Below are 72,089 nucleotides of genomic sequence, written 5' to 3'. Positions count from 1 at the left end.
ATTATATTGTTATTGTATGTGGATGACATGCTTGTTGCAGGATCTAACATGCAGGAAATAAATGTACTCAAAAGAAAATTGGCAAATTCATTTGCAATGAAGGATTTGGGAGCTGCAAAACAAATCCTTGGTATGAGAATCACTGGAGACAGGAAAAATCACAAATTAACATTGTCTCAGAATGAGTACATACAAAAGGTGTTGAAAAGATTTAATATGCACAATGAAAAACCAGTTAGTACACCTTTTGCTAGCCATTTCAAACTTAGTAAGGAAATGTGCCCAAAGACCCAAGAAGACATGGATTATATGTCTAAAGTTCCATATGCATCAGCAGTTGGAAGCTTAATGTATGCAATGGTTTGCACAAGGCCTGATATTGCACATGCAGTGGGAGTTGTAAGCAGGTACATGAACAATCCAGGAAAGGAACATTGGATGGAAGTGAAATGGATTCTCAGATATTTGAAAGGTACCACAAATCAAGCATTATGCTTTGGTCGTGCAAACATTTCTCTACAGGGATATGTTGATGTAGATATGGCAGGTGACAGGGATAACAGGAGGAGCACTACAGGATATGTATTTACTGTTGGTGGAACAGCTGTTAGTTGGATTTCAAAAATCCAAAGTGTTGTTGCACTTTCAACAACAGAAGCAGAGTACGTTGCTGCTACAGAGGCTAGTAAAGAAATGATTTGGTTACAAAGGTTTATGGGTGAATTAGGTAAGGAGCATGATATGGGCACGTTATACAGTGATAGCCAAAGTGCCATTCATCTTGCAAAGAACTCAGCATTTCATTCTAGGACTAAACACATACAGCTCAAGTACCATTTCATATGATCAGTGTTGGAAGATGGAGAGTTGAAGCTGGAAAAGATACACACTAGCCAGAATCCTGCAGATATGCTAACAAAAGTTGTAACCTGGGAGAAACTGAGAATATGCTCAGTTTCAGTTAGTCTTCAAGGATGACGAGGAAGATGAGAAACAGCCAGGTCCAAAGAGGAGTCATTGTCAAGGAAATGAAGCAGTGGTGGAGTTTCCACAATCATTCTCCAAGTGGGAGACTGTTGTGTGTGGAGCATGATTGTTCAGAGGTCTTTGTTTCAGCTGGATGTATACCCCAAGAAGTTTGTACACCCCTCCACGCGGGGGGGTGCGGGGGGGACTTGTCCCCCCCGCGGGGGTCCGGGGGGGCCGATCCCCCCCGGCTGGGGGGTCCGGGGGCCAGCAGTCCCTTGGCGGGGGCTCGGGGGGCAGTGCCCCCGAAGCTAAAAACAATTGTAAAATTGCCTTGTAAAAGTATAGTAATTTCTAGTCAATCTAGGCCGTTCATTAGGCGGATGATCTGACGGTAGAACTTATGTTTAGTTTAGGTTTTTTTTGCCCTAGAAGGCAACCCCTCTCTTTGTATGAGGGTATTGTATTTGAGGCTATGAAATAGATGTGTATTCTGTGAGCGAGAAACAAAGAGGTGAGACTGTGAGAGAAAATAGAGGATATTACAGCGGATTTGCTGTAGGTTGTGTCTCTTCATTTTTGCTGGATAATAGAAAGGAAGGACTGGCTGTTCGGGGTGGACGTAGCCCAAACTGGGTGAACCACGTATATCTGTGTCTCTCTTGTTTTGTGCGTTTTCTGTGTTTATATTTCTGCAATATTTTATGTGTTCCATTGCTCCGTAATATATAATTTTCTAACATCATGTCACCTTTAATGTTCCACTTAGAGTCACCTTCGATGTCCCATCTCTCTATTCCATCCTTGAATTCCCTTGTTTGAATATGATTTCCCTTCCCTGAATATCATTCCACCAAATTCAAATTTGTCTCCATAATCTTTCACCCCCTTGTTTGCACAAAGTGGTCTAAAGGGGAGATGCCAAATACACCATTACAAGGATTGATAATAGGCTTGATGAAATGGAATGTCAATGCTTTCAATGATTGAATTGAGGGATTCACCATTCCATGATTCGTTAAGGTTAAATTGATCCATTTGTTATGAAACCCATATGGTTTTCCATTCCACTAGACAAAACTATGATTTAATTATGGATTTCAGTTTGCTCAACCATGTTTTCGACTTACATCCTGCCGCTTAGTAAAAGAATAGTGAAACTCTTTTCAATATATTAAAAGAATTAACTACTATGCTTTGTAAATGTACTTGTAAAATGTATCTTCCCATTGAAAGTTTCTTCCACTTTATATTAACATATATCTAATATGAATTATGTCATAATATCTTAATGTCATGATTCAACACACAACTCAGTAGTGCAACATCTTCATCCATTGATTTTTTCTAAGGTTTGTCTTTATTTTGGGTGTAACATCATCCATTCATTTTTTTTGGAGTTTGTCTTTATTTTGGGTGTAACATCTTCATCCATTCATTTTTTTTGGACTTTGTCTTTATTTTGGGACATATGTGGCTGCAACAATTTTGAACACCCACTTGCACAATCTTGTAGATAAATTTGAATGCTTGGAAAAACTTATTTATAAAAAAAATAGTTTAAAATATACCTAAAAACTTTTGATATCAATATTGAATTCATTGATTGGTTGTCTACTGATGCTTTTGAACCAAAAGCATTTTTGGAAAGTTTGTATGTCACAATTTTCTAACCATGCTTCTATATTCCTAGTAGTTCGAGCTTTTTAATCAATTTTTAAAATTGATATTTTAGACACCTATTTTCACAAATAAATGAAAAATGTCATCCACTCAAAAATGTATCCGTGTTTGAAGCATTTTGCAAAATCATTGGATTTGATTTTTATTAGAAACCTAATCTCAATTTACTTTTTCAAGCCATAATGCCCAGTAAATGTGAAAGCATGCTCCACACCAAGCCATATGTAAAGAAATCTCATGGTACGAGTCCTCAGGTGGAATATAATTGCCTCCAAATATATGTAATCTCTGACACGTGTGCAATGGAGATTGCATTCTTTATCTGAATGTAATAACCTTTACAGGCACTTGGTAAATTTCGATACCAACTGTTTGTAATAAAATAAAGGCAAGAAACTTCATGTAAGAAAATTGCTATACATGACAGGGTGCTTCATTTTCATTGCAAACTCAAGTTATCACTCAATGTTTTTATTTATTGTTTCAACATTTCTTATTTGTTTCTTTTTTGTTGTGATATTTATAAATTTCACAAATGTTACACTTTCATTGACCTCCAAAAATGTCCAAGTTGTCTGTAATGTAATGTTTAAGTATTCATTTTGTTTAACAAATATTAATGATTACAATCCCAGTGAACTCCAAAACAATTCCAATTAGTAGAATGCAATGGTTTGTGTATTAAAAGTATCAAATATGCAATGGCATTTTTTATTGGGCACCATATTGTCCTAAATTAGAAGTAGGGTTAGATTTAGAAGTGAGTGACAATATTAAAGGGGTGAACCTATTTTGGGTTGGCTTAGATGATGATTCTTAAACTTATTCACCCAATTATGGAACAAATTTTATGTTATAAATACATATTCTTGTGCAATACACAATATAGAGTTTATCAAGCATGGTATGGAATATTTTTAAAAGCATTTGGAAACAAACAATGGGCTGCTGGACATGTTCAATATATGCTTCAAGGAAATCTTAAAGAACTTAACTTTAGAAGTTAAAGAGTTTCACTTCAATTCACTCTCTGTTAACTCTTCGAAGAAGATTGGTAGTCCCCAAAAAGGTAAGAATATTACCTTCTATTTGTTAGAGTAGAAGTATTGTTTGTTGATAAAATCTAGTCAAACCCACTAAGAAGCACCCAAAATCACTAAACAAACCCCCAATAAAAACTGCCTGAAACAAGTAAATGGAACCACATCTATTTTAGAAGATGGCATCGACTCTATTGTTATATGATATACCCAACCTTAAAGACACATAACATATGAGAATCAACTCACTTTCTTGAGTATCTTGTATTCTGGCTTTGAAAGAGTGTCCATCAGTGTGCATTGTTACTTTCTACATCTAGGTAGCTCCAACTGGTTTCCTTTTAGCAAAGCTACTGTAGGTTAAAAAAAAGTACATAAACAAAGAATAGTGACACAATTTCCTTCAAAACTTAAATACAATGAAATGATATAAATGACTCTTTCAAAAATATTTTTCAAGGATATGAGATGATGCCTTCATCAAATGCAATCTAAGTCAAAAACTCAAAAACAATTGCCCTTGTGTAACATAATGCAACTCAAGATAGTATCATAGATCGGATGAACCACACATCTAAGGGTCACCTCCCAATGAAATAAACAGGTCCAAACAATATTTAGTTGGTATATTACAACCTCAAATTGAAACATATTATGAGCTAAAGATTGTGGTAGTGGTAACTTTACCTATTTTTGGAATATAATATGGTTTTCTTACCTCCTTGTAAGCTATCTACAATCAATTTTCCAATTCCCTAATAGGTAACTCTATCCCAAGCCACCTAAGTAAACTATTAAAAAAAAGTGTGTCTTATTGTATTTTATAATAATTTGATTATCCAAACTAAAAATATATCCAACAAGCTTTGGTTCACTAATGAGGTCAACATAAGTTATCAACCAATGTTCCATTTTTATTGTGGCCTACAACTCTGCCTAAACCCAGTGGCATGTTAAAAAATGAATGACGCAAAGTGCAAGAATCTAAGAAATTTGGAAAAACGCGTACCCTGAGACTTACTTGACACCCAACCAGAAGGAATCTCGTGTTATGTGGTACATCCCTTGATCTTAACCATGTTTCTAAAAGCAACTTCCAAACCAAAAATAAACTAAAAATATCAGATATTCAAAAAAATATTTGAAAATATAATCTAATATATATACCTTGACATGCAAACTACAGAGTCCATGAAGTGATACATGATGAGAATGCATTAACAAAGGATCCAAGTATAATACATGCATCCCTTGAGCATCAATTGTAAACTCAAAAAAATCGTTGAAAGGCCACCCATCTTCAGTCAATGTACAAAGAGTGCATTTTGAGTATAGCTCCATCAATGTCCTACAAGTTTCTATTGGGAGAAGCTTGGTTTGCAATCCCATTGACCCATATGCTAAGTTCTAAACTTTTCCAATTGAAACATTGCATCTTGGAGCTCTTGAAATTCTAGTAATTTAATGTGCATTTGTCTTAAATCCATCCTAGCGTATATGCATGGACTATGTCTTGGGGAAGCGAAAGAGAGATAGAAATTGGGTGTAATGAATGCATTTGTACATAGCTGCCAAGGAGGAAGATTGTAAGTAATGGGGCTAGAGGTATTAACAATGACTACTATATCTCATATCAGATACATTTTTACTGTTTATGAAGTATTAGCAATGGATGTTGTTGGTAAGGGATGGTGGAATAATGAATCCATTGTAGTTGATGATGCTGGATATATTGATGAATGTCAACAATTTCTAGTTCATCACTACCCTGAAGAATTAGAAGCCTTCTAGGATTGCTACAAACATTTCAATTTCCAATAAAGAATGTGAATGATAGTGATTTTTTCAAAACTACTTAAGATTTTCTAGAGAAAAGGGGTTAATAAATCCTTCAAATTCCCGATGAATATTGGCGAATTTTGTATGCCTGAATATTATTATTTTTACATTTCATGAAGGTCTTGTTACAAGAATGTGTGTAGTTATGGCAGTAGCAGTACTTGCAATAATCCTATATAGAAGAAAAAGGTTGCAGATGCAAACTTAAGATAATTGATAAGGTAGAGGGAGGACATTTTATGGAAAAATACATAAGAACTGGCTTATCTCCATTTTGTTGCCTTCCCTCCAATATATCGCAGAGATTTCAAGTCAAAAAATATTTTAATTAACACTAAATTGAATGCCAAGGTTAAATTCAAATTTTGGCTATCACGGCTAGCACATATAGGTCTGTCTCACATCTTCACATGCGCTCAAGGGATGTTGGGATTTATTACAGAAATTACCAGCGTATTAATAAAAGTGATGTTTATAGATTTGGTGTGGTTTTTCTAGAACTGGTGACATCGCAAAAGGCCATTGATTTCTCTAGGGAACCTGATGATGTGAATTTGGCAGTGTATGTACTTAATAAGTTAGGAAAACGAAGGGTCATGGATGTTGTTGATCCTTACTTGAGGGAAAATACTTCGCAATTTGTTTTGGAAACCATGAAAGCAATGATGTTTTTAGTAATGAGTTGTTTGCAAGAGAGGAGGAAAGAGGGGACAACCATGAAAGAAGTGATAGAGGAACTGCATTATATCATGAGCAACATTGTTGGAATTAATGGAAAAAGCTAAACTTAGATTACTGTTATGATGATGATAGGATTGAGACTCTAATCTTAGATCTCAGATCCTACTATCTGGGGAGTGGTTGAAACCACCCTAATTGTGTGAAAGCCTACATGTACTAGGCTATTGAAGATATAGTGTATTGTGTGTAGTGCTTGGACACTCTCTAGGTATCTCACCTGGAGAGCCAATTAATTAATAGAATATCATTTTTATCATGGTATCAAAGCTTCAAGGTTTTCGATCCTATAAGCTAAGTGGAGAGCGCGACTAAGGCGAAATCTTCGCAAGCGTGTGAAGTGAAAATTGCGTCGATCACACTGTATCACTTTTCGTGCTTCTCAAGCTGTTGCAGATTTCAAGTGTACAGATGTGAAGACCTTCGCGAGTACGTGGTGCTAAGATGCGCCGATCTTGAGCTAAAGAAATAGACTACGTGTTGTTTGAAAAACCTGCATGCTTGGACAAACGACTGAGAACCTCTTGGTATGGCTGCGGATTTTTGTGTGAAGGCCGCGAGCAGAAGTGCGAAGTACTAAAGAAGGTAGGGCCAGATTTTCTTGTCATTGGAATCCATGGCTATGGCACTTTCAAAAGAACATTTCAGGGGTGTCAACGACCATTGTGTACACCATGCAAAGTGTCTTGTAACGATCGTAAAGAAGCCTCATGTCAGATCTCAAGCATAGCTAGTAGAGCATTGTGTATCCACTCTACTTTATGTAAAATAAATTGATGATTGCCTCATTTTAGTTTCCTTTGTTGGCATTTGGTGTTGGAAAAAACTCCTAATTCAATTTTCTGGTCCAATACCACATTCACTTCAAATTCGTGCAAGTGGAATGGGTGTATGGGTGGCAGGTGTGAGGCCGAGAAGGTTTTGTCTTGATTGAGGCCGAACAGTCTGAGGCTAGCACTGCGTTTATAATGGATTGGTGGTTCCGTGTGGATTCAATTGTTGGTGCCTTCGATCGTTGTAGATTTTTGGTGTCATGGATCGGTAGATATGCCTCTGGGTGTAGCGTAAAAGAGTGAAAATCGCTGCAGGATTAGAAGAGGGTAGTCGATTGCAGAACGTTGGTTTATGTTTTCAGTGGTAGCTTGCTCATCCATGTGGCAATGTTTCTCTTATAGCATATTTGTCCTCAAAATTTAATTGTTTGAGAAACTTAAGTTGCAGGTTGTGGAGATCCCAAAAAAACCAATTGGGTAGATTTTCTTGTAAATTATTATATGCCACAGAAAATGCGATTTTTTTTTGCTGATTTTAACCCATATTCAGAAATATGTGCATTAGAATTAGATATTGAGAATGTTTCCAGCTTGTGAGAGCTCATTTAGCTGCTCGTTGCCAGAGCCGAGGGCATTGAGACCTATGTGGCACAGAAGCCACAGTTTACAAGGTTCTACAGTTGAAGAGTTGCCAAAGGGAAAAGTTTCCCGCCTGCGTGGTAATTAGGTTGTTGGAGGAGCTCGTTAAAGGACTGTGTGGAACCGAAAAAGAATCTCGAAGCGAGATAAGCTGGAATTTGACAACATGTCTATATTTTTAGATATTTTTGATTTTGATGATGATGATTTTCTCATGTGGGCATTTGGAAGCATTAGCATGGGCAGTATGTTCGAGTCAGAAGAAATTTCAGAAAAATGTGGTTCTGTTGATGACCAGGAGAATCAAGAGGCACAGTCTGTTGTGCAAGATTCATGAGATGATCTTCAAGAAGGGTGTGAAGAGGAACAAAGTGTTGAAGATCAATTGGACGAGCCACATGAAGTTGATTGCAAATACATGGCAGAAGAAGACAAAGCTGGAGAGAATTTGAATTTAAATTGTGATGATCTCATTAATATTTCTGTGTGAAGACGTTACGTCAATGAATGATGAAGACATCATAGTTGACTTTCAGATGGTTGACACTAGAATTAGTGAGAGGGAAAATTCTCTTATCGAGCCTGTCATAATCTTGAGAAGGGTGAGAATAAGAATTCAAACTTTCCTTCACAGGGGAAGAAATGAGGTGAAGGGATATCACTACCTCATGGAGAGGAAAGCAAAGATGAAGCCTCGACTCAAGATGAACAAGTATGGGCTCTGCTGCAAGAAGACAAAAATGAAAACCTATGTTACCAAGTTGTTTCATGTTTTAATTGTAAGCCTAGACGAGACTAGACCAGCAGGCATATGTTATTGTTGAATACCCTTTCTCCATTAAGTGGAAGTGTTGGAATTAATGGAGAAAGCTAAACATAGATTACTGTTATGATGATGATGGGATTGAGACTCTAATCTTAGATCTCAGATCCTACTATCTAGGGAGTGGTTAAAACCACCCTGATTGTGTGAAAGCCTATATGTACTAGGCTGTTGAAGATATAGTGTATTGTGTGTAGTGCTTGGGCACTCTCCAGGTATCTCACCTGGAAAGCCAATTAATTAATAGAATATCATTTTTATCAAACATCATGTCAAATATAATTACAAAAGCTATAGAAACATGGCACAATTCAATATCATATTTAACAAGTACTGAGTGGAAAAACTGATTAATGGAAATGATTTAAAGATGGAGATAAATCATTATTTGGATTTAGCAAAAAAATAGAGCATATAAAATCCTTTTTAAAGTCATCTACCTCTCATAAATATCAAGAAGGAGATAAGCCCATGAATTTGCTTCTAAGTGAGCAACACAAAATTTATGTTCAACAATATTATGCTAATGTATCACAGTAAGATCTAATTTCAATATAACAATAGTTGGATACAATTCCATAGCCGTAGAGTGTGAGTTTTTTTAATACAAAATTTCAAAATTTCCTTGCTTTCATATGTGCATTTAAATGCTTTATTCTTGTAGGAAATCGATGCAGATGTGCTGGAGCTGGAAGGCGAAGATAAAAATAAATACAACTTGACACACAAAAAATAGAATCTGGTAGAACTTCCTAAAGATAGAAAAACTCTAGGATGTAAATGGGTTTACAAATTGAAAACGAGTGTTGATGATACAGAGGATAGTTACAAAGCAAGGCTGGTCGCAAAAGGTTTCTCTCAAAAAGCAGGCATTGATTTTCATGAGATATTTTCACTAGTTGTAAAAATTGTTTCAATTCGAATTGTATTAGCATTATTTGCTTTACTTGATTTAGAATTACAACAACTAGATGTTAAAACTGCATTTTTACATGGATATTTAGATGAGGAGATTTACATGGAACAACCGGAAGGGTTTGTTCAAAATCACAACAAGAAATTTGTCTGCAGGCTCAAGAAATCATTGTATGGTCTGAAGCAGTTGCCTCGACAATGGTACAAGAAATTTGATTCTTTTATGATGAGTCAAAATTATATAAGAAGTGAATATGATCATTGTGTTTACTTTAAGAAATTAAGTAATGGCATGTTCATTATCTTAGTGTTGTATGTTGACGATATGCTTTTAGCAAGCAAAAGCATAATAGAGATCAACAGGTTAAAGGCTCAGATGGCTAGGACATTTGATATGAAAGATCTAGGAGCAGCAAGACATATTTTGGGCATGGAGATTTTCAGAGACAAGAGCAATGGTAAGCTGTGGCTATCACAACAGAAGTATATTGAGAAAATACTCTTGAGGTTTGGTATGAACAATGTGAAGCCTGTTTCAGTCCCTTTAGCTTCCCATTTTAAGCTTTCTTCTAGATTATGTCCTAATACAAATGAAGAAAAAGAATATATGTCTCGAATTCCATATGCCAATGTAGTAGGTTGTTTGATGTATGTGATGGTTTGTACTCGACCAGATATTTCACATGTAGTTGGGGTTGTCAGCAAGTATATGGAAAATCCAGGAAAAGAACACTAGTCAGTAGTGAAATGGGTGCTTCGGTATTTGAGAGGCACAAGTGATTATTGTATCACTTATAACAGGAGTAGTGAATTTGTTTGCAGATATGTTGATTATGATTTTGCAGGTGATTTGGATAAGAGAAGGTCAACTTCAGGGTATGTCTTTACTCTTGCAGGTGGAGCTATTAGCTGGATGTCAAAGCTACAGAACATTGTTGCTTTATCCACTACTGAAGCAAAATACATAGCTGCTTCACATGCTTGCAAAGAAGCGATTTGGTTGAAAGGTTTGTTTGGTGAGTTTAGTAGGTTACAGGACAACATCAAGTTATTTTGTGATAGTCAAAGTGCAATTCATTTGGCTAAGAATCTGGCCTATCATAGTAAATCAAAGCATATACCTATCAAGTACCATTTTGTAAGACAGGTTATCATTGAAAGGGGAGTCTCTCTTGAAAAGTGCATACAAAGGAAAACTGTGCAGACATGTTCACGAAACCAGTTTTGTTAGAGAGTCTACGTTGGTGTCTAGCTTCTCTTGGCTTGCAGAAAAGATAAAATAATAAAGGAACAAGGTATCATGCTAATTGTTGTCAAGGTGGAGATTGTTGAGATTTTCTGTTAATTTATTTTGGAAAAAATCTCATGAATGTGACAACAATAGGATTTGTTGCTAAGTTAGCTCCAGTTATTCCTGAAGAGGAGTTATTGCATCCTATATTTGTTGTGAGAGAATTTATGATTCAGTTTTCTACTTGCAGCTATAAAATGTAATCCCGTAGAGGATATTTGAGCTGAGAGGTTGTGAGGAATTATGTTGTTGTAATCTCCTGTTGAATAATAAGATTGCTGATGCCTCTGTTTGGTGGACGTAGCCCAGATTGGTTGGGTGAACCCCGTTAAATTAGTTGTCTCATGATTTCTGTTGTGTGTATGATTTGTATTGTTTCTACTGTGCATGCTCTGACAAAATCGACCGACTTTTAATTTATTTAGCCATGGTTTCAATATGACTTCACAGTTTTACTGGGGCAAATCAACCGGCAATGTGCATTGAAGCCATGGAAAGAATGTATCTTAGATAAAGGCTTCAAATCAAGTTGCAAGAAATCATGACCTTTCTCTATAAACTATTTCTTTTTCTAAAGGAAATAAGGTTATATTTTGGGGTTTATTTTATAAACCTGTAAAACTGAATATATATAATTAAAATGCTAAAAATTAATTTTGAGAACATATTTCAAAGCAAGTAACCATATTTTTCATATTTATGATTATGATAAAGTAATGATAACTAAATTATTGAAATTTGGAGTAAATTTGCGTAATCAAATTACACAAATTATGTGGATTTGGTTAATTAATAAAATGAACCTGGTTTATATTATTATAATTTTGAATTTATAAATGTAATTTAGTATATATTTATTTTAATATTAAATTTATTAAATATTAAGAAATAAAATTATTTAATTTCTTTGTTTTATATTATAAGAGATTTTCCAATTTTTTAGTTGATTGATTTTTATTTTTTATTCGTTAAAGCATTTTATGGGGAATAATTAATTATATTAAGAGTTGGTTTGGTTTAGGTCTGGTGTGATCTTTAATGATTTTGACAACATAAAAGTTCTTACGTCTGAACCACATTTAATTGTAACAATAATCTCAAAATTCACATAAAAGAGTTAGTTAAATCCTTAATAATGTAAATTATTTGGCAAAACATATAAATATGCTATTCAAAATAATGAGTTTTTTTTGTTTGATAAAGTATGGTTTCAATTGCAAATTCCATTCATTAAAGAGGAAAAAAAAAATTAATCTTTAATATTTACCAAGAAAATTAATTACTCATTCAACTTCACCAAAATTAAAAAAAGAAATATCTAATGCTAAATTTTGGACCTTTTAAAAATGTATTTTACTAATAGATTTGTAAAGAATACATATTCAATTTTATTTATTTAATTGTTGTATTTTATTAGGATTATTGTGTCTATTTCTCTAGATCGAGAAGATATTACATTTAAAAATAATAAAATAATATTTACATTAACAAAATAAAAAATAATAATAAAAATAAAAATGTTGATCTTACATAAAATCTTCAATTTCGATTTTAATTTTACATTAATTTTATATAGACAAATAAAATAATTGAAAGTAAAAGGAACAAAAAAAAACAAGACATTTTAAAGTTGACATAGGACAGGTTAAAATAATATTATTGATTAACGAAATAAAAAATATTAATATAAAAAAGAAAACAATGTGCAATAAATATTTTCAATTTCCATCTTAATTTTACTTAACTCTATATAGAAAGGTAAAGTAATTAAAAGTAAAAAAAAAATAGTTTACTTTTTAGTGTGCCGGAGAGATATAACTCCTCCATTGCTCACAAATGGCATGTAAAAATAATATTATTGGTGTTAGATCATGCTTAATTTATTTGATGTTAGTTGAATTCACTCTATTAGTTTATTTCTCAAAACTAGCATAGATCCATCTTAACTTCACATTTACCAAGCATTAATAGAAATTAATATGATTTGTTTGCCGCACAATTCAATATAAGACTAGATGTGTAGATGTAAATGTTTAACATTTAATATTTATATGTCAACTCAATTAAAAATAATAAAAGGTTAAAAGTAATACAGAGCCAAGTATGGTGGAGATGTTTTAGTGTAAACGTTTACATCTTTTTTTACGAAAGAAAAATGACCAAAGAGAGATGGATGGTCTTTTCATATATTTATACAACTTTTTTGACATCATGGACATGAACCTATTAAATATGGTGGAGGAGTCATGACAAAATTTGAAATTTTTTGGGGTTGTAAATGTGGTTTTGCATTGATTCTAAAGAAAAAAATCCCCTGAACACTTTCAAGGACTTCAAGCCCATATCACTCTATAATTGATATCAAAGATAATTTAAAATTAAATAAGAGAATGTATTTATACACATATTTCTTCTAAGCATTCTAAGTTCCTTTAGAAGAAAAGGATCCAAGACGACGCGGTAGCAATCACAAAAGAGGCTTTACACAATAAAAATATACAAAAAGGAGGCAATTGTCCTTACACTGGATCTTCACCGAGCTTACTACAATGTGGATTGTACATTCCTGAGATTAATTTAACATAAAATTGGTCTCTCAGTGAACTTGGTGGAACAACTAATGGTCTACGCCACTAAAGTAAATTATGGAGTTATTATAAATGGTACCCCTCAATTTTTTGGTGTGACTTCGAGGACTTCGTCAAGGATCGTGGCTTGGGCCTCTATATTAGTTCAATGTGGAAAAAATTTGTTTACAAAGCTCTATGACTCTGGATTCCTGCACCAATGTGTTCAGAGTGTCCAAATTAGCTAAGAACACTTCTTTCTGCTCTCAATTTGGTCGAAAATTGCTCAAATTATGCTGCATTCAATTTTTTCCTAGGAATCCCCGCTAAATCTGGAGAGACTCTAGTGAAGTCTGCCAAAACTAATAGTTTCTGCCTAATTTGGCACGCCGCCAAATCCATCGCCTACTTAATCAACAGTTTAATTAAACGCTAAAAAATTTAACTAAATTAAGCGTGATTAGTGCGCTAAGTGCCTATCCACTATCCCTTGGTTTTCTGGTGTGCGGTCACATGGGGGTGGGAGTTGGCCGCAGGGCTGGCTCCCACTTAATGAAACTTTAAATGCAACTTTAACTATTTTTTGCCTCCCACTTAATGAAACTTTAAATGCAATTTTAACCGTTCAAAAAAACTGTCATCCCAATAATAGAACATGCCAACCCTATTCACAATCTCTTCCAATGCCACTGGATTCCATAATTCTAATGGTAAGCCAGACAGTTTGACCCAAATAAAATTTAGACGAGGTATATCGTAAACGAATCAAAACCTACCTTCCAACATTGAAGCAACGTAAATCCCCTCCCGGGAAGCAACATAGATCCCCTCCCCTTGACCCATAGCTCTTTTAAAATTCTTTCAGCATCCTCATCACTGAGAAAATAAAAACAGAACCATCCATTGAATAATAGGCTTACGTTCGGCCTATACTTCAATATCAGATACCACCTCTCCTTTGTCCAATTCTTCGCTTGTTCCCCCGACATCTTCAAGTGATACCACCTCCCAACCAATTTTTTTTGCCTTAGTCTCTCAACACTCGTCTAAAATGCACCTCCACCCAAAACCAATGGTGGCGACCAACAAAGGCCTTCACCAGTTTGTGTTTCGAATGTACAATCTTATGACACTCCAGGGTTTGCAAAGGTAGAGAAATTATAGGATTAGGCTTCGCGCCAGAGTCAATAACTTGAACCATGGAAGATTGAGCTATTAACCATGATACCACAAACGTTCCAACCTTTTGTTCTACCAGAATATTAAGATGTATCAAATCTTTAACAAACAAAGAAGTACTATTCTGCACGTAAGCCAGGTGGCCAATGTTGCAGTTCATAATCCGACTTTCTATAGGGGAGGGACGCCATTACCTATGCACCCTCCCTACCACGTTGCCTACTGCCACGTGAACCCTCATGAAGACCATACAACACCTGTCCACTGTGGAGGTCCACATGTTGGGCATCGTGTCATGTACTTAACTATCCTTTCCACGTCGTTTCTAGGGTTTGTTTGGGGTCATTGCTATGATGTTCCATTTTCCCTTTGTCTTTCTACTCGGGGCCGGTTGTTGGGCGAAGCCCTCCGCCGAAGATGCCACGGGACGGCCCCAAAACCTACTCGCTTCGTCTGGTATGCAGGTGCTAATGTCCGCCATTGTTCGAGGTTTAGGGTTCATGGTTGGAACAGGGTTTCTGGCTTTCTTTTGGTTTTACGCCTGGATTTGTTAGTCGTTCTGGACCACCGGTTGTTTAGGGTTTCTTTAGTGGTGGTCTTATTCGTAGTTTTTGTTGTTTGGGGAGAAGCTGGCTGTAGTTTTACCGAGTTCGAGGTTGAAGGTTTTTTTAAGAGATAATTACAGGTTTTGTTGTTCTGTGCTGGTTTTTTTGGTTTTTCTCTGTTGTCTAATGGCTTATGTCTTCTCGTTACAGGTGTGGAGAAGGTCTAGCGAAGGTGTGGCGAGCTCCGGAGAAGATCGGCGACCATCCATGGCCTCTATCCGGTAGTATTTTAATCCTACCAGCAATTTCTCTGTGTTTTTCAACACAAACAACCCTATTTGGAATTTTTGTAAACCTTCTATGGCAGCTTTTGAGGGTTTAGGGTTACAGGGATCTTTCATCCCTTTTTTGTGGATATTTTGATGTTCTTTGTGGCTTTTCATGCTGGTATTTGTGAAATTTTTTTTGTTATCGTGCTTATTCGTTGTTATCGTGCTTATTGAGCTTCCAGGGATTTGAACCAGCAAACCCTAATCCATCGCCACTGATTATCCAAAAATCTTGTTGTTTTGTCATTGCCACTGACCCAGAAGGCATTTTCTGCAAACAAGTTTTGTTCTTTTATTGTCAAATTCCATAAACAAAAGCCTCTAGGGTGAAGAGCCTTAGAAAGAAGAATTGATATTAGAGCATTGTCTGTGTACATAGCTCTAAAATTCTGCTCCATAGTCAAGTATTTTTCTTGAATCATCCTCCAAAATGGCTTAGTCATTAGGTTTCACTTGGAACATCCAGTTTCTTCGGCGGAGGGCTTCACCCAACAACCAGCCCCGAGCAGAAAGACAAAGGGAAAATGGAACATCGCAACAATGACCCCAAAAAAACCCTCGAAACCCTCTTAAACTTGTCACTGTAAATGTAAAATACATTTGTGGTAAAATTAGATTTAGTTAAGAGTGAATATTAAATCAGAAAGGAATTTGAAAAATATGAATAAGCAGAGGGTAAAAACTAAAATCTACGATTTTGTTATGCTTCAGCGTTTGTCTTTGACTTGGAAAAAAATGGAAGATGAAACTACTTTTTTACATTGTTGGGTGATTGTCTTTGTGAGTTAATCCAAGTGTTCTAAGGATATGTGGTAGGAACCTTGGATTTGACTGCCCTCCAGTTCTTCTATTATAATAAGCCCAAGGTTTGTGACGTGCAATTTTTGATAATATGTCAACATATTTGTTGAAATCCCTATAAATGTATTGGAATTTGATCTCTCGTAAGTATCCTCTTATTTCTCCAATTTTGTGTTTCCAGGCTACCAAATTTAGAACTTCTAATTGTGTTGCTCTTTTTAACGAGTCAATTACACATTTTGAGTCACCTAGGATCATAACATTTTTAATGTTTTTATTCTTTGCAACTACCAAAAGAGTCCAAGTTGTTATTAGTTCTCCTTTGGTATTTGTCTCGGGTCTAATACTAATTCTAATGTGGATAGATCTGTTCTCTCGCATTTTGATCAGTCCCCCTCCCTAGGTTCACATTTGTTCCTTGATATTCGTTTGTGTTTGATATTTTCTCTCTAAGATGAGGGCAATTCGAAATTTTGCTTGAATTTATATGAGTTATTTTTGTCAGAGAGTCATACTTTAAAATATTGGTTTATTCTTCTTAAACTTGTCACTGTAAAATGTAAAATACATTTTTTGTAAAATCATATTTAGTTAAGAGTGAATATTACATCAGAAAGGAATTTGAAAAAGATGAATAAGCAGGGGGTAAAAGCTAAAATCTATGATTTTGTTATGCTTCAACGTTTGTCTTTGACTTGAAAAAAATGGAAGATGAAACTGCTTTTTTACATTGTTGGGTGATTGTCTTTGTGAGTTAATCCAAGTGTTCTAAGGATATGTGGTAGGAACCTTGGATTTTACTGCCCTCCAGTTCTTCAATTATAATAAGCCCAAGGTCCGTGACGTGCAATTTTTTATAATATGTCAACATATTTGTTGAAATCCCTATAAATGTATTGGAATTTGATCTCTCATAAGTATCCTCTTATTTCTCCAATTTTGTGTTTTCAGGCTACCAGTTTTAGAACTTCTAATTGTGTTGCTCCTTTTAAACAATCAATTACACATTTTGAGTCACCTAGGATCATAATATTTTTAATGTTTTTATGCTCTACAACTACCAAAAGAGTCCAAGTTGTTATTATTTCTGCTTTGGTATTTGTCTCGGGTCTAATACTAATTCTAATGTGGATAGATATGTTCTCTCACATTTTGGTCAGTCCCCCTCCCCCACTTAGGTTCCCTTGCTGACAGGAACATCAAGAGGAATCACAGGAAGATTGAGTCTTCTAGGGGATAGATAGTGCTAGCCAATTGATAAGATGGATTCCCTCCTTACTATTTTTTCCTTACACCCATTGTACATTACTGTCTCTTATACCCCTTCAATGGCAACCTTTTCTAGATTTCCTTTTGCAGCTGCATCAAAGTTCAGGCTGTAGATTTCTTCCAAGGAGGTTTCCATTGTTCTCCTGGGGACCTGTCAGCTATCCTTGATTGCATAGCTCCAATAGATGTTTTCCCTGTGGCTCCTTAACCTGTCCATCTTCTTGGGAAATCACTTTGTCCTCTTAAAGTCTCAGCCTAATCAGCCTAATCCAATAAATGTGCTATCTCTGATCAAATCCCCTTTTTCCAAAATCTGGTCCAGAAGGAATCTTTTTCTTCGCTGGTAGCCCCTGAGCAATGCTTGGATGTAACAGTCCTTAACCAAGAAAGAGCATTTGTCTTTGTCAATCCAGCACAGTTTATTCAAGCTTTGGCATATGAAGAACTTTCCTTTGGTTAAGAGCTTCCTGAAGGATCTTTACTTCTGTTAGGTTGAGTTACTAGATAATAGTCCTGGCTTTCCCTCGAAACCTCACCAATTTCTTAAAACTGGCTGTTGATTTGAATTATATTTCAGTAAGTTTCTTCTCCAATTCATCCTTTTTCTATGCGCTAACTAGATATCCTATCCAGAATTGGAATTTTGGATAGAGCCTGATGACCCTACCACTGACTATCTTAAGGTGTTGTTTTCATTCAATTGTCTATTGAGCTACATGTTATCCCTAATGTTTCTATAAGGCCAAAATACTCTATCTTTGCTGATGGAACAACCAAATTGCATTATTAATATTGGTTATGAATATATTTGACATATCTTCCAAGTATTTGGTGTCAGAGCTTAGCATACATGGATTCTATGGAATAGACTTGAAAGCTATGGACAATTATAGCCACGTTTTAGAATATTGTGAACATCAACCAGAGAGATGACTACAGAATGTTCTTACATAAAACCATCAGAGAATATTTTAGTCTAGGTCAACATGAGTTAAGGAATCCATCTTGGGATATAAATTCAGTTAAGCAAATAGTTCAACTTGAGCAACTGTCTCTAATGGTTTGGAATCTTGGATTTACATTGATGTACACGTATAATTTTCATTCAAACTTTCATATTTTTTGTATTTTTCTGTATTATATAAACTACAATAAATTGATTTAAGTCACAGACATAAGATTAGAGATAGATTTGCTAATAAAAAGAACACTGGTCACAAAGGCTAGTCAAATTGAAAAGTTGTTTTATATAATGTATATAAGATATACCTTAGTTCTCATGACTGATTCATTTAATAGACTATAGATTTTCCTTCTAAAATGGATTTTGGCTACAATTTCGCACACATTATGAAATAAAACAACCTAGGTTGTAAGCCAAAATATTTTCGTGACAAGAAAAAGAAACAATCCATCCAAAATCCACATCATAATGTGGTTAGAACCAAAAACATATGACACCCCTATTCTTTATGGCCCTGAGAATCTTGAGTGCCAAAACTCCCTGAGTTATCTTCTTGAGCTAGGTAGGTTGGCCTACCAATCAAGGGTTGATTAGGAAAAGGTTGATCACTTCCATATGATTGATTCCAATTTGCAGCTTCCAACCATGGAGGTACTGAGTATCCATACCTCACATTTGCACTACTGACCGCTACATTAAGTGGAGGTGTCTAATGAGAAAGAAAAGAATTGACACCAACTCTGGTAGGAACAAGGCAAGTGGGTAAACCCTCAGTTTGATAGTGAGGCACTTGAATGTTTATGAGATCTTGGAATAATGGTGTATTATCTAGAGTCCAATGAGTTTGAAATAATCCTGGTTTCATCAGCTATTCTTGTATCGTTGATCATCCCTTGTTCCTTTTCAAGCATTTTTTGTGCCTTTCTTTTTTCCTTTTCCTGTCTTGCCATTTGCTTTTGTTGGTCCTTAACTTGCCTTGCTTTATCTCTTTCAATCCTTTCATCTACTCGACGTTGTGCTGAAACAATCCTTGCTGCCTTCTTCTCCTTGACTAGATCCTTCTTTTTCTGTTTTAATTCTTGCATTTCAAATTTCTTTTTTTCAGACTCAACTAACAGGTTTATATAGTCCTCTGAGGTGAGTAACTGTGAGCTTCGGCCCAGACGAAGACTACCCAGTGCACCTTGTTTTTTTTCATTGATACTCTCTCTACTGGTAGCTTCAGGAACCGTCCAAGTGTCTTCTCCACCCCTCCCACCTACATGTCATAGCTTGGTACTTCCCTTTTAGTATCTGTTGGAACTAATTGAACTATATCATTATCTTCATTTGATGCCCCATTATCTCCTTCATCTTTTTCCATTGCTCTATTGTCCACAAAAAAATGAACAATTTCACTGTTCAATTCTGCGGGTTGTGAGGGCATGCTCATGCTTTCTTCATTGGTTGTTGAGACACTATGTGCATTCATATTGATCATTGCTTCTGCTAGCCATGAAAGTGGGGTTACTTGGCTTGTTAATGTCAATTAGTCATTGTCAACTGCATGTTCAACAATGTCATTAACAATATCAGCAACAGGGGTTTCATGTTCTTGAGTTGGTGGAATGATCTCCATGTTACTGCAAATTTGTTCATGGTTATATTGTGTTTCACATACACTTTCATCATCTTCAGCATATAAGTGTCCTTGAGATAGGGAAATCATATTACCAGCTACAACAACATTGTCTTGGTCATCTACTTCTTGCACTTCAACATCTGTTTGGGCATTCCCTTCTTCCTGGCCATCCACATGAAACGCTTGGCAACAACCAGTATCATGCATAAGAGCATCATAGTTCAGTGGCCAGATTCCTATCCTCCTAAAGCCAGCCTTGATATTTGATGGTGTCAAAGCCCTTTTAAAAGTTTTACTTGCAAGCTTTGTTAGCTCGAACCTTTTCACCTCAACCCCTGGATTCTTTGCCATCCATGCAGCGCGCTCTGACCTGAAATAGTTCTTGAAAGGGCCAAACACACTAACATCAAGGGGTTAGAGTCTATGAGTGGTATGAACGGGCAATGTCAACAGGTTGATGCCTAAATTGTTTGCTTCCTCAATTGTTTGTACAGCCATGTGGCTCCCATGGTCATCTAATGTCTCTAGGTGTCTGTTATTAGGCAAGACGCCACTTGGTACCGATGCAGCAAAGTGAAAAAGCCAACATCGAATTAGTTATTTAGTCATCCATGCATGGGGATGTGCAGCCATGCATGCACCTGGTTCACAGTTCTGTATATAGTTTTTCAGTTGATTTTTACCTTTGAATAGATAAAATCTTGGGATTGAAGTACCAATTGCATTGACACAACATAAAATAGTTATCCACTCCCTACTCTTAGGCAAAATCTTTGGCACATTTCGGCTTCCTCTCTTGGCAATTACCCGCATGCCACAATTCCTCCCTACCTGTAAACCTGTTTCATCATAGTTCCATATATGGTCTGCTCCATAAGAATGTTTATCGTAAGCACTAGAAATTGTATCATAGAAATTTTGCACAACTGCAGGGCACAAATTTAATTCTCTGTCTCTGTCAAGGCACTCAACAGTATGCAATACAAGTTCTGGATGCCTTTTTTTAAACCCAAACCACCACAATTTACCAGGTAGCCCATCTTTGAATGGGTTTGGCCTCCCTTGACAGATTTGAGCAACTGTTGATTTGAGTTGTATCAACTCTAGCCCATGTCCCAATTGGGCCATCTCTTTACACCACTCAACCACCTCGGCCTCCTCCTCCTCAGTCATAACTGTAAGAGGCCCTCTACGTTTTGTATGAGTCAATCCATTTATCCAATAATGTATTGATGAGGGAGGAATACCATGTTTTTTTGCAGATGCCCAAACTGAGTATCCATTAAACTGTATGTCATCAATTGCAACTAACATTTGTTCTTTTGTCCATCCTCTTATAGCATTGATCTTTTTAGTTGAGCTTGCTCCTTGGACTATTGTTGATGGTGGTTTTGTCACTGATGGTGTGTTAACATCAGCTGTTGTCACATGGTCATCCTCAACAATGTTCCCTGGTGCATTGTTGGCATTGACATCAGTTGTCCTGTCCTCATCAGACGATGTGCATCGCAGCTGCGCACCCCTTGTCACTCTCCTGCCACTTCTCCTTGTATGAGCAGTATAACTTCCTTTTGCCATAGATGCAACAACCTGTAAAATTATTGCATGCACTTAGACATTAGAATATTTGTAAATTATTCTTTCATACAAGGTAAAAATACTTATGCTTTCTTATAGGAAATTATCAACATGTATGTTACAGGAAATCGAATTGCATTACTTCGTAGTCTCTCATTGCAAATTACTTTGTAGTCTCTCAATTGCCTGCCTGTTCATCAGTTTAGCAACTTTTATATGGATATTTGCTAATGGGCTTCAAGTAGGATTCTATGATAGAAGTTGTAGTGCAGTTGAAGGCATTATTCAACAATCAGTTTCCAAGGCTTTTGCTCAAAATTCCCTTATAGCACACTGGGCTTATAAGGATGCATTTCCATGACTGCTTTGTTAATGTAAGGATAGGAACTAACTAAGGCATAAGCAAGTGAAATGTGCACATATATTTTGTTTCAAATATCATTTTCTATTTTTTTGTTATTTGGCATTGCCAAAAATGTCTCAGTACTGCAACTTCTCCATTGTAGTCCATGGCCACCATTCCAGGTATAGTAATTAGTTTGGAAACTCAAACAAAATATGGTCATATGCTCCAAAAGAGTGCTATGCCTGTTGTTGGGACTCATAAATGTCATATTTTCATCCACCTTTTTCTTCACTATTCCTTACATTTCATCATCCCATTAACCTTTTATCATATCATTTTCATACATACATTTGGGTTTCACCTTCTTATTTTCCATTTTATTCATTTTTGTATTACACGTGAATTTATGATTAATTATTAGAAAATATACATATTTTTATATATATCTCAAGAATATGTTAGTTTTGTGATGTGTAGGAAATATGTGAAGAATTAATTCCAAGAGACTTATCCATATCTCCTCCACCATATTAAGGAGATAATAATGCAAGCCTATTCCTAAGGAGAAAATCATGGAGGATTTGGTTGGCATATCTTATCCAATTCCTAAGGAGAAAAGCATGGAGGATTTGGTTGGCATATCATATCCAATTCCTAAGGAGAAGATCATGGAGGATTTGGTTGGCATATCTTATCCAAGATATGTGAGAGACTTATGGAGGATTCAAAGGGATCATATTTTGTAATAATGAGAAAGTAGTTAAAAATGCTTGAGAGATTTGTGGGATCATATTTTGTAATAATGGGAAAGTAGATTAGTGGATGATCATTATGAGTTGTTACTCATCCCATTGTATAAATAGGAGTACAATCTCCTCCATTTGTAATCTGGAAGTTTTTGTAATCTTAGAATTTTGAAATAAAGGATCATACTTCAATTTTGCTTCTACATCTGAGTCTCCATTGAAGTGGTGTGCTTGTGGAGTTATGGAGGGCCCCCATGGCCTCACTTGCATGCTTATTTGTTTATAATTTATTTTATGTTTTTGTTTGATTTTAGCTTTCAAGTTTTCTTAAATGTTCTAATATTGGAAGGATTTTATTTGAAGGTGTTCTTGTAAGAGAACCGTAAGAACTCAGACAATTATTAGATCTAGGTTTATTTCATTTCAGCTTTTAATTTCTTATTAGATGTTATAATGTTGGAAGAGATCTTGTAGAAAGTATTCTTGTAAGAGAATCATAGATCTCAAACAATTGTTAGATCTAGGCTTGATTAGTTATTAGGAATCTTTCTAGATCTATATATTTTAGATAAGCACTTCTAAGTTTACCTTCCCGGGTTGACATTAAATTAAACTCTAATTTGCAGGACATGCAACCAATTCAGTTAAAGGGGGGAGAACTATATTCACTACATATTCACTTCCATGATTCCATTTTTTCACCACACTACATATTCACTTCCATGATTCCATTTCTTCACCACTATCACTCCATTTTTTTTCATTTACCATTCACCAACATTTATTTTCCAATGATACTTTGTTGCACTTTGCTTCATACACAATATTGGCATGCTTCATTAATATTACAAAAGGGCTTTCTTATGCACATTATGATTTCCAGTGAATGTTTACATTATTATTGAAGAAAAGAGAATAGAAAACGAAATGAATGTTGTTAACACAAGAACCAACATTCTTTATATTCATGGTTGTCACACAAGAACCAACCATAAGAAAATGTAAGTTGTTACTCATGTCTTTCACATATCCTGGAAACATTCATTATTAAAATACATCATCATGTAAAGCCAAAGTTTAAGATGCCAAGTGTTCTTAAAGAGACCCATGCATGGTTGCATGAGGACATGCAACAAGTTCAGTTGGGGAGGATGTTGGGACTCATAAATGTCATATTTTCATCCACCTTTTTCTTCACTATTCCTTACATTTCATCATCCCATTAACCTTTTATCATATCATTTTCATACATACATTTGGGTTTCACCTTCTTATTTTCCATTTTATTCATTTTTGTATTACAAGTGAATTTATGATTAATTATTAGAAAATATACATATTTTTATATATATCTCAAGAATATGTGAGTTTTGTGATGTGTAGGAAATATGTGAAGAATTAATTCCAAGAGACTTATCCATATATCCTCCACCATATTAAGGAGATAAGTATGCAAGCCTATTCCTAAGGAGAAAAGCATGGAGGATTTGGTTGGCATATCTTATCCAATTCCTAAGGAGAAAAGCATGGAGGATTTGGTTGGCATATCATATCCAATTCCTAAGGAGAAGATCATGGAGGATTTGGTTGGCATATCTTATCCAAGATATGTGAGAGATTTATGGAGGATTCAAAGGGATCATATTTTGTAATAATGAGAAAGTAGTTAAAAATGCTTGAGAGATTTGTGGGATCATATCTTGTAATAATGGAAAATTAGATTAGTGGATGATCATTATGAGTTGTTACTCATCCCATTGTATAAATAGGAGTACAATCTCCTCCATTTGTAATCTGGAAGTTTTTGTAATCTTAGAATTTTGAAATAAAGGATCATACTTCAATTTTTCTTCTACATCTGAGTCTCCATTGAAGTGGTGTGCTTGTGGAGTTATGGAGGGCCCCCATGGCCTCACTTGCATGCTTATTTGTTTATAATTTATTTTATGTTTTTGTTTAATTTCAGCTTTCAAGTTTTCTTAAATGTTCTAATATCGGAAGGATCTTATTTCAAGGTGTTCTTGTAAGAGAACCGTAAGATCTCAGACAATTATTAGATCTAGGTTTATTTCATTTCAACTTTTAATTTCTTATTAGATGTTCTAATGTTGGAAGAGATCTTGTAGAAAGTATTCTTGTAATAGAATCATAGATCTCAAACAATTGTTAGATCTAGGCTTGATTAGTTATTAGGAATCTTTCTAGATCTATATATTTTAGATAAGCACTTCTAAGTTTACCTTCCCGGGTTGACATTAAATTAAACTCTGATTTGCATCCGCATTTTAGACCACACACCTGTCATAATCACAGTAAGGCTGGGCATAAATTCTATGTTGGGAACAACTTGCAGTTGTGATCAACGTTGGAATGGACTTATCAGTCATAAAAAGTTTTAGAAAATTGAACTGAAAAAATTAAGTATTTTGAAGGCATTCATTTTTTTAATTTTAAGGAATGGTTTTAACTTTTCTAAATCGCTGAATTTAGAACCTACCTTTTATTCAATCGTTGTTTGTGAAACCATCTAGCTATCATTTTAGCAGTTATGGCTAGACAAATCATGTAAGAACTCTGATAAATGAAAACAATGAAAACAGAACTGTAAGAAGAATGAGTTTCAATGGCTGTTTGTGAAACCATCCAGCTATCCTTTTAGCAGTTATGGCCAGACAGATCATGTAAGAAATCTGATAAATGAAAACAATGAAAACAGAACTGTAAGAAGAATGAGTTGTAATTGATATAACTAACCTGGATATATTGGCAACTGTTTTGTGATGTTGTCTTCAAGTTTGCTGAATAGTTTGAAAGCATAAGATGCAACTTCAACAGTGGGTGGACTTCTTTTATAGTTTTTGGCACTTGAATTTAATTGGTGGACATGGATGCACATGGATTGCAATGGCTTCATTTTGAATGTGTGGTCTGGATTTAATTTGATGTGATCTAATGGTTGGGAATTGGTTATTTGTTGATCCATGTGCTTTGATCTGTTTTAATGAGAAATAGAGTGAGTTGGGTGTCATTTATTGCAGTTATTGGGTCTGGGTGTCATTTATTGAACAAAGTGAGTTTAAATGTTATTAGGTTGGGTGTTATTTACTAAACATTGGGTTTTTAGTTGTTGAAAAACACAGCGGTTATCGCTGACATACATTCCCTTTTATTATGTGCAGGTAGGGATATTTATTTGGGATACAAAGCTTCAGTTCTGATGAGTGGGGTTTGAAGTGACTACTACTTTGTACTTCTGGAATAGACTATTTTGGAAGCCTTTATGGTTTTAGTTGTTTTCTAGTTGGGTCAATATGGTTTACAGTCTTAAGTAGTAAGATACTATTTATGGACAGCTGTGGGCCCAGTCAATGTATGGGGAAATTTTGGACATAAATTAATATTTATTTATATTTAATGTTATTTATTTTTGTTTAAATATTGGTTTCAAAAGTCTCAATTTATGGTGGTTTGGTGAGACCAGTACTATATTGGTCCCTGCACAACATTAGAAATCTCTCCCCTATTCCCCGAATTGGCTCACAAACCAAGAAAACCCCTAACAAAAATGGCTCCCAATTAAGAGTCTTGTCAACCACATACACCATGATATCGCTGCGTAAAGCACCTCAATCCGACACTACCCGTAACGAAATATCAAGGGGGTATAGTACCAATTCTTAAATGTAGGATCAAATGAAATCCTAATACAATAACTCGTCCCACATCTATCACCCTATAAATCCTCCCACCTATGTAGAGTCTAACCCCGAGTGTACTAGGAATTTGGCTGTGATAGGCCCCACATGCCTAGTCAGAGAGGAATCCAGTCAGTTGTAATCCTACACAAATATCAATACTAATCCACGCCTCTGTAGGCCCTCCCCTCCAACTCAGCCAACTACCCCTATAGTCTCATCCAACCTGGGAGAAAAAATAAGTCAAACCACCATTGACCCTGTTAACAACTTCACGCAGATGATCACTCTGTCCTCAAAAAATATTCAAAATGATAATCTTCTGTAAGGGCTCGCCCCACCTGAAATTCACCTAGACCCTTCGTAAAAACTCCATAGCCCCTATTTCTCTAGTTAATCACCCCGAACAACTGTAAATCTAGTCTCTCGGCTCCACCCTTGATATCAGACCATCAAATCTTTCCCTTTTATCACTTCTGATATGCTCTGATATGGTCGAAACAATATCCATAGTATCAAGGAGATTCCGGAGTACTAAATGGTATATCCAAATACTACCCAGCGGACCATCAAACAATGTAGAGAGAGGAAATCCCTCAAACCTTAGGAACAACCTCCATGGGAGCAATTCTAGAAGCTGAAATTGTTTCAACCATTATCCTAGCTATCTACCCAATCCTGCTCAACAACCAACCATGGCCATCCCGCTCTCTAAGGTCTGATACCAATGACCAAGGGCGTGAGGCATATTATCCTGTATACGGGAACAAAGTATTATCATGCCCTCGGCGTCCCGCCACCCGTATTGCACTCGACAACACTGCACCAGTCAACTGGTTCATCTCTCACTCGACGTAGTTCTTCGCTTACCAGGATCTAACCATACTCTAACTAATTTACATCTGGCAATATTCGGCTCCAGTCATAGACTCTGCATGCAAGGCAACCCGAGAGCACAATCACAGCTTTCAATGACAATTTTCACTCCTCGCGTCGGTTTTTTCCTTTCTTTGTTTGTTGCCGTTGTAATTGCATGATTTTGAGGGATGATTAGTTGGAAGGTTATCATAATGTTTACTTGTCCTTGTCACTCGTGCTCTGATTTCATTTTCAAAACTTCAACATTCCCACCCTGTTTTGTTTCTCAATTTCAAAAGCTTTATGGAGGCCATGATGTTGTTTCCTTTTACCCTTTTACCAAAAGCTTTGCATTAGTGTTGGCTGCAGAAAATAAAGCATGAACCAAGCTCTCCACTTCGACGAATCGTGTCACGCCCCCAAGCCTACGGTAGTCTTCCAACCGTGCCGGCGAGGTGCGGCACCACCGAACACTTTCTTTTTAACAATACTCATGCACATGGACTACGCCTACTTCACATTAACATACTTAGTTTGTGTTTCGCAACCAAGTAAAAGCATTATCCTTTATACTTAATGAAGCCCATACTCATTCATTATCCATATGCAATTAACCGAGAACAACAATTGCAAACAAGTATAAAGGGAGGGGCAACTCCCGGTAAAGTCTGCCCAACAATATATTATATCAGATTCTTCAATAATACATTACAAGTGTGCTTGACAAAGCTTCAAGCCAACACTTAGAATAATTTACAATCAAGGCATAGAACAGCCTTACAATACATGTGCCAACCTCACACGGTAGGAGGGTGCTCACCCGAGACACCAAGAACTCCTCCTTTCAGTTCTGCACAAATCCAACTCCAAAACCGTACCTTTGCACCTATACTCGACCTCCGGTAAAATCTGCGCACTTCTATGGTAGAGCGCATGAGATATGCGCACTCTACTATTTTTGCACCTTCCCTTTTACCCCTATCCAAGTCGTAGAGAGAGAACTGTGAAGTTTCCTTTCACAAATGAGCTCTGCGCCATTGAATATATACGCTAGCTTGCCCAATTGTTGAGGGGTGTCGAGCCTTAAGGCCGACCCCATAACTGTGTTATAACGCCCAAAACATCACCAAGTATAGGTCGGCTTTTCCCATCGTGCAAGCCACCCATCATCATGGTATAAACCTCCCTTCGCCCTCTTTCATTTTCGCACTAAGTGTCGCACTTAGCTCCAACGTCGCATATTAACATCGCACAAGGCTCGGATGATCGTCGCATAAGAGCGCCCGCCCGTCGTCGTGTCCGCCCGCTCGTCGTGCACGGAGCGCCCGCTCGTCGTGCAAAGGGGCGCCCGCCCGTCGCGTGCCTGCCCGAATCGCGAAGTCCTTACATCCTCCTCCACCTGAAATCATTGTCGTCCTCGACAACATACCATCTCGGTAGCTCTCCACCAAGATCATCATCAACCATGATGTTGACTCCTCCACATAAGGCAAACATCCCTGCAACATATGTAGAATCTCATCTCCATCCTGCTCCATCTTAGTGACTGACTGTCACCAAGACAACCATACCAAGGTATACACCTTTACGGTATGCACTCCATCAGATGTCATCTTGGTCCATGATTACTGACCTCCTGCCTTCATCATGTGTCCTTATGTGAACTGCTGCCATGATATTCCAACACGATGTCGACACATCTCTGTACACTACTAGTCCCCATGTTTGAACTAGTCGGGTGATCAGTCCAACTGTCACGCTCAAACTATGAGAATGCACATCCTCATGTCACCATCAGTCGGTTCTCAAAACATACTGCCACATCCTGAACTCGATCAAGAATCCATCCATGTAAGTAAATCCATGCTCAGGTCCATGAAGTAGTCCTCATCCCATCTGCAACATGTCCCATATAGCCAACCTGATGTCCATGACTCTAGCTGTCCATGATGTCCAACTCATGTAGACTCCATCCCAACCTTTGATCATCTGCATCCAAGTTCTCATCTGTCATAAAGAAGCCTCCTCCAAGGCCCCTTGTAAAGTTGATGTGGTTCCTCCCTACCAAGGCCTCCACATCAACCTTCCTCCAAGGTTATCTATAGAGAAAGGAGGGCCAGGAAGTTTCCTCCCTGACTCTCATCCACCCATGTGTCAGATTGATGTTGTGTCCTCAAGTATCTATGCACAGCTTCAATCTCTTCACATGTACATCCAAGCTCACCTAGCTTGTTCTTTGTCAACTGAAAGTCATATATGCCCATAGCATATCTGCAAAAGTCCACTATCCCAGCAGGATCTCTACCCTCATAACCTTCATCAACCACTGCTTTTGAAGTAGCACTCGGGCTTGCTTCATTTGCAACTCCATTGTGAAGATCATCAGTAGAAGATGCTCCCAACAAGTGTTTCCATGTTCGTGAGGTTCTCTCCTCACTTTCTTCATTTTTCTTTCCAGCTCTTGCAACGAAGTCAACAAGCTTCCTTTCCTTCGTTGTTTGAACCACACTCCCAAGTCCTCTTTGCTCCACATCCTCATGCTTCACATTCGGGTCTTTGGGATACAAAGTCATAGAAGCCATCCTTGGTCTATACCCCAAGCAACTTCTTCTATTCATCGGTACCATCATGTTCTTTCCTTCAGCTGTGATCAAGAGAATGTCCCGGGTCATCATCGGTATGGCTTGTGCAAGCTCCATAAAGTCCAGCCCCAACACCATAGAATGATCATCCGTGTCCACAACTCTCAAGTCCAACTTCCCGAACCATGCTACTACCTTCACCGGAGTGTCCTTCAACACACCATCGATAGCTCTAATGGAAGAGTTAACTGCTTTGAAAGCACTACATTCCCTCTCCATCCTTGCTTTCTTCCCAAAAGACTTTGCTGCCTTCCTGCTCACGAAGCTATGAGTAGCCCCTGTATCAACCAAAGCTGCAAATCTCTTGCCCTTCACGGTCACTTGCACAAAACTTAACTTTAAGGAACCATCTTCCTCTATTGGTTTTGTCTTGCGCCTTATCTCAACAACCTTTCTCAAGAATTCGGCCTCAGAAGTGTCAATAGGCTTATGTTCCTTCTTGACATTCCTCTTAAGATACCTTACTTCCTTGCTTGGCTCTTCTAGGGAACTCGGTCCTGGTCTAGCTTGACTTGCTTCAAGCTTTCCTTCCACCGTGTTCTGCTCAAGTGTACCAACCAAGTGTCCATTGACCAAATTCATGGAACTAAACTTCTGAATGTCCTCTGGATGCTCTCGGTAGTGAGTTCCCAACCTGTCAATGTAGTCGAGCTCTTCCTGTTCAATCACAACAACCTTCTTACCATGAAGTTTCTTCCTTATCTCTTCCTCAACTTGCTTGATTTCGGCTTCCGCCTTGGTCCTTTCCTTCCTCAACCGGGCCCTTTCATCAAAGAGCTCTTGAAGACCAGGTCCACTATGTCGGATCTCTTCATCAAACTCATTGAGTTCAACATCTGTCGTACTTTCGCATTGGCTTCTGAGTTCTTCAAGTTCCCTCCTCAGTTCTGAACAACTCTCTTGAATCTTCATGTTCTCAGCCTTCATTGCAACCCAGTTAGAACTTAATCGACTCATATGTTCCAACACTTCGTACCGGAGAGCTTTAACCGCATTATGGTTAGACTCACCTTCCATAGGTTCATCTACCATCACTGCCTTTTCAGCCTTCTCCATATTTCACCAAGTCACCTGCAACCTGAATCAACCCTTGTTCCACTTCGTGTGAAACGGTTTCTTTCACCTGCAAGAACCTGTCACGAGCAACCCTGCTCACCAGCTCTAAACCGAGCTCTGATACCACCTGTCACGCCCCCAAGCCTACGGTAGTCTTCCAACCGTGCCGGCGAGGTGCGGCACCACCGAACACTTTCTTTTTAACAATACTCGTGCACATGGACTACGCCTACTTCACATTAACATACTTAGTTTGTGTTTCGCAACCAAGTAAAAGCATTATCCTTTATACTTAATGAAGCCCATACTCATTCATTATCCATATGCAATTAACTGAGAACAACAATTGCAAACAAGTATAAAGGGAGGGGCAACTCCCGGTAAAGTCTGCCCAACAATATATTATATCAGTTTCTTCAATAATACGTTACAAGTGTGCTTGACAAAGTTTCAAGCCAACACTTAGAATAGTTTACAATCAAGGCATAGAACAGCCTTACAATACATGTGCCAACCTCACACGGTAGGAGGGTGCTCACCCAAGACACCAAGAACTCCTCCTTTAAGTTCTGCACAAATCCAACTCCAAAACCGTACCTCTGCACCTATACTCGACCTCCGGTAAAATCTGCGCACTTCTATGGTAGAGCGCATGAGCTATGCGCACTCTACTATTTCTGCACCTTCCCTTTTACCCCTATCCAAGTCGTAGAGAGAGAACTGCGAAGTTTCCTTTCACAAATGAGCTCTGCGCCATTCAATATATACGCTAGCTTGCCCAATTGTTGAGGGGTGTCCAGCCTTAAGGCCGACCCCATAACTGTGTTATAACACCCAAAACATCACCAAGTATAGGTCGGCTTTGCCCATCGTGCAAGCCACCCATCGTCATGGTATAAACCTCCCTTCGCCCTCTTTCATTTTCGCACTAAGTGTCGCACTTAGCTCCAACGTCGCATATTAACATCGCACAAGGCTCGGATGATCGTCGCATAAGAGCGCCCGCCCGTCGTCGTGTCCGCCCGCTCGTCGTGCACAGAGCACCCGCTCGTCGTGCAAAGGGGTGCCCGCCCGTCGCGTGCCTGCCCGAATCGCGAAGTCCTTACAAATCGGCTCGGCCTAGAATCACATTTAATCTCATGGATTTGAAATTAAGTGCACGAGTTGAGTTCTCTATTTTTTGTTAGACGTTTCTGAAGCTTAGGGTTTTTTTTAGTTAAATGTAAGTACTACTCATTGATTTCTAAGTTTCAAATGTCTTTTCATATTACATATTGGAATATGATGAGCATGTATTTGAGCAGCTTGCACAAAAAAATCGTGTCTCGAAATTTTCACTGTTTAATCACTGAGTCTTAAATAGAAAATTTCACATTTTTGCAGTTTAAGATTACCCTACAAGTTCCATCATTACCCTACAAGTTCCATCATTTTTGCAGTTTAAGATTACCCTACAAGTTCCATCATTATAAATTTCACAGATCTGATGATTATAATACAATTTTTTTCCCTATATTCAGAATGGATCTTAATTCTCGGACGGACTGTAGAGAAGCGACTTCAATGGTTTTGGAATGGGAACTTTATCTTATCATTGTTCAAAGGGTCGTTTCCTTTTTCAATCTTGATGAACTCCACATAAAATCACAGACGTAATTTTCTAGAGTTTCCTTTTTCAATCTCCTTGAACTCAACTTAGAATCACATACGTAATATTTTGGGTTTCACGTTTTATATTGAATATACAAGTAGTTATTAGCCAAATTTTGGACTGAATAAATGGGCAACATTATTGATCCTTTCACTAAAATCCTTGAACAAGGTGCATGAAATGTTTCAAAATTGAATAACGTGGGTGTTGTTATGTTGCCTCGTCTTTTCATAATTACTACTTGGCTTAGAGTTAGTTTATTCACATATTTTCAATATACTTATAAACAAAGTTTTCATTAAAAAAACATTAAGAACTATAGAAAAAGCTCTATCTTCAAATAAAAGAGTAAATGTATAGTCCAATAGTATTTGAACATTCTATCTATACTTCAATTTTTTTAGATTGAATCAATATTTCTGTTTAGGTCTAGGTTGTGATTATGGTCATTTGAGTTTTGTATGACTATGCAATACAATATTTAATATTCATTTTTATTTTTTGTAGTTAGAAGTGATTAAATTAATTTTTTATTATAGGGAATATAATAACACTTTCTTATAAATGTTCTTTTAATTAATTTTTAATTATATTAATTATTTTAAATATATGATGCTAAAATTATGACTATTATTTTTTTAATTTTGATAATATTTTTTTTCTATCTTTAAAAAAAATATTAATGTAATTGATATTTTGAAGTTTTTGGTTTAAATTTAGTGAATATTTTTGGTTGTTTTGAGAATTTTGAAAAAACAGTGAAGCATTCAAATTGTGGAGAGTTTACAACTTAAATTAGCAATTCCAAGAAATCCCATGAATTAAAAAATAAGCCTAAAAACTTTTCAAAATGTAAAACAAATAAACTAATTATCTTTTATACCGCTAAGTCGACTAATGCAACATCTTTGATCGTTCAGATTGCATAAAATAAAAATTAAATTAAATAGAAGTATAAAATTAATAATTAAAATAAACTTGAAGTAAAACAAGCAATTTACATAAGCAATTTTTGGACTCCATTTTTTGACAACCCATGGTTTTGTCCATGGTATTAGTTATGATGAAGCCTATTTAAAGGCTTTAGGAAATCAAATAAGGAATACTAAGAGTACAAGTTTAGATCCATTTAACTTTGGACTTATCCCTCTGGACAGGTGGTATATTCGAATTTAATATAAATGAAGATAAATGAGATTAATCGTTAAAGTATTCTTTAAATTTATTATTTTTTCATAAATTTTGATATATTTATAATAAACTTTTAATTTACATTTTTGTTGATAATTTTGTTTTATTTATATGTTATATAACTAAATATTGTTGTTTATCCTTTCAATATTATAATTTTTAAGATTATGAAAAATAAAAAAATATATAACAATATTAATAATTCAATAATGTAGTTAATTCAAATTTTGATGTTTATTTCCGTAAATAAACGTAACAGATTGTATATATATATATATATATATATATATATATATATATATATATATATATTATGTAACTCCATATATATATATACATTATTGTGCGATTTCATATAATCATCTAGAATTCCATGCATTTGTTCACTTTGAAAATTTATTATATATATTTTCTATCAAATAGTATTTCGAATAATATTTTTTCTAATTGAAATCCAATCTCAATTAATATAAAAGAGCCTAGATCCATCTTAACACTGGATCTATCAAGGGCCAAGAGGTATCAAATCTCTCGAGGTGCAAACCTATTTTTTTAGTGCAAAACTTGAGGAAAGGTTTGCACCTCGAGAGGTTTGATCCCACTCTGGGCTTAATAGATCTAGTGTTAAGATGGATCTAGGCTGGTTTCAGTCGTGTGTGGTTATACAAAATTTGTTGAACATCTAATTATTTTGGTCATTTTAAATATGCTAAATATGTCTAAGATTAATTTGGCCAATTTAATTTAAAATTTTTCTTAGTTACCTCAATTTGTTGAGATGATAGAGATTATTAGTAACCTAAATTATGAAAAATGATGAAATACAAATTTTGAGTGCAAAGTGTCAATGTAACAATTTTGGTAGATAGAAAATGTGAATACTAAGAATATACTTGATTACAAACAATCTTCATTGCAATCAATCTGAAACTATTTTCTTCTACTGTTACTATTGTCACACCAATTAGTTTTTCCATTTTCTCATATCGATCATATGAAAAAAGTAGTTGGAATCATAGACCATTCAAATATTTAACTCGGGCTATTGTAGTAAACAACATACCTTGTCTCTGTTGCTCTCTAATATTAATAGTAGTTTTCTCCAAAGTCAATCATTGTGACTTATGGAGTGTTAAACCCCAAATAATTTTCAATGGTATTTGTTTTCTATTATTGCGTTTGAATGTAAAGTAATTAACAACGTTGAATGATGGAAAATGGGAATAATAAAAATGTACCCAATTATAAATAGTTTATAGTCTCAAGAAGCAAACATTTGGGGTAAGAAAACATTTTATTTAGGATGAAAATTCAAGTATTGTATTTATGGTTGAATTATTTTTATGTGTTTACATTGAGACAGTGTGTCTGTGTTTTGTTTTGGGGGTGAGAAGGAGAGACAAGGGGAGATAGAGATATAGATGAGGGGAGAGGGAAGAAGAGAGAGGAAAAGACAGGGAGGGAGGAAGAGATATATATATGGAGAGAGAAATGTTAGAGAGAGAGAGAAGGGGAAGAGAGAGAGGGAGGGGAAACGGAGGGAGGCGGATATATATATATATATATATATATATATATATATATATATATATATATATACATATATATATATATATACATATACATATATATATATATATATATATATATATATATATATATATATACATATACATATATATATATATACATATATATATATATACATATACATATATATATATACATATACATACATATATATATATATATATATATATATATATATATATAGAGAGAGAGAGAGAGAGAGAGAGAGAGAGAGAGTATGTTTAGGGGCTGAGATAGAGATATAGATGGAAGAGGTAGAGATGTGCTTACACTGAAATCAATGTACATTATTGATCTAATTACTTTGAAATTAATGTACATCATACATCTTGTTGCATCAAATCAAAAATCAACATCTACACTCAAATCAATGCATCTAGTGTAAACAATCAAATAGTATTAGAAATCAACAACTATACTGAAATCAATGCATCTAGTGCAAGAAATCAAATAGGATTAGAAATCAATATCTACACTGAAACCAATCGATCTAATGCAAGCAATCAAATATGAGTAGAAATCGACATCTATGTTGAAATCAATGCATCTAGTGTAAGGTATTAAATATGATTAGAAATTGACATCTACATTGAAATCAATGTATCTAGTGCAAGTAATTAAATAGGATTAGAAATCAATATCTACACTGAAACCAATTCATCCTGTGCAAGCAATCAAATAGGAGTAGAAATCAATACCTACATTGAAACCAATGCATATAATGCAAGCAATCAAATATGAGTAGAAATCAACATCTACATTGAAATCAATGCATTTAGTGTAAGGTATTAAATATGATTAGAAATTGGCATCTACACTGAAATCAATGCATCTAGTGCAGGCAATCAAATAGGATTAGAAATCAATATCTACATTGAAACCAATGCATCTTGTGCAAGCAATCAAATAGGAGTAGAAATCAACATCGACATTGAAATCAATGCATAGTGTAAGGTATTAAATAGAATTATAGGTCGACATCTACATTAAAATCAATGCATATAGTGCATGTGATCAAATAGGATTAGAAATCAACAACTACATTGAAATCAATACATCTATTTTAGTGAAAATATAAAATATTCACGACTTTCTATATCTAACTTCTATGTTTGTATTTGTCTCTGTAAGACTCTTTCTTCTTCCCTCTCTCTACCTTCCATTCAGTGTCTATCTACCTCCCCCTCTCCTTCTCTCTCTTCCCCTCCCTCTCTCCCCCATCTCACTCTACCTGCCTCTCCCTAACTTTCCCTATCTTTCTCTTCTTCCCTCTCTCCCCCTGCCATCTATATTTATACCTCCCACCATCTCTCTTTATTTGTCTCTATATCTCAACCCCCTAAACATATGTCACACACTCTCTCTCTCCCCATATCTATCTATCAATCTATCTCTCCTTCTTCCTTTCCCTCTCTATCTCTTCCCCTTCTCTCTCTCTCTACCCCCTCCATCTATATCTTTATCTCCCATCTATCCCTCTTCCTCCCTCCCTCTCTTTGCCTCTCTCTTCTACCTCCTCCCCCGCCCCACATATTTCTCTATCTCCCATTGTCTTTCTTTCTCACCCCCAAAACATACAAACTCTCTCTCCCTCTCTCTCTCTCTCTCTCTCTCACTGACTCTCCATCTCTCCCTTGCCACTCCCTCTCCACCTTTATCTATCTATGTCTTTCTCCACCTTCCAACTCCATCTCTTTCTCCCCCCCTCTCTCTCTCTCATATCTCTCAAGTCCTCTCTCTTTTTCCTTCCTCTCTCCCCCCTTCTCTCTCACCTCCCTCCGTCTATCCCCCATCATACACACACTCTCTCTCCACCCTCCAAAACTGTCACAATCTCCCTCCCTCTCTCCCCCTGCATATCTATGTCTCCCTGTCTCTCTCTTCCCTTTCTTTCCCTATATTTATCTTTTCCTTTTCTCTCTATTCCCTCGTCTCCTCTCTCCCTCATTCCATATTCATCTCTCCCTTGTCACTCCCTCTCTTCCCCCCTTCAAATACATCTCTCCCCTTCCCTCTCTCTCCCTCCTCTCTCTCTTCCTTTCTCTCTCTCACTATGTCTCTCACCTCTATGTCTCTCTCCCACACTCTATTCCCCCTTCCATGTCACTCTCTTTCTTAAATATGATCCCGTTGTATTGTATTTAAGAAAGTATGTAAATTAATAAAAAACATAATCGGTTGTAAAATATTAAACCTATATTTTGGATCAATCATGTTAAATAAAATACTCAAGCACTATATTTCCTCTATCATTGTTAATCACTTTGATTTCCCACTTTTATTGGATCCTTGGTTAAGATGCATCTATCCTAGTTCATTATAATATTATTTATATTATATAAATTTCACATATGTACATATAAAAGTATCCTCATTTTTTAATTTATTAAAAACTCCATTTAATATATATGAAAATATTGTTAATAGATGTGAGGATGGAGGGTTTAGATATACCTCAAAAGTAATTATAACCTTTTTGCTCTTAGATTTAAGTAAAAAATGTTATAAAATTAAATTAAAATAACATATTTGTAAAATATTTTTATTTTGAAATAAGTTATAGTTTTTGGGCATGTGGTATTTATAATCCATGGTATTGACCCATGGTATTGTAACAATTAAAAGCTTAGATCCATAACATAATAATCCAAAGTCTAGATGGCCCATGGTATTGATAAACCATGGTATTTTAATTTTCTTCCCTCCTCGCCCTCTCTATCTTTCTCTTGTGGGTATTGACCCATGGTATTGTAAAAAAAATTACTCAGAAGTTAATAATATCCATGGTAAATATTCATGATTAAAAAACTTGTCATATTATAAATATTAAGGTTTTATCTGCTTATTAATTAAATTTATAGATGGAACACATCTATATTAATTGTTACAAATATATTGATTACATCCCCCACCTAGTAAATAGTGGCTAGGGGTGGGAAGAAATACTAATTAAAATGTAATATTATTAAATTTTACCTAATATTTCAGGTCACACCCCACCCTAAATATTACATTCTACTCAATATTTCCCCTCACTCATACTAATTTTATTGAGAACCTTCCATTATATTGAGTTTTCCTTCCTACAACTAAAACCTGAACACAACTAAATTTATCTTATTTTTATTATTACAGAAACGCCATGAAATTTACCTGGTTATTATTACAACATATGCCCGATTGAATCCTTGCTTCCTTTACCTATTTTTCTTTGTTATTCGATGAATAAGCTAATTGATCTCTTTTTAAATTGTATATATATCATATTCAAAATTGAGTTTGTTAATATTAGCAGACACATTTTTTAATGTAATTAATTTTTTAAATTGTATATATATCATTTTCAAAATTGAGTTTGTTAATATTAGTCGACACATTTTCTATTTAGTTTGTTTTTTTAAGTAACTTTACACATATCTTCAACATATACAATATATATTAGCCGACACATATTTTTTTTAATATTTTTTAATGTAACGTTACGTGACAACATCTCCATCATATACTTTTATAAATCTTTATATATTATTAAAAATATATTTACTCAATAAGAATTTCCTCTATGGGTGAGGAGACAGTGGCAATAGAAGACATTAGTTTTTGTCATCCTCTAATAAATTAAAATCAGAGATGTGTGATATTTCACCCCGCCAATAGGAGGCATTGCAGCACAACGGAGATCAGATCTTTGCCTATTCTTATTCTTTCTTGTTGAGGAGGTGTAGACAAACAAATTCTTCTTACTGGTTTTTTCAAATATCAATGGTGACGTCAGGGAGAGGAAGGAGATTAGTTTCAGATCGAACATGTGTTTGGGTCCTTTAGAGAGATGGCAGAAGAGAAGCCCAAGATAAGTAATGTGTGGAATATAGTGAAGCTATTTTTTAATGGAGGAGCCTTTGGTATGGTCGCCATGTGTGTCATCCATCTCATGGACATGATCAAGGTGCACATTCAGTTGGGTCAAGGTTCAGGTTATAATGCTGCAAAGAACATGCTAAGGGATGAGGGCTTTGGTGTTTTTTACAAGGGGTTATTAGCTGGTTTGTTAAGATAGGCAACCTACACAACAACACATCTTGGATCATTTAGGATATTGACAAATAAATCAATTTACACTAATGATGGGAAACCACTATCTCTCTCTCAGAAGGCTATTTGTGGATTGACAGCAAGAGCTATTGGGTCATTCACATGCAATAAGATGCAACTTTGCCTGCTACACAATGATGACATTACAAAAATGCATTCCATGCACTATACCCTATTATAGGTGATAAAGGGTTTCTAGCCCTATGGAAAGGGGTGGGTCCAACAGTTTTCCTAGCAATGGCCTTAAATATGGGCATGTTTTCTTCTTGTGACGAGTCTCTAGAATTTTTGAAGGACACCCTACAATTGTGGTTGGTGAAAGTGTTGTTTCTAGTTTTCTTGCATTTTCATGTAGTCTACCCTTTGATTATGTGAAGACTCGTATAAAAAATATGCAACCTGATGCGAGTGGGAAGTATCCATATTCAGGCTCCAGGGACTGTTTTTTTAAAACATTCAAAGTAGGGGGGACTGTTTAAGTTCTATATTGGGTTTCCATTTTATTACATTTGAATTTCTCCCCATGTCATGATGACATGGATATTCTTATATTCATTCATTTTCTTCATCCTCAAAGGCTATGCATAACTTTTTCCTACTTCCCTAAACCTTATTTCTTTGCCCAACCATCATTTGCACTCAAATGGCATCGGGGTTTGGGTTTTCTTGAATCTATTTTCACTTCGCGAATTGGATTTTTTTTTTTTTTTCTCTTTTCCTAGAAGTTTTAGTTTTTTCAATTAGTAAACTTTGGGTAGTCATTAATGAGTGTATGGCAGGGGAGGGTAGAGCGTGTTAGAAGAAGCAGGAAAATTTCGTTGCACATTCTGGTTATTTTGGTCGCTGGATTAATGACAACCACCTTCTCAACTTGACAGTTTTACCAAAAAAAATACATACCACATTGACTTTGAAGTGGTTGTGGTGGTGTAGAAGTAGTGCCAGGGATGCACTGAGATCGAACCCTGAAACCAATTTTCCAAGTTGGAGGGATTGTACAAGACCTACAGAAGAAGAAGTACATTCCAAGCAAAACCCAAATCAATTTTAGGGATTTAAAAGTAATAAAATAGCTAGGTTAGTGACCACCATTTTTAGGTGCTGGTGAGATTCGACACCATCAGAAGCAAAGAAAAGGATCCGAGAGTCTACCACCCTATTCTTAGTGACAAGAATTTTGGTTATTTTTAAAGCCTTCATCTTGAGGCTATGCAAGTCTGAATATGCTTGTGGAGGAGCACCCTGCTGTTGTACTTCTCCACCACCCACTACTGCTCCTAATAGTGCTTCTAGCCAGCTAAATTAATTTTCCATTCCCACTCCCACCAAACAACTCACAGAAGGATAAGGGGATGGAGATGGAGGGGAAGCTTCAACCATTGAACATGTGAAAGAACATTCCAATTACAAGAACTCTCTCAAGATTTTGTTTCATATCAGGATGATCAAGCATGATGTACAAGGCATCATGAAAACCCTTGACATAATGAAGTTAGTGGAACCATATGAGATAGAATGGAAATTGTTGAAGACACAAACACATTATTATATTCATGAAGGAATTTTGTCATACTTATGAATGTATTTTGCAATTCTCTATGTTATCCCCCGAGGCTCTGTAGGTACAATGTCTTTTTATCACTTCACATAGCCTAACATTTTGTTTTGAATGAATGTTAAATATGAAACTTGGTCAAACTCCACCAAGAACTCAATTTGTAGGTTCTATGCATGATGGGCATTGAACATGGGTGCCTTGGTAGAAGATTATTTTCTCACATTTATGTCTTTCCTTTCTCATCTCGGTCCCTTGGTAGAAGATTAATTCTTTCATATTTCTTTGTCTTCCCTTTCTTTTTCAAAAGAGTGACAAGGGAATACATATCTTAGAAAAAAATTGATAGCATCACCTCTATATATTTGAAATAGCTAGAAGGGGCACATCATTAACCAGTTTGTGATTTTCTATTTGATGTTGCACTTGTGCTTTTCTATTGGATGCTCCACAAGTACTCGATCTGAGTGGTTTCCCATATTTTTTACTATAAAATTTCTTTTAAGCATTTGAACTTTCTAGAAGGGGCACATCATTAACCATCTTGTGCTTTTCTACTAGATGATGCACTTGTACAACTTCTAATTAGGATGTAGAAAACCAATTTAGCCCCGAAGAAATTTTTTTCTTCCCTATTCAATACTACCTGCCTAATTGCCTAAATCTTCACTTCTCTCATTAGTCTCTTGCTATGACTGTATGCAATAATTTGGTAGTTTTTGTGCAATGTCTAGTTGATTCTAACCTTGTTTCTTGAATTAGCTCCATTAGGAAATTTTCAAATTACTCTTTTATTTTCCCATCTTTATTTTCATGTTTCTTATTTATCCCTATAAGTTTATTATTCTATGTTTTTTTCCTAAACTGTTACCCTATGAGAAAAAATGGTGTTTTAATGTTGCTTTAGTCAGTAAACCTTGGATTTTTGTCTCCAATATATTTCCTCTCTAGTGAAGACTTGATCTATGCTAGAAGAAAACATCTTTCTCCTCTTCAAAGGTGTGGTGTAGCTTCTTACCTCATTATACTTTCCTAAATGCCAACCAATTTTTCTTTCATATTTTTGTTCTCCTAAGGACGTTGCAAAAGACATGGTTTCACAAAACCTTTAACTTTTCCTTTTAATATTATGTACAACTTTATACACTTTTGTTTCCCTTTTTTGTTCTTCTTTCCTCAACTGGGTGGCAAGTTGCAACATTAGACATGAAGTCAAGGCATGTTGTTTTTTGCAATTAACTCATTATTCTAAATTGCATGGATCATACATGAAGCATTGGTATTGCATGGATCATGCAAGAAGTGATGGTATATTGTGAAAAACATATTGTTGATGTGGATTACAAGGTGAAAAGTAGATCTTGTTACAATTCAATTTGTTTGTAAATTTGCAATAGTCATTAAATGCATGTTATTAATCTTAATGTGTATGCTTTCTGGCAGGGTTTGACACCATATGACAAGAAGAAATATGTCTAGAAGATGCTTTACATTTATATGCTTGGCTATGATGTAGACTTTGGTCATATGGGTATTGTTTCACTTATATTTGCTCCTAAATATCTAGAGAAACACTTATTGCTATCCCTTTTTCTTAATGAATTTTTTTGTCCTCTGTGGCCTCCTACAAGTTGGTTTCAGTCAACTTCTCTTATCTTATTTTATATACTGATATCGTTGTGTTTTGGATTTTTTTCTTTATTCTTTTCACTGCTTGCACTTAAATCCATATTATTGGAAATGAAAAGTGCAGGTAGAATGCAAATGCAAAATGCAAATATTCTAGGCTTGAAAATAATAGATTTTTGTGGATAGGAAATACAAATATGGAATCTATAAAGTTTCTAGAAATATTTCTTAATTTGAGACCAAACATAGAATTATGCTTTCATTAAAGGGAAAGACCTCAAAAGCAGAGAAGAAAGAATTGGTGGTTTGAATGTGGTTTCCTTGTGTAAAGGAAGTTATAGTCTTAATGTGAAAGGCTTTGGCAAATCAATAGACCAAAAAATGTCCACAAAAGGTGCAAAATGCATTTTGCATATTGGACATATGCAGAATGCATACTGCATCTGCATTTTAATATCTGGTGACAAAGGTCTATGCATGTCTAGTCACCTAGAATGAATACTATGACATTGAAAAGAATCTAATGCTCATCTCATAAATGTCCACGGAGTTGAGAAACAAGTGATCTGTCATCTTGGCATTTATGTCAAATTTAATTTAAACTTCAGAGTATCTTGCTTACTTTATAGTTCAGTATAACAGAACAGACCAAAGTAATCTGTGAGATTAATGGCAGTTTCTTTTTGAGTGTCCAGCTTGATAATTCTTGATAATTACTTTCTATAATTTTTTGGGATTAATTCATGGCACACCATTCATGTACCTCTACCTAGAAGCTATTCACTTCAAGCTATTGTAAAAAATATTAATAATTTCTTTCTCCCTTAGTCATTTCAACATTACAAAGGATAATGTGGCATACCCACAATAATGAGCTTTTTTGTCTTCTCGGTGACAATGATATTTTGTAGGCTACGTCTTCAAATGCAACTGAAGATAGCAATACAACTATTGAACTTCTATAATTTCATATATTGCCAATATGTTCATTTATATATGATTAACTAACATCCACGTACTCTGCAAGCTATTCATGACTTTAATGGATATGCATTTTTACAGGTTGGATACATTGTGACTTCATGCTTATTAAATGAGAATCATGACTTCTTACAATTGGTTATCAATACTGTCCGCAATGATATCATTGGGCGGAATGAGATGTTTCAGTGTTTGGAACTTACAATGGTAAAATCTTGTCTTGGAAGCCCTATTTTTAAATAAATTAAGTTGCTAGGCAGGAAAATATAATATATTTGACCTCTATTCATTTGTATTTGGAGTAAGCTACAAAATCAATGTTTGACCATTATCTTAAAAAATTATAACAAGGATAGATAGTTGTGTTGCCTAAAGGTCGAGTTTTGATTGAGGATAATAACCTTGGTTTGGGTATTGATTTCAAAGAGGGTTCTTTACCCTACTAAGGATTTATTAACATCTTGCACGAATTTGGTTTATTGGATGTGTTAAGCCCCTTTCAGAGAGTGAAACCAACTCCTAGACAATATTCATTCAAATTTCTTCTAGCTTTTTTTGTATTACTCTGTTTGTGTAAGGAAGATTTGGTGGAGGGTAGTCAGAAAGGTGAAGCAGAGCTGCAAAGGCACTATAATAGAGTTGGAACAAGATAATCAGAGCACAAGGGATTGGTTGCAAGTCATCTAGGTCTTGTTCCAGTTCATTGTGATTCCCCTCTTTACATTCTTATAGTATTTTGAAATCTTCTTATAGTTTACTTTAAAGAAAATACACCATTATCTCTCTATGAAGTGGAATTATTGGGAGGGAAACTTATAAAACTTGGATAAGAATTGGTTGTGTTTTTAATAATGGAAATTCAAGAATCGGTGCATAGAAATCAAGTGAACGGGGGAAACTCAATTCTTTGACTTGAAACTGTGCCATAGAACTAAACAGGGGGAGCCCATAGTTTAACAAGCAAAATTGGCATTTGTAATTTTGCACACATTCAAGATATTGAATCTCTTGGACTAATAGAAAGCCCCTCTTGTGAGCATAATATTTGATAACTATAAAAACCTCACTCTCCACCCCATCCATAAATATATTTACTATTATTGGTACATTCAAATGCAAAACACGAGTAACAACAATAATGTTTTTGAAAAACAATTAGAATTTAAAGAACTAGCTAAGGAGACAACCTCATTTCAAAAAAATATTTTCTTGATAGCATAATTGTCATTACATGAACCTAATAAGGTCTACCAATGTTGAATGAACTTCAAATTTTTTATTCTTTCTCCAAGGTTGATTATTTTGTACTTGTTGTTTTCGAAATGCAGAAGGAACCCCAACTATATAGTGTCTCAAAAACTTACCATATCTGGATTGTAAGAATAATACTCACCCTAACCCCAAACTACACACCCATTCCATGATAAGAAATGTAAGCCTAAATTAGTTAGGCCCCAAACAATCAACATTGGTGGCACTGATTCTTGTTGGGTAGGAATAGCTAGGTTTCCTTTGATCTTATTGATCGTATATGTATACAACAAAGAGGCTAGAAAAGGTAAAAGATCCCAGTGGATTCCCTATTGTTAGGAAATTGTAAATCTTTCCAAAGTGCTTCAATTCGAAGAGCTTAGGAGTTTTAGAAACCATTACAGAGAATGGTACTCCATATCAAATTCCTAGTACAAAAGAAGAGATATGAACAGATCCTGGAAAATTTGAGGTAAAGAATAGAAAAGCCCCTATCATAAGAGCCTATGAAGCTGTCATCAAAATTTTTCTAAGAAATGGCCTTTTTCATACATGTTTAGCATCCACTGTTCTAATAAGAAGTAAAACTAATCACATGAAATAACTATTTTTTACTTATTAGAAAAATATTATATACATCTCGCTCTTTAACATATGTTCATAAATAAAACAAAAGGAGAATCCCAAAACAACAAACCTAGCATAATATTTTGAGACAACCCCACCGCCAAGATGCCCAACGAAGTTGCAAACACCAATTATCACTAATAGGATCGTGGTATTTTGGTAGGCCTTCATCTAGTCCTATTTATGCCAAATTATTGAAAATTGTACCCCTAGAACCAACCCCATGAAAGAAGACTACAAAAAGCAGCGAAAATTTAGTTTTCACTTACAACAGTGAAAGCTACGCAACTTACACCAGTGTTTAGAGAACATAGTTGATATTAGTAAAATTAATGTCCTTCATAACAAATTCCAAATAGGAAGGATTGTCGCAATGTCTCATTTTCTACAAGTTGGCCATGTAGAAGATGGTTCTATATTTCAGAGTCAATTGAGGATCAAGTTTTGGAAGGGGGATTGAGCCTAGGATTTAAGAGTTTGAAAAATACTTCCTTCAACCCTATCTGATAACTATACAAACCTTACTCTCCACCCCACCCAGAAATATATTTATTATGAATGGTACATTCAAATATAGAACATGAGTAACAACAATAAGGTTTTTGAAAAATAATTAAAATTTAAACAGCTAGCTAAGAAGACAACCTCATTTCAAAAAAATATTTGCTTGATAGCATAACTGTCACTACATGAACCTAAAAAGGTCTACCAATGTTGAATGAAATTCATATTTTTTATGCTTTCTGCAAGGTTGATTATTTTTTACTTATTTTTTTTCGAAATGCAGAAGGAACCCCAGCTATATAGTGTCTCATAAACCGACCTTATCTGGTTTGTAAGAATAATGCTCCCCTGAACCCCAAAATCACACACCCATGCCATGATAAGAAATGTAAGCCTGAAGTAGTTATTCCCCAAACAATCAAAATTGGCGGCATTGATGTTTGTTGGGTAGGAATACCCAAGCTACCTTTGAGCTTCTTGGTCGTATATGTATCCAGCAAGGAGGCCAGAAAAGAGGAAAGATCCCAGTGGATTCCATATTGTTAGGAAATTGTAAATCTTACCAAAGTGCTTCAAACCAAAGAGAGCAGGAGCTGTAGGAACCATTACAGAGAACTGTACTCCATATCAAATTCCTAGTACAAAATAAAATATATAAATAGATCCTGGAAAATCTAAGGCAAAGAATAGAAAAGCCCCTATCATAAGAGCTTATGAAGTTGCCATCCAAACTGTCCGAGGAATGGACTTTTGCCTGCATGTTTAACATCCACTGTTTTAATAAAAAGTAAAACTAATAACATGAAATAACTCTTTTTTACTTATCAGAAAAATAATATACCCATCTCACTGATTAACAGATGTTCATAAACAAAACAAAATGATAATCCCAAAACAACAAACCTGGCATAATGTTCTGAGACAACCGAAGTGCCAAGACACCCAACAAAGTTGCAAGCACCAATTATCGCTAATAGGATCATGATATTTTGATAGGCCTTCAGCTAGTCCTATTTATGCCAAACTATTGATAAATGTACCCCTAGAACCAACCCCAAGGAAGAAGAATACAAAAAGTAGCTAAAAGTCAACTTTCACCACAACTTGGTGAAAATTGAAATCTTTTCCTCGTCTTGGTCTTCTCTTTTTCTAGACAGCTCCTTCTCCTTTAACTAATAGAAGAGGTTCGTTTCCTTAAAATCACGAAACAGGGGGGAAGCCTCTAATTATCTCTACAATTCATTGATATTATCCTTTGACATGCTTGACACAGGGTTATTAAAATATAGAGATTCAATGATGTTCTTATCTGCACTAGGCTTCATGTCTGGGCCTTTTTGTTCCATACCAAGAAGTGGTTCTCTACAAGGGTCCATCTGCAAGTGAAGAGATTTCTGCACATCTACACGGTCTTCCTTAATTGCACGTAATGTCAATTCTAGAGGAATCAAAGTGGGTGACAAGAGAAACAAAAGAATTACCACTACACATATCTTGGAGATAGGATGGTTTTCTAAAGAAAAAAGATCATTTGCTATAGAAATTGAAAGAAGATACAAAGCCAAAATAATGCTAATCGCTTGGATGAAAACAAAGGACCCTTTCTCTTATATATCTTCCACAGAAACCGGTGTACAAGGTCTACTCAAATACATGATACGTAAGAAGACTTCAAGAGGACCCACTGCCGGAAAAAGAACATATTTACGAATCTCTGGCTAAGGAACCCAGTGAAAACTTCCATGTATGTTGTAGCACTAATTTCAACAAAGACCTTGAGGATACCTGCAATTGTGCATGTGGGAAATTTCACATATTGGTATTTGCACCATGTTGTACTATTTGCACCAACGCATAGTGTGAGCCACATCTATAAGGAAAAAAAATAAAGGGTTAATGTTAAGAATGTTGACAAGAAGTAGTATTCAATTTCTACTTTTCTCTTCAACTATCGTGCATATGATTTCTCTTTGCAAGTTAATGGTAGGGACTAGACAATCTCAACTTCTTAAAATTACATAATTCAGAGTCCAAAAAACTCGCTTAGTTAAAATAGAGCAAATTGTGGTAAGGTGGTGAGATAGGACATATAGCACCATAAAAAAGGATATTATAGAAACAAGTTACATTTCAGGTTCTTATCTGGTATAAAAGTGGAGAGAGTTGTTAACTATTATCCACATTTATATAAATGTCTATATAATGAAATTCCTTATATATGGAGAATTTTATCTCCAATGGTTTGGAATCTCCTATGGATAGTATAAGAAATAAATAACCACTTAGATAACTATTCCATATACTTGTCGAGCTTCTAGAACTGAAATTGTTGATATCCTTGGCTTAAAAGAAAAATGATTCAAAAGTTGAAAAAATTTGGTGATTCTCTTGTTGTCATGAATTGGATGTGTGGAAAATATAGGATGGAAAAGTTATTCTCAAGTTCAGTATTCAAGGAGATTCAAAGAATGAAATCAATTCTTAACATTGTTTTGTTTATCCATGTATTCAGAGAACTCAACATGGAGATTGAATCATGAGTCCTTATCCAAAGGACCCCAAAGGGAAATTGGGAAATGCATATTGTTGCAATCTAGAGATGGCTATGTTAAGGAATCCTTCAAATCAATTTTTTAATGCCAACCTGCACTGCTCAGATTATAACTGTAGTACAATTGTCAATTACACTTATGATATTTTAAAACTGTAAAAGCATAGAACTGAGCCATAAAGAATTGACATTCTTAAATGGTTTTCTGAGTTTTTTTTTTTGACAAGCATAGAAGGTTCGAAGAAGGGGCAGTAACCTCGCTATGTATAAATGTATTTTGATTCCACTCTAGGATGACTTCTGAAGCTTGGAGGCATAGGATCAATTTTTGTCTTGCTACGTCGCTGGAGGAGATATCATTTATGGTCTTTGAGAGTCGAGACAATTACAGATCTTGAGGATATATCCATTGGATAGTACAAAATGCACATGCACATAAAAATAATGTATATATCTCTTGTTTTATAGTTAGAATTTACACCTCTTTTTCTGAGAAAATGTTATTTTATCAATAGTCTAGTTTGTGTGAATGGTATTGTTTATATTGGAATGTCTGGAGTGGCTAGTGGGGAAATCTATTCCAAAAATCATGTAGCAAACTTCCCCTCATATTTTATGTGTGTATTTTTACCCAACCTGGGCTCAGTTAATACAAAAACTACCTTTTCTTACCAAGAAAATAACATCCATCCTATATACCATGCTTTTGAAAAATGTGGGTGATTGTTACATGTCTGTGTTTAAGTTCTGAAAAACAAGAAAATTTAATTCTGCCTAGACTTCACAAAATGTTCCCATATTTCATTCTTAGGCTCAACAACATTTTTTTAACATGTTAGGCTCATCCCCACATAATGAAGCTAGTTTTTATAAATTGTGTTCCCTTACCAAAGCCCACACTGACACCCTTGAACATTAGCGACCTTGGAAAAAGAGTACTTTGTCATCTTAAAAATGTACCTTTAAGTTTCACCAATCGAAGGGAGGTTCTTTTATAGCCCATGGTATGGGAGATCTTATATATATATATATATATATATATATATATATATATATATATATATATATAGATATTAACATGGAAAAAATTTGACGTCCAATGCCTAATGTCAAAAGTAATCTGACAACAAAATAAAAAAATAAGTAGCATATATTCATTTTAATTATGGGATTTTCAAAGCACTAAGAAGTCTGCATATGGGTTTTTTAATCCCTCGCATTGCTTAATAGTTCTAGGGTTAAGACAGACCTATGATATTTAGTATAAATACCAAGAAAGGAATTTTATAACATCTTTGCTAAAACTTGGGAGGTTTTATGGTGTGAGACATTCTCATTTATTTATGGATAGCTTATCACAGTTAAAGCTTGAAAAAGATCCAATCATAAAAAGGATGGACATTTTGCACCACCAATCATGGCTTTTTTTTTGTTAGAAAATCATTGGTGCACTTAAGAACTTTCTCTTTATTTAAAATAAAATGTATTAAACAAGAAAAAAAACCTCAAAGTAGTTCCCAATTCAGTAATGCAAATGGAAATCCATCTCTTAGATAAATTACATTTATTTATAATATATCTACAAACAAGTAATGAACCCCTACAATGTATATTAACTAACTACTAGACATGTACCTTCCGTTATCCTGATACTAGAGATTGTAACTTGATTTGCATCTTTCACCTCTTATATCTGTAACAAGAGATAAACCATGATGGGTGTACACTCTTAATCAAACTATTATCCTATTAATTTATTGAATTATCCAACTCACGACCCAAATGTCAGTGAGTCAACTAACACTTAGCCAAACATGATTCTTGACTAGTTTAAACCATAGATCAACATAGATTTGATGACCCAAGTTAGTGTCCTTGTTAATAACTATGTCTGCAACACTTGAAAACTTTTGTTAGCATGATGTTTGAGGTTTGATTGGCATGATGTAAGTTTATTACAATGAGGTGGGTGAAACATTATCACTCTCCTAACTCATAAAATATTTCTATCCACTAATTTTATAATCTTGTATATACCTAATATAATATAGAGAGTACAGTTTGATTTTCTCTCGCACTTTCCTTCTTGTGTGATTGTTCTCATTGCTCTTTCAATTCATGCACATATCAATAAGGTTTATTTTCTTGTTTCTATTGTAGTATGAGTTTTGTTTTGGGTTGAGGTATTATTTTGGTTCTTTTGATAAAGTGTATTCCTATTTATTCAGTTTAACTTTCTTGCATTCAATTCTTTTAATGAGTGTGTTTTGGCTACAGGACTTGGAAACAGAACAACGAAACATTTTGATATGTGCAAGATAACCAATGTTGTGCATACCTTTTCTTGTCACAAGTATGTGATGTTTGGTTCTAATTCAATTTCTTATTTATGGAAGTATAATCCTGAATTTCTATGATGTCCGTGGAAACTTGAAATGTTATATCTCTTTATGTGGAGGTACTTCAACATTGGAATAAAAATAGATTTCTTAAAATAGAATATAAGGAACTAAATATCCATTTATTCTTCTTAAAATGCATTGTAAAGAAGAGAATTTTCCTCTTAGTATTTTTACCATTTTATTCAGTAGAACACATGTTAGAGAATGATGCACTACTCATTTTCTCATTATCTTTGGAATTTATACCGATTGACTGAGTATTTTGTGTAGCTTCATTGTTGTTTGTTTTATGAGTATAACTTCATTTCTATTTTTTGTAGTTACCAATATAAATTAAACTTAATTATACCAAAGAAATTAAGCTTCATTTTTTGTTTTATATCAATATCTTCATTTTTGTTTTATACGAATAGTTAGTTTTGTGTAGCTTCATTGTTGTAAAATGTTGATCATAAGAGAGTATTAATTCCTATGCTTTATGGCAAATATGGATGTGCATTAGGATCTGGAGGTATTGGGTTTGTCTTTGTTTTTGAAACGGATATTTTTTAGGATGTAAATGAATATGAAAAAATAAAATCAAGTGGGTACATTTGGTTAGATACAATGGAAGGGGGTATAAATGACATAGTTTTAGAAACAATTCCAAAATTCCATTTGTTTGTCATATATGAAATTTTTGGTAGGTATGTGGAGATAACATGCGAAAATGATACTATGAAGTACAACTAGTTAATGATGGACTTATTTTTATTTTTTGGAATCACAAAGGAGAGGCAAGGCCAAGATGCAACCAATCAATCATTATGTTAGTGGGAGGTTTACTTCAATATTGGGGCATGTTGCCCACCCACATGTATGGGTGCTACCCACCCACATGTATGGCTAACCATAGGGGAATTTTTTTTCTTCTATGATGCAATTTTCCAGCTAGTTGTCATACAATATTTATTATATGTTGTCTTTTTCTTTCCATTTGTTTTCACAAGATATATACAACTTGATCTTTTTAGATTGTAACTTTGACATTATTGTTATTAAGTTCCCAACGTGTTCTTTTTCTATGGTGACACTTTATTTTTTTGTTTATATAGGTCATATGGCCACATAGTGGCCACTATCGCCCAACTAAAGAAAACTTGTTTGAGTTTCTTGCTTTTCTGGCGAAAAATGGCATTGACAAAGATGATGTTGAGGTATATGTCGTATAAATCCTTTATATTCTAATTTAGTTTATATTTCAGTGTCTTATACTCTACATTATATTTTCTTTCATTTCAGAAAAGGAACTCAATATTTATGGTCAAAAGCAAGAATTGAAGAAAGAGGAGAACAATAACACTAGAGCGACAAATGTAGATAGAGAGAGAGAGAGAGAAGAGAATTGGTCTAATGATACCCTTAAAGAAAATATCTCGCATGAGACACACATAGAGACTGTTGATCAAGTCTTCAGAGTTGGTGAATTCACCTACAATGCTTGGCAACACAATGATAATATTTTGAAGTGACGAAACAATATTTCATGTGTAAATTGTAGTCCAATCAATATTAAGTTGAAAACTCGTATTGTAATACTTGACATTTCATATAATATAATTTATGTGGTTGAAGTTATTTATAGTTGCACTTGATATTATTTAGTATTGTAATTAACATATGTAACTTTGTGTTTTCATATTAGATGAAAACACAAATATGCCAATTATATATATATATATATATATATATATATATATATATATATATATATATATATTTATTTATTTATTTATTTACTTAATTTAGTCGCAAACTCATACTAATTAATTTATGTTTATTAATAATGAACACATAAAATCAATCTAAAACTACTAAATTAATAGTTCATGTTGATTAATGATGAACACAAATAAAATGAATATACGACTAAATTAGCCATTTATTATGATTATTAATGAAAGTAAAATGAATATAAAATACTAAATTTGTCTCTTATATAATGAATATGAAACTACCAACAAAAGATAAATGACTACTACAAATGATAAATTTGTGATTACAAATGAAGACTAAATTTTGCATATATGCGCCTATTAATAGCTAATTTATAGTATCTTATAACACGACCAAAATTTAATTATATTTCTTTGGTCATTAATTGGTTTCAAACGATGAATAAAATTTTCATATAGATGACTATTAGTAGCTAATTTTAAGTATCTTATAACATGACCAACATATTTTTTTGGTCATTAATTGGTTTTCTTAGGTGATCATATAGTAATATATTTTGTTGTATATTTGGTCATTAATTGTGGTAATTAATGACTAAATAAATAACTAAATTAATGACCAAATTAATGACTAAATATACTACTAGACAATAAAATTTGAGACAACTAATTAATGACTAAGCTTGGTCACGTTATACCCCTGATCGGGGTGCGTGCCTGAGGAAGGCGAGGACGCTGGTCAGAGATGGTAGTTATGGTTTGTAAGGGAAGGGTACTATCCACTACCCCCCACACGCTCATAGCGATGGGTGCGGTGGCCTCCCGCATGCAACCTGACAAAAGACATGGGAGAAGTGGCAGTGAGGGCTAGGGTGGTGAGAGAGGTGAGGAGGTTAAGGCAAGACGGGTGATGGGACAGAGAAAGGTGGATTGGGATTATTAAGGAAGTAGGGACAGAGAGAGGAGTATAGTGAAGATTACAGGAGGAAGGAGGAGCGAGGGCGCAAGATAATGGAGCTACCAACAATGACCTTGACGAACCGTATCTGGGTATGTTCCCTGGCCTTACAAGCCCATCACTATGTTTACTATGTTAATTCATGGCTGGGGGGTGTGGGGGAAGACTGGGGAGGGAAATTGGGGAGAAGGTCAGGGAGGCCAGCGTAAGTTGGGGGGAATGCTGAGCGAGTTAGAACCAGATGCTATAGCTGGGAGAGAAAACTGGGGCTGGGACGTTGAAAAATCCCCTGCGAATGATTGAGATAGATGGTATACCAGTGAGGGTGGGCAGACTGCGGCCAAGCATGCGCGAGGGCCATGGGAAGAGCAGAGAAGAGAGGCAACAACACTAGGTAGAGGGGCGAGGGAAGGAATTGCGATGGGGAGTGACTGTAACCTGGCTCGATGGGTTGGCGGTGAGAGTTGTAAGCATAATTTGGGTCGGGCACCAAGATGTCATCCCTGTGAGAAGGTGAGAGCATTGGCATAACCAGAGGGGTGGTGAGGTTATTGCAAGACAGGTGAGAAAGAAACATGAGAGGCAGAAGAGAGGCACAAACACATCAGGCAGAGGAGAGGCAATGCATCTTGGGGCAGAGGGGCACTTGGGCAGAGGTAATTGTGGTGGGAATCGTGAGGGGAGGGGAAACTGCATCATTCAGGAGAGGTATGAGACCACACCTCGAGAGCTAATGCATATTGTGTGTGAACAGGCCCAGAAAAGAGAAGAGATGGCCCAGCCTGCACGTGGATGGGGACGCGGCAGAAGCGGTAGGGAGTGGACTTGTGCAGCTGACCTGAGAACCTCAGAACCTAGGTGTGGGAGGAAGCTCGTAGAATGCCTCATTAGTCAAGCAAGAATATCTTACAGGGAAGGAACAGATGCAGGCATCCATAAGATTCTGGAAGAATGGGAGGAGAAGATAAAACAGGAGGAGGAGTTCGATGAGGAAATGGAGAATTGGTGGGCTGTAATCCTGGATCCTGGGAGTACTAGGGGCAGACTCACCTAGTTTAAATAGACGTTATATCTGTACTGGCTCATGAAGAGCCTCATGGGGAAGGCAATGGAGCAAATGTCAGTGGGGATGGCTATGACCCTCCAGGACATGCCCAATTACAAAAAAGACTTGCAGACAATTCAATTTCAGTTGTGTAAGCAGGACATCCGCCTAGATCGAATCCAAAGGCACATTCCTTGCATTATCGAGCTTGCTGACATACCTAGAGACTCAGCCAAAGACCCGGCTCCGGTGGAGTCTGCCTCAGAAGAACAGCAGGATTAGTCAGTTTCTTGGATTTTTTTGTTTCTTACAGGTAGCATTTACTTTTACTGATGCATGCTTATGATAGATAGACACATAGACTCTTATCATGATATTGATACGTATATAGCTTAGTTAGATTGACTGAAACTATATTATTTTTGGATGGCTTATAACGAGGATAGGTGGCCAATAGACTTGGTTTCCCACTGGGCAAGTTGAGGCCACCTATCTCACATATGTGGTGTAAACTTGTTTTTTATAAATAGAAGAAAGAAGGTCCTGCAAAGCTTAACAAACAAACAAAAAGTTGGTCACGTTATAAGATACTGTAAATTAGCTACGACTGGTCACCGATTGAAAAATGGTCATTTATATGCAAAATGTAGTTATTTTATTAGTAACTAATTAGACATTTTGTACTAATGTTCATTCTTTTGAAAAATTCATATTGTTATGGGTTCACAATATTGTTCAATTGTTATTATCTTGTCTATTCCTATCGAAAATTCAAATCTGTAAAATAAAATATGCATTACCTTAAACCCTTATACACTTTGAGGATGCAAGAATGAGTAAAATCGGAAGCATACCCATGGCTTTCATAATGAGTAAAATCATAAGAATACTCAGTACTTTCATTCATATGATTAGAATCTTGTGTATGCTTTCTCATCTTTGGGGGTGCCTATGGGTATTATAAACCCTAAATATTTTATGATCTTCTTCCTTGTACATCAATTGAATGTAAGGAAGAGGCATGCTAAATAAAGTATGTTGAAATCAATTATATCATGTAAAAAAAGCAAGTGCTTACTCAACTATGGAGTGCACCAAGAACAACTAATTAACAGTGGACAACTATTTTCTAGAGTAGTGTTACTCTTATATTCTATGGGAGGAAGAGACATCTTTTGCACTCCATGGAGTTCATAATTTCCGTAAAATTTTAACTGAAAGTAACTTTGCTTGAGTGGTCATTGTTTTCAGATTTGGATTGAAATTTCCTCAACATGTGTATTTTTTTTCAATGTTTTGGACTTGTAAGTTTTTCTAGTTTAATGGCATGAGTACAAGAGTACTAGAAACATAAACCTTAGGCCAATCAAATTCATATCTACTCCACAACTTTCTTATTTTTTAATAGAATTATTTTGTTCGACCCGATGTTTGTATGAGATATTTAACATTTTCAATAAACTTCTCAACATTTATTGGAATGTCAGCGCGAGTTTTTACTATATATTCCAAACATACCATTACCTAATGTTCATTTTCATTTGATTACATAAAGGTTTTGCACAACAATTGCATTGCCAGACTTATGAAGGAGCACAAATCTCTGAGACACTTTCTAAATGGGTTGCAACAAAGAGACCACTTAGTTGTATCACTTCGAGGAGTCCTGGTAGTCTATATATATGTGCTTCTTTGTTATTTCTATGATGTTTCAATTTCTTCTAGAGTTGAAAAACAAAGTTAACTAATTAATATATATACACTCTAAGTATTTTATTTTTTTATTTTCTCTAAAACATATTACACATGGCTATTAGATTAATTTTTGTATGGATGTTAGTTAATTATTGTATTCAAGGTTAGTAGCTTGGAAAATCATGTTCTTTCATATTGATTAGCAGAAAATGCTGAGAAGACCAAGCATCAGATATACATTGAAGAGGCTAAGGCCATTGCAAAGATTTCTCACTTTCATCACCGTAAATTTAGGGAAGCCATTGAAATTGAGAGGAGGCCTAGTAATCTTAATAAGGACGACAGTTGGAAAATCAGCAGCTGCTGGATTCCAGCCCTTTCCTCTTAGTCCCTTCCCTTTCTTGTCTCTTTTTCCTCTTTTCGGTTTTTCTCCCCCTGAGGTTTTTTTTTTTTAACTAACAAAAATAAATAAATTTAAATGTATTTTAATACATTTAAATTATAATTTTTATTTATTTATTTTTAAATAGAATTTAATTAAACGAATTATATTTATAATCAAGGTAACTACAATCTATGAAATAATAAAATAATAAATAATTAAAATTAAAATACATTTAAATTTAATTTATAATTATTCTATAAAAATTTAATTTATTTAAAATAGAATTTATTTAATCAAATTACATTTATAACCAAGATAATTAATTTTCCCTCTTTTAGTTTATAACTAAATAATATATTTATATTTTTAATATTATTTCTATTACATTTTATTTGACTTAATTATTGTTTTTATTTGGGGGTCATATTAGTTATTTATAGTTATATATTATATCTTATTTATTAATTTATTATTAATTAATAATAAATATTAATAATTTGTCCCATTTTCCTATCTAGTCAAAAATAGCCATTTTTTAGTTGTTTTTCCCTATAGTCGTTACAAGGTCTTGACTCCCTATTTAACTTACCGCTATGATCTGATTTTTCATCTTGTCCTGATGATGAACCACACTAGTTGGTTCAAAACGTGTCGGCCTAAATCTACCAATGTGATTTCTTCTGAAAATGTTTTCAAATAATCATTATATGCACTCTTTAGAATTAAGGTAATTATTGCATAAACATTTTCTGTATAGTCAAGATACCATCTTTTAAGGTTGACAACAATTTGAAGTCAATCATTGGTTTTGTATGTTTTAAAATGAGCTAGTAAAAGTGGGATAAACCCGGTTTTCCTAGTGGCACGTGGCTAAGGTGGAGCTAAACTAATTGTAGACTATATCAACGGTTTATTGGCATAAGCAATATCTACATTCAGAGATGAAATTTTTGTTATCTACTTCCTTCTTTTGAACAAGTCATATTGTTATGGGTTCACAATACTATTCAATTGTTATTATCTCGTCTATTCCTATAGAAAATTCAAATCCGTAAAATAAAATATGCATTACCCTAAACCCTTATACACCTTGAGGATGCAAGAATGAGTAAAATCACAAGCATACCCATGGCTTTCATAATGAGTAAAACCATAAGAATACTTAGGACTTTCATTCATTTGATTAGAATCTTGTGTATGCTCGCTCAACTTTGTGGGTGCATATGGGTATCATAAACCCTAAATCTTTGATTCTCTTCTTCCTTGTACATCGATTGAATGTAAGGAAGAGGCATGCTCAATAAATTCTGTTGCAATCAATTATATCATGTAAAAAAAACAAGTTCTTACTCGACTATTGAGTGCACTAAGAAGAAATAATTAATAGTGGACAACTATTTTTTGGAGTCTTCTTACTCCTAAATTATTTGGGAGGAAGAGACATCTTTTGCACTCCACGGAGTTCATAATTTCCACAAAATTTTAACTGAAAGTAACTTTGCTTGAGTGGTCATTATTTTCATATTTAGATTGAAAGTTCCTCAACACATGTATTTTTTCAATGTTTTGGAATTGTAAGTTAGTATAGCTTAATGGCATGGGTACAAGAGTAATAATAATATAAAACTTAGGCTAATCAGATTATTTACAATTTTGAATGAAATTCTTTTGTTTGAAAAATAAACTAGTTAGATATGATATGGAGTCCTATCAGAGTGGGTTTGTCATGATTTTATTCAATATACACGCTAGTTTTGTTATATATATATATATCACATTATTAACCCCCTACCAATACAAACCCAATACACCTTCCCAATTTAAAAAGCCCCCCACCTTCACTACATATTGTAGGTATCCATTTTTTCATTAACATTTTTTACAACCCTTTATATTTTTTCATTAACTTTGAGCTCCATTTTTTATACCTGCCAATATAAAAAACCTTTACTCCATATTGTATGCTCAATATATTATGTCATTTTTTCCTCAATATATATCCCCCAATATGAATACACGTGGTATGGTATTTCTCCCCAAGTGAAGCTCCTATGTAGTTGTGTAACGATAGGTAGTTTTTGTAACGATGCCTTTGTATTAAAATCTTGTTCCTTGATAGGTTTATTGTATTTTCAAAGAGGCATTGTTGAACTTGTATAATAAAGCATTCCAATCCCTTGCCTCGTGGAGGTTTCCTTGATACACTATCAGGGTTTTACCACGTAAAATTACATGTCTATCTGTATGAATTTAGTTTCTTTTTATTATGTGAATTTTTCTTTCTTAATTAAATTACAAGCTCAAAATACAAGTGGTATCAGAGCTTTGTGGTTTTGAAAGGTCGCGAGGTAAAAAATTTTGATTTTTAATAATGAAAGAGGCAGGAAAATGAAGTCACGAGTGGCAAGGTAAATTCAGGCCAGTTGGAAGTTTCCTCTAACCATCAATTGTAGAAGAGGACGTCATATGAGGTAGAACCACATGATAACAATGGTATTTGAGGGTTGTGGACAACCTCCAAGGGAATCTCATGCACAAAGAAAAATCATTGCTATTTTGTCTAGCCGCCAAGGGAATCTCATGCGTAGAGAAAGGCCACTACCGTTTTGTCTAGTCACTAGGGAATCCGTCATTTTTCTGGTTTGGACCCACTACAAAATAAATCAAAGCCCATGTTTGTTGAGGCAGTGAAGGAAATTTGCAGCCAGTGAAAACCTAAAACGTAGGTACAAACAATAGTGATTCGATTTGATGAAATAATTCCACCATTTTTCTTGGGGTCCACGTGGAAGAAAAGTTGTAGTTTTGCTCAGTCTGCACATAAACCTGTTGATGGCACTAGAACCACCAACATAAAGAGGATCTCCCTGATATAGGGTCCCAATTAGACCTTACACTGTTTGGTGTTGGAGTCTCATCTGGAATAAAACTCGGCTACCTTTAACTTAAAGATATGCCTTCGCTTTAGTTGTCAGCAAGAGAGAGAAGCACAAATGTCCTTTCAAATGAGCAAGTGTGTGTGCCTTGTGAATATATGATTACAGACGTATCTAGGTTCTTTCACTGTGGAGGGAGAATAAAGTGAGCCTCTAAGAGAGAAGTAATATTACTACCCTAATGGAGACACATGCGAAAGAGAAATGCCCATCTAACAACGAGCGAAATAGTTCACACACATGTGACAATTATTATAAATATAAAAACACATTTCCAACAAGAAGCACCAAAGTCACGAATAGTTTGATTACTCCAGTACTGGTGGAGGCAAACATGAACCATAAACATTCAAAGAATAGTATTAGAAACATTCACAATCCATGCGTGAAAACGTATTGGCCTAGAAAGGCTTCAATATTAAGAAAAAGTCCCAAGATACATAAATACAATGAACACCACTAGCTCCAATAGTGGAGTGTTAGAGCCACTACTTTCTCCCCAAAAGTACTAAGTTTGTCTCTCTAATGCCTTGTGGGAGAAGCCAAGGTTAAAAATTCCTTTAGATGAGGAATGAAGATCTATTTATAACTTGAGGAATGACCTTTCACATCCTCATGGCTCTTGACTTTCCAACTTCTAGTGACCTTTGGACTTCTACAACCTTTGGAATTCAAAATGAGTTTTGGAATTACATATGACTTTTGATATTACATGTATTTTGGACTTCCATGACTCTTTAGTTCATACATGACTCTTGGACTTCCACTTATTTGTGTTTACAATTATTAAAATAATACATCATGACTTACATGTGATCATGTTTTGAGACTTGACATGTCACTATCTTTGATGACTGGGACTAATAGTGATGGATGCCATGGACTTTCTCCGGTGGTGACATGGTTGCCACTTATGTCATCATTTCTTCAAGCAACTTCAATCATTGATGTCCTCACCCTCCAAGGGGTCTTTGACGTAATGGAGTGTTTGGGGTGATTTGATCATTAAGGTTCAAGTGTGCTCTTCGTTCTTCATGTAATTTCCTTTGTTTTTCTCTTTTCCTAATCTTCCTCGTGCATGCTTGCCATCATGTTTCTAGAATATCTGCATCTGCAATCACTCAAGCCAAGAAATGATCAACTTGAAAATATCCTTTTCTACCATGTTTTATGCATATATTATGTCCATTCCCTTTTTAGTGCGCTTAAGAGGGACAAAATGGGATTCTAGGCGCATGGGCATAGTTTGAAAGGCTAAAGGGTTGAAGGGGAAAGGCTTCATGGCTTTGGCATGTGCTCATGCACTTAACAGAGGGTGGAAATCAAAGTAGGGTGCATGGCACATGTCCAAAGGATGAAGGGGAAGGCTTCGGGCTTCCCAAGTGCGTTGTGTACTCAAGGGAGAGAAATAGGGTGTAGGGCACACTCCTAAAGGCTAAAGGATGAGGCTTCATGCCTTCGGAGTGTGCTCATGGGCTCAAGAAACCAAGGAGGGAACATCCCTTTAGGTTAAAGGAATGCTCTCAAGGAGGTCACATTCCTTCGGGTCGAATGAGTGTGCTCATGGAGGGAATATTCCTTCGGGTTGTAGGAGTTCTCTCAAGTAGGGTGCATCCCTTCAGGTCGAAGGAGTACTCTCAAGGAGGGTGCATCCCTTCAGGTTGAAGAAGTGCACTCAAAGGAAACCAATGAGGGTTCATGGTGCAATTTCGAAGGCTAAAGGATGAACCTTCATGCCTTCAAAGTGCGCTCATGTGCTCGAGAGACCAAAGAGGGCGCATGGCTCAAGCTGAAAGGCTGAAGGATGAACCTTCATTCCTTCAAAGTATGCTCGTGCACTCAAAGGGTTAAGAGGGTGCATGGCACATTGTGGAAGGCTAAAGGATGGAGATTAAGGTCTTTAAAGTGTGCTCATGCACTCAAGGAGGGTGCATTCCTTCGGGTTGATGGATTTCTCCCAAGAAGGCTGCATTCCTTTGAGTCGAAGGAATTCTCCCAAGGAAGGTGCATTGCTTCAAGTCAAAGGAGTGCTACCAAGGAGGGCGAATTTCGTGAGATTGAAGGATTGCACTCAAAGAAAGGCTTGGTTTTTGAAGGGCGTATTTCAGAACAAGGAAGGGGAAACATGTATTAAGGAGTGCACTTTGTGCTCTTGGAGGCCACATTACAAACTTCTAAACAATGAAGTATCCCTGATCATCGCTTCAAGTTGTGCTCATGTGGTCTTGGCCTCAATGGGTTTGCTTTGAAACCAAATATTTGTTTAAGTCTCAAATATAGGAAAACGGGAAAATGTGATGAGTTTAAACATAAAATCATGTGTGATTCTAATGCCTCATCGAGAAACCTTAGAAAATCTTAAACAATGATCAATATAAGTTAAAACGCTACTTTGTACACATTCCCCTAGTACCATGAGTGAAGTGTGTGCGACTGCGACCCAAAAGTGTTATTTTACAACAACAAAGATGTTATAACCATGAAATGCACCTAAAGATGTTGTAATCAATGTGACGACACTTGAGACCACTCAAGAACACTTGAAACGCATAGAATAACATGAGAAAAAATTTGATGATCAAGGTGACACATTAGATACGACTGTGATAATAGGCTCCAAAATTCGAATGTAGTGAAATTTTTGGAGGGTGTTGTAGCAGTGACAACACTTGGCGACACACTAGGCGAACTTCAACTTCTCTGTCTAAGAATAGATTTTGGCTAAGGGTCATACATTCAAGAATAATTGATTGCCTCAATTTCCCCCTTTCGACCTAGTTTTATACATAGAATCTCACTTTCCTCTACTTGGTTGAACACAAACATAAAGATACACCATATAACAATTGTTTCAATCTAAGAAAGGTAATGTGCATGGTGAGTTTATGATATTCATAGTATGAGTTTTCATCTCTGGTGTTACTCCGCTACCAATAGGCTTAGGCAGTGCCCCAACAAAGTCACTTCAGAAGCACAAGCGTTACTTCTTTGCTAGCAAGCCTGGTCAGTACCTGGCGAAGTCGCTTGCTCCACCTCCTAGCGTAGGAATCCTTTCTCTTATTTCACCCTTTATTTATTTATTTAATAGAAAGTTGCATCGACACTTATTATTTTCAAAGGTATAAGAGGGATCCCAACTTATTGAGAGAAAAGAAGTTTTCCCCTTCAGAAAAGTATTTTAAGACCTCTGATATTGGTTTGCTCGCTTTAGATTTTCCCCTTATACTTTCTCTACTAGATTGGACAAGTGCTAACACACAAGTAGATATACACCCAGTCGAGTAGTTTAGATACTAGCATAGGCTTGGATATAATAGGTTCCCTCAAGGTTCTTCTATTGTACAAATCATATTTTCCATCTAGACTTAGCTCAACCCATGGCATTTTCTCAAATAAAGAGGGAGAATAACAGAAAGCCAAGTGTTGTGGTTGTCACACTTCTCTTTTATTCCACGACAACATCCCTTTTAAGTCATGCACTTTTCACACAAGGTCTTATTAGGTAAACAAGAAAGAAAAGACATATAAAACCAAAAGAAGAAACAAGAGACAAAGCAAATGGAGGCTGAAGATAAAAACATCATACAAAAACAAAAAGGATTAAAAAACTAGATGGATAACATGAAAGAATGTGGATGCAATAAAAGAGGAAATAAATGCAACTAATCCTACTCCTAACCTAACCAGCTAAACGGTTAGGGATAAGTGTAATGATATTTCTAGTGAAGCCAACATAATTGCTCCTCACCTACAATCATAAAGATATGAGCAATGAAAACTAACGTAATATAATGTGCAACAGAAAAGATAAGAAATTCAATATCTTGCACAAAAGATAAAAGGTATTTTATATGTGTAGAGAAATGTGTCATGACAACCAGCCTATGCAACCTACCACCTTACCTTTTCGACGGGAAGAGTAATCAAACAAACCTTGAAAACTTCTTGAGAAAGAACCTGCATATATATTGTCTTGCTTAGCAAACATTAGGAATGATTGCAACTTGCTATTATAAAAATGGGCTTGCTAAGTAAGATACTTCTAATTGATTATAGATTGGGTCATGAAATTTAAAACAATCCTCTTGGAAATCCCAAAATCCTTGGGGGAAATAATTTTCAGTTAATAATGTGGAATCAGGATGAGAATCTTGCAAGGGAAAATAAATCTGATCATATTCAAAAAGCTTTTCAAAATAGTGAGGGCTCGATATAACCATTAATGAAGGCTGAAGTGACTCAACTGCTTGACAAGTATCTAAATATTGAGATGATAAACCATGAAGATTAGGTGATGTAAAACAACCATAATTAGATACACTAGTGGGAAAACAATCAATTGAATGACAAATTTTAAAACAAGAACCATGATCAGATGGGTTGATTAAAGCACATGATTTTTGATTATGAGACAACAAAGATAAATTAATTTGAGTAGCTTTACAAGTTCTTTGAATGACAGAATCATCTTCCTCATATGCTAAATGTGACAAACCATCTACTTGTGACTGGTTATAACCTGAACTGACATCATAATCATTAAAAAGGAATGCCATTATGGCAAGCACATGAAACCAATTGAGATGTAGCAGATGAAAAAGAGGAACTTGATTCAACAAATAACACAAGAATTCACTAACACTGATGAGGACATTTGGTGCCATGGAGAAAATAATCAGTATCATAATATTCACAAGAAGGATTAGGAGCTAGATAATTGCAAAATAATGTGAGAGTTATGAATCTTTTGGCCAAAGATAATATTTAGATAGATCAACTTGACAACTTCACTCATCCATGAAAGGTATACATTCCAAACTTGAGTTTGATATAAGATATTTGCATGAAGATGAGCTAACTGAATGAAATCTTCAATCCAACCGGAAATGAGATTTTGAAAGTTGAAAGAGCCATATTCAAAATAAAAAACATATTTCAAGAAGCCATTTACATCTAGTAAAACCATGCAAAGAAAGAATTGTGCAAGAAAATCAAAATTTGACTTAGCTAAGGGATCTTACCAGAGTTGCGAGAACCCGATGTAACCATTGACAAAATTTGAAGTGCCTTGACTTCTTGATAAGTCCCGAAACTTTCCAAGATTTTAGGATGAGATATCTAAGATTGGATCAGATCATGCATGGTATATGGACAACTACCATTAGTAATTTTAACAATATCACTATTATCCAAATGGTAGCCATCTACGTCATCGATTTGATTAAATTTTACATTTTCGACAAACAGATTACCCAAGTCAAAAGATTCTTCTAATTGCACACTAAATAATGATCAATCAGACAAATATCATGAGTAACCTGGATAGAATATTTTTCTTCATGAAAAATTGGAAATGATAAGGAATGGAAAGGATACTTGATAAGATGCTTACCTTGTTCTCCTTCATGGATGACCTCACTATCTTATGTCAATTAAAAATCCAACTCACTAGATGATGAACTTGAAGGCCATGGAGTATCTTCTTCACAAGTTGATGCATTACAAATAGTAATACACAAGGGATAATGAGGTGAAGAGGAAGTTTCCAAGAGAACAACTTCTTGGACTGAATCAAATTTGAGGTCTAAATCTTCCAAAACAAAATCTTCTTGAGAAAATAAAAGATGAAATGGTGCACTTGCGCAGTCATCATCACATACAATAATGGGTGAAGGTTATCCAAGACTTTATATTGATTAGGAAAATCAATTCTATTTTTATCACTGAGATTCTTAGATTCAAAATCAACCAAGGATGTAAGAACATTATCTTGACATGGAGGATTTTGAAAAAGAGAAGAAATATCAAAAGAATCCTCACCTTCCTACCCCTCTTCCTGTGAAAAATGACTACCTTGCAATTGACCACTTTTTAGATTTGAAAATAAATAATCTGCAGAAGGAGACTTATCAATTGGATCAAGGGACAAGGGGTTATGAGAAAAATATGACAGAGGATGAAAAATCCAAATCAAATTCAGGACTAGAATTATGATTGTCAATACCATATTGATAAATCGAGGGATTAGCCTTCACCTTGGGATCCATGAACTATTCCAAGGTTTCCTTCATTAGATCTGAATCATGGAAAGTGGGAGAAGGTTGGGAAGACGAATTAGGAATTTGATTCCTAGATTTCCTAATTTCAAAATTATCACAAGGAGGCACCCAAATGGGTACTGGAAAAGGAGGATGAAAAGGAACAAAAGGGATAGTAGGTTGCTTCTCTGGAATTAGAAGTGTCTCACGATTTTTGAAATTTGGGGAAACAGGAACATTCAGGGATTTAGATTCACCCTGTAAAGATATTTGAACCAAAATTTTGAAGTTCCTTTTAAGGAAATCCCAATCCAAATTTTTCCCAGGAAAATCACAACATAAATGAAGGAATATACTAGAAAAATCCTTAATTAATTTATTAGGATTCATTCTAAGATGATTGATTCTTTTGTAAACATCTCGGTAATCATACCTATAAAAATCTTGATGAAGCTACTTAAGGAATTAACAAAAGGAATGTATGGAGTCATATGGTAAGGTATGACACCATCGATTAACATGACTTTCAAGAGTGAGGGTGAATAGAATACACATAACATCTTCATCATTGATTTCATGAGTTTTACAAAACCCAATAAAATCATTTATGTATCTGGATAAAAAAATACCACTCTCGACATTAAATTTGAATTGAGACAAAGCATGAACAAGTTCGACCGAGATTGAAAGTTTACCAAGAGGTAGGTTTGAAAAAAACTCCAAGATTATGATTTTGGAAAGAGCCATTAACGATAAGAGATTTAAAACAGAATCAACAGGCACCACTTGTAATTTGGCCCTCCTTCTAGCGCCAAAATATTGACGGCGCTGGAAACCGCCAACATAAAGGGGATCTCCTCGATATAAGGTCCTAATTAGACCTTACATAGTTTGATGTAGGAGTCCCATATGTAATACATACCAAATACAATCAACTTAAAGATATGTCTTGGCTTTAGATGTCAGCAAGAGAGAGAAATGCAAATGTCCTTTTGAATGAGCAAGCGTGTGCGCCTTGTGAATATTCAATTGTAGGTGTATCTAGGTTCTTTCACTCTGGAGGGAGAATAAAGTGAGCCTCTAAGAGAGAAGTAATAGTACTACCCTAATGGAGAAACATGTGAAAGAGAAAAGTTCGTCTAATGTTAAGCGAAATAGTTCACAAAGATGTGATGATCATTATAAACATAACAACACATTTCCAACAAGAAGCACCGAAGTCACTGAAATAGTTCAATTACTCCAGTACTGGTGAAAGAAAACATGAACCATAAACATTCAAATAATAGTCTTAGAAACATTCACAATCCATTCGTGAAAATTTGTTCGCCTGAAAAGGCTTCAATATTAAGAAAAATTCCCAAGATACATAAATACAATGAACACTAATAGCTCCAATAGTGGAGCGTTAGAGCCACTACTTGCTCCCCAAAAGTACTAACTCTGTTTCTCTAATGCCTTATGGGAGAATCCAAGGTTAAAAAGTCTTTTACATGAAGAATAAGATCTATTTATAACTTGAGGAATGACCTTTCACATCCTCATGACTCTTGACTTTCCAACTTATAGTGACCTTTAGACTTCTACAGCCTTTGGAATTCAAAATGACTTTTGGAATTACATACGACTTTTGATATTACATGTCTTTTGGACTTCCACAACTCTTTAGTTCATACATGACTCTTGTACTTCCACTTGTTTTTTTTAACAATGATTACAATAATACATTATGACTTCCACATGATCATGTGATGAGACTTGACATGTCATTATCTTTGATGACTAGGACTAATCATGACTGATGGCACAAACTTTCTCTAGTGGTGACATGGCTGCCACTTATGTCTTCATTTCTTCAATAAACTTAAATCGTTGATGTCCTCACCCTCCAAAGGGTATTTGATGTAATGGAGTGTTTGGGGTGCTTTGATAATCAAGGTTCAAGTGTGTTTTTCATTCTTCGTGCAACTTCCTTCGTTTGTTCTCTTTTCCCAATATTCCTCGTGCGAGCTTGAAATGATGTTTCTGGAATACTTACATCTGGAATCACTCATGCCAAGCAACGATCAAGATGAAAATATCTTATTCTACCATGTTTTATTCATATTTTTTTTTCATTCCCTTTTTAGTTCTCTTGAGAGGGACAAAAGGGGCTTCTGGGCAAATGGTCGCACTTTGAAAGGTTGAAGGGTTGAAGGGGAAAGAATTCGTGGCTTTGACATGTTCTCATGCACTCAAGAGAGGGAGATAGTCAAGGTAGGGTGCATGCTACAAGTCTGAAGGATGAAGGGGAAGGCTTCGAGCTTCCTAAGTGCGTTGTGTGCTCAAGGGAGAGAAAGAGGCCACGAGGTGCACTCCTGAAGGCTGAAGGATAAGACTTCGGGCCTTCAGAGTACGTTCACGCACTCAAGAAACTAAGGAGGGAGCATCCCTTCAGGTCGAAGGAGTGGTCTCAAGTAGGGCGCATTCCTTCGGGTCAAACGAGTGCTCTCAAGGAGGGCACATTCCTTATCATCAAAGGAGTGCGCTCAGGGAGGGCACAACCTTTCAGTTCGAAGGAGTGCTCTCAGGGAGGTTGCAACTCTTCGGGTCGAAGGAGTTCTCTCAAGGAGGGCCCATCACTTTAGGTCGAAGGAATGTGCTCAAAGGAAACCAATGAGGGTACATGGTGCAAGTTTGAAGGTTGAAGGATGAAGCTTCGTGCATTCAAAGTGCGCTCATGCACTCAAAAGACCAAAGAGGCCGCATGACGTAATTCCGAAGGTTGAAGGATGAAGCTTCATGCCTTCTAAGTGCACTCATGTGCTTAAAGGGTCAAGAGGGCGCATGGCACATTGTGAAAGGTTGAAGGGTGGAGCTTAAGGCCTTTGGGGTGCACTCATGCACTTAAGGAGGGAACATTCCTTCAGGTCGAAGGAGTGCTCCCAAGGAGGATGCATTCTTTTAGGTTGAAGGAGTGCTCCCAAGGAGGGTGCATTCCTTTAGGTCGAAGGAGTGCTCCCAAGGAGGGCGCATTCCTTTAGGTCGAAGGAGTGCTCCCAAGGAGGGAGCATTCATTGAGGTCGAAGGATTGTGCAAAGGAAGCCCTGGTTTTTGAAGGGCACAATTCAGAACATGGAAGGGAAATATGGATTAAGTAGTGTGCTTTGTGCTCTTGGAGGGCGCATTGTGCACTTTTAAACAATGAAGAATGCCGGATCAAGGCTTTAGGGTGTGCTCATGCACTCTTGGCCTCAATGGGTTTGATTTGAAACCAAATATTTTTCTAAGCCTGGGATATAGGAAAAGGGGCGAACATGATGAGTGTAAACATAAAACCATGTGTGACTCATACCGAATCATCGAGAAAACTGAGGCAAGCTTGAAAAATGATAAATATATGTCAAAACTCTACTTTCTACACTTTCCCTGAGTACCATGAGTGAAGTGTGTGTGACTATGACCCAAAGTGTTGTTTTATAACAACAAAGATGTTATGACCATGAAATGCACCTAGAGATGTTCTAATCAATGCGACGACACTTGAGACCACTCAAGAGCACTTGAAACACACAGAATAGCATGTGACGAAATTTGATGACTAAGGAAACACATTAGATATGAAAATGATAGTAGGCTCCAAAATTCAATTGTAGTGAAATTTTTGGATGGTGTTGTAGCAGTGACAACAAAACCCTAGTTGGGTAATTTTCCTTAAAAAAAACCTAGTAGAATTTCAATTTTAATATGGTATCTCTAAAGAGTTTCTATTGGAAGAAAACAAAATTGTGTCTATTTTTGAAGTAGTGTTTTTCTTAAGCACAAAAAACCCTAGGAAGTTTATGTCGGAAGAAGAAATTAACGACATATTCAATAGTTAAAAATAAAACAAAATAAAGAATAAAAATTGTGCAACTGTAAAATTCTGAAATAAATCATTTTTTAGAAAAGCCTAGTTAAAGAATTCAAATCAAGAAATTTGAAAGAACCGAGTGAATTAAAAAAATATATATATATTGAAAGGAGCTCATGTAGAAGGAAAATGGCGAAAAAGACAAATGTCAAGTTTGAGGTGGAGAAATTCACCGACAAAAATAATTTTTCATTATGGAAACTAAAAGTAAGGCCCATTTGTTTGTGCAACAAAAGTTGCACAAAGTAGTAGATGTGGTAAGAAAGAGACAAGTTGGCATGACAGATTTGGAATGGGAGGACTTGGATGCCTTATCTCTCAATACCATAAGGTTGTGTCTAGCTAATGATGTTTTCTTCAACATTGTTGAAGAAACCTCAACAACATATATGTGAGGTAAATTGGAAACTTTATACATGACCAAATCTATAACCAACATAATTTACGTGAAAAGGTAGTTGTATAGCCTTTAGATGAAGGAAGACACTAAAATTGCAAATCACCTAATACACTTATATTCCAATTAACTGATATGGAGATTAAATTTGAAGAAGAAGATAAAAACATTACTTTTTTATGCTCTTTTCCTGAGCCTTTGTACCATTTGGTGACTTCTATCAGTTTCAACACAACTAAATCTCTAGAATTAGATTATTTTATGGGAGCTTTGTTATTTGAAGGAGTGCAGAGAAAGTATAGCAATGAAACGTCCACGCTAGAAGCTATGGTAGCCAGAGGCGATTTTAGGGAGAGAGGAGAAAAATAAAGAATTTCTTCTAGATCAAAGTCAAGAGGCAAGAAGTGTAAAACTAAATGCTAGTTTTGCAAAAAAACATGGCATATTAAGAAGGACTGTTAGAAAATACAAGATTTTGGTGAAAACCCAAAGAAGGAAGCAAAACAAGTCGAGTCAGGGATGATAGATGAGGTTTTCTCTGTTGAATCAGGTATGGTAGATGATTTTTGTCTATGTGTAATGTTTGTTGCAATTTTAAAGATTGGTTTTTAGATTCTGGCACTTCTCATCACATGAGTCTGCACAAAAACTGGTTCACTTCATATCAAGGTGTGAATGGAATTTTTGTGTTTATGGGTAATAATGTATCTTTTCAATCTGTTGGGTTGGGAAATGTCAGAATTAAAATGTATGATGGTACAATTATAACTTTTATTGACGTCAGACATGTAACTGAGTTGAAAACAAATTCGATTTCTTTGGGAGTGTTGGATTCATAGGGTTACAAATTCACAAGTAAAGGTGGAGCGCTAGGAGTTTAAAATGGTGCTCTAGTTGTTATGAAGGTAGAGAAGATAAAAAAAATTTACAGACTTAATGGAAATGCTCAGGTCAATGAGGCAACGAATGTATCTGAGGAGCGAGAAGAATCTCGCCTATGGCATTAGCGACTGGGTCACATGAGAGAGAAATGCCTTCTGGTATTGATGAATCACAAACTACTTCCTATTTTGAAATCGTTGAGTCTGGATTTTTGTAAACATTATGTATATGGAAAACAATGTAGACACAAATTTAAAGCTAAAGTCATAATAGTAAAGTAGTTTTGGATTATATTCAAAACGATCTCTAGGAACCATCTCCTACAATGTCTTATGGAGGTGCATCCTATTTTGTAACATTTATTGATGACTACTCCAAAAAAGTTTAGGATTATATGTTAAAAGAAAGGATATTGTATTTAATACTTTTAAATAGTTTAAAGTTATGGTGGAAAAGAATATAAGAAATACAATAAAATATTTAAGAACTAACAATGGAGGTGAATTTACTTCCTTAGAATTTGAACATTATTGCAATGATGAAGGGATTGTTAGACACGAAACTACTATCTATATTCCTCAACTAAATGGCATTGTTGAATGTATGAACATTACTCTTATGGGAAGAGCCAGAAGCATGAATATCAATGCTAATCTTCAGAAGGAGATGTGGGTTGAAGTAGTATCCACTACTTGTTATTTGGTAAACAGATCACCTTCAGTTGCTATCAATTGTAAAATTCCTGAAGAAGTTTGGTCGGGTTAGTCTTGTGAATATTTATATTTAAGAATTTTTGGTTGTAATGCTTATGCTCTTATTCTAAAGAAGCAGTGCTCTAAGTTAGACCCAAAAGAAAAATGTTATGGTTGTGTTGGGTATGACAATGTTGTGAAAGGATATAGGTTGTGGGATCCTTCTACGCTAAAGATCGTTGTTTTTAGAGACGTAATGGTTGATGATTTTTTTCTTCTAAAAATTGATGTTGAAAAAGTTGAAAAGGAACAAGTATTGTCTTATCAACAAATTAAGTTGGAGACTCAACCTTTTTCAGAAAGTCAGAAGGAGAAGAAACTTTTGAAGAAAAAAGTGAAGAAGGTATAAAGGAAAGTGTAAAATTTCAATGACGAGTCATTCTTACGAGTTCTACAAGGGAAACAAGAGCACCCGAGAGGTATGTAAATTATGCTTCTTATGTTTCCCTGATTACTAAGGATGGGAA

The 72,089-nt window shown here is 35.5% G+C and overlaps 2 pseudogenes; both read left to right on the top strand.

The window, feature by feature from the left end:
- Positions 1–39,164: 39,164 nt before the first annotated feature.
- LOC149179122 (mitochondrial dicarboxylate/tricarboxylate transporter DTC pseudogene) lies at positions 39,165–40,015 on the top strand (annotated as a pseudogene).
- A 176-nt stretch (positions 40,016–40,191) lies between these two features.
- On the top strand, positions 40,192–42,461 carry LOC149179121 (uncharacterized; annotated as a pseudogene).
- Positions 42,462–72,089: the final 29,628 nt, after the last annotated feature.

The sequence above is a fragment of the Pinus tabuliformis genome, chromosome 4_1 (assembly GCF_031772625.1).
Source record: "Pinus tabuliformis cultivar Carrire ecotype Pingquan chromosome 4_1, CPIR1, whole genome shotgun sequence".
NCBI classification, from domain to species: domain Eukaryota; kingdom Viridiplantae; phylum Streptophyta; class Pinopsida; order Pinales; family Pinaceae; genus Pinus; species Pinus tabuliformis.
This window is presented reverse-complemented; position numbering and strand designations above follow the sequence as displayed.